The sequence below is a fragment of the Leptodactylus fuscus genome, chromosome 1, assembly GCF_031893055.1.
Source record: "Leptodactylus fuscus isolate aLepFus1 chromosome 1, aLepFus1.hap2, whole genome shotgun sequence".
NCBI classification, from domain to species: domain Eukaryota; kingdom Metazoa; phylum Chordata; class Amphibia; order Anura; family Leptodactylidae; genus Leptodactylus; species Leptodactylus fuscus.
In genome coordinates, this window is record NC_134265.1 from 287,549,075 (window position 1) to 287,621,163 (window position 72,089).

The following is a 72,089-nucleotide window of genomic DNA, read 5'->3' on the forward strand; positions in this document are numbered from 1 at the left end:
TTCTTAATGTTTTTTGGGCATACTAACCATAAAAATATGGGAGGCAACAGCAACACTATGTCTGGTCTACACAGCCCCACTCAGTAGCTTCTGCGTTGCTGTACTTTCTGAAAGTAAAAAGTAAAAAGCATTGAAACAAATATTGAGTCAGGGTTGTGTGTGTGTTCCTCCTCCTCTGTTGTCGTAATATGTCATTTACAATGCTGTCTTTCGGCATTATGGCTTTTTCATCTTCACTGACACAGATCCCATTCTCTATTAGTCATGTGGCATCTGCTGAGATATTCCTTGTAGCCCCAAACTTCCTTGTTTTGATGATTTGGATGGTGCGAGGTATAGTCTGGGAGAATCACTATATTTCCCCAAGGTTGTTGCTGTATGCTCAAGCATTTAGTTTTTAGGTCCTGGACTGGAAAAGGAGTTCAGGCCAGTCCTGCAGGGCAGTCCACTCCAAGCTTGAGAAAAAAACAGCAGGGGAATGTAAATGGTACAGGTGTAAAGGTGTGCTTTTAGTGGAGGAGAGACTGAAACACTGGGGCAGTTGACAAGTGTGAAAGAAGTCTCCTACAGAGGACGCTGCTAAAAGCTGGTTATGTGTACCCCATGTTTACCTGCAAATTTTGTTTATTAGGAGGCCAGCGATAGGCTGCTCCCCTGGAGAGTAAGGGACTGAACTGTTTAGTTAGCTGTCGGAGAGGCGTAAGACTTATATTTTCCTTTGTTTGATGTTTTGAGCAGCATAAAACTGTATACATAACCCTGTGTGTTACAATGAAGATTAGTTTGCAAAAGAAAACCAGAGCTTCCGATTCTCCCATACACCACAATGGCTACAGTGTTTTTTGGGCATAGAGAAGGCAGAGCTAGAAGACATGACTATTGGTGGAAGTAGTAGTAGCAGGGGGTGTGCTACTGATAATTGAGCTAGAGGAAATCTGTTTGGAATTGTGAGGGTATAGATGAGTCATGCCATGCCATGATGAGAAAAAAAAACAACTTAGAAGATGATGACATTTTTGAATCTGATGACAATTCTGTTGCAGATAAAACCTGGCAAGGTGCAAGATCTACAATCAGAAAGTCAGCCATGGTCATGCAGGCACACGTGTAGGAACAAGGTCTTTTTGTACTCATGTAAAATTGTGTCAGCAGTTCATTTGGCAAAAAAGAATTGACAGCAACACCAGCAGGAAAAATTAACAAGGAAGTTCTACTTCTCCTCCAAATGATCTTTGTAGGCAGGCCACATCCATACCTAGCACATTGTCATTATCATGCTTGCTCCTCCTCCTCCATGCCAATGTCACTCCTCCATAAGGGAACATTGTCCATTAAACAGTGCAGCAAACCATCCAGCTGGTCTGTCTGCAACTTTTAGACACACTTGATCAGTGCAGTTGCTGTCATGACCCTTAGTGGATTCCATTGTGTTTTGCCATCTGATAGCATACACAAAGTCTCAATGGGGAATAACTGTCAGATATCCTTGTTATTGCCTTGATATCTTCTTGAGGGCCTCTCCATGGCAACGTCCATGTGGGTAAAGGTGCACTTCACCATCAACATGTGTAGCAATTATGGGCAGGGTCAATACACGACTTTCACTTCATGAACTCTTTGTTGGTGTGGCATTCTGCTCCCATAAAATTTTAGTGTCTTTTGTTTTGAAACCTCACTTCAGCCACAATTTTTTTCTCTTTTGTCGCCAGAACAGGCACATTTTTATACAGAGCCATTGCTCTTTAGCAATATAATCACCATGTGTGTATAAAAACCACAGGCAAGCAGCTTTGAGCACTTGAATATCAAAATTCATAAAAGTGAGTGGTAGCTCACAGTACGGTTAAACTCAGGATTTATTTCCACTGCTTACCATCTGTTTTCCCATAGACATACATGTCACTGTCACTTTGAAATAACTTCAGCTCTGCTTGTGTTAGAGAGCTAGAAATGGACGAGTCCGATGATCCTTGACAGTGTCATAGACCATGTTTTAAAGGGGTTGTCTCATCTCCAGGATCCTATCTATACTGGTAGCTTATGTAAATTGAATACTTTTTCTATATATATATTGCTTTAGAAATTCTGCTTTGGTCTCCTGCTATGTGACCTTATTCCTCCCATTGTCTACACAGTGTTGCTATAACCACAGACCTATAGGACAAGTGACGTCACTTACTCATTGCTCTTGCCACAGGACAATCAGTTCAGCTTATTGCAGTTTGCTGATAAAGCCCTGTCTGTTATCTCTCTTTGTAAACATACAGATAACTCTGTGTCCATTTTGTACAAGCATCTGCATATTATCTGATCTGTATAAGTGTTTTGGCAACAGGGAGGGGGAGGGAGTAGAACTACAGGAAATTAGATGAAAAGACTGCAGCCAGACTGCTGAAACACTGAGATGGGAAAACCCCTGTAAGTCAATTCAAACTCTGGTTCATACTCTGTGGACTTTCTTTGAAAAGCACTACAGGAAAAACCTTAATGTGTTGCCACCACAGATTTTCCCACAGCACTTTTTTGCTGCAGCCCACTATATGAGGTGTTAGCCTAAGTTAGGTTTTATGATGTCACACTATGACGCTATCTGGGAAAAAAGTAGTAGAGGCTATGAATGTAGACAATGTGCAGCGCCAATAGGCATGGTATAATTGTATGTAATATTCTTGCATCGTGTGCCGTTCGATGGCACAGTCTAGACACTGAAAAACACTGTGCAAAGGGTGTTTTTCTTGGTTTAACAGACAGTGGATTGTGACTTTGCTACTAAAGGACTTCTGATGATCCACCTCTACTGCGCATGCAGAAGCTGCGCAGCAGAGGTGGATTATTCGCAGCAGTGCGCAGAGCAGCGATGGAGAAGAACGCGCACCTGCCAAATCAGTAAAGAAGAAGGAGCCATCCTCTGGAAGAGGCATGCAGGGTAAGTATAATGGGGTGGATGGGAGAAAGTAGTAGTGAGGATCCTTTTTCCAGAAATGGGGAAACAAATTGTCACTGGATAATCAGAAAATGTCTTTGGGGTGGTCACATGACCACCCTAGGGATATGGTTAAATATACATTTTTGATTAATTATATTATTTAGAAAGTATGTGGGGGGGGGGGAGGGAGGGTGTTTAGATTAGTGTAGGGATTTCCTTTAATGGGTATTATCCATGAAATCAATAAATACTACTTACAAAACTTCTCCCTTTGCTCCATAGAGATAAGATAAGATAATCCTTTAATATTCCCACAGTGGGGAAATTTCAGCATGTTATAGCAGCATAGTAATACAGATACAGGATAATACACAGTAATATATTACAGACGTAGACACACATATGCTGAGAAGAGAAGATATACTAGGAGTCCATAGCAGCTAAGGAATAGAAGAAGAAAAAAGGAAGACTTCATAGTCATAATCATTAGTTCTCTGTGCGGGGTGATCTTCGCTTGGACTGATGTAGATTATACAGCCTGGTCGCGGTTGGAAGGAAGGACTTGCGATAGCGCTCCTTCTCACACTTGGAGTGAAGCAGTCGGTCACTTACAGTGCTGCCAAGTGCCATCAAGGTCCCATACATGGGTTGGGATTTATTCTTCTGCATGGACGTCACCACGGGCAGTATCCTTCTGTCACCTACCACCTGTACTGGGTCCAGGGGGCTCCCCAGGACTGAGTTGGCCCTCCTGATCAGCCTGTCAAGTCTATTTCTGTCCCTGGTTGATATACTGCTCCACCAGCAGGGCACACCAAAAAAGATGGCTGAAGCAACCACAGAGTTGAAAATGGCCCTATGAAGTGGCCCCTGGACTCCGAAGGCCCTCAGCCTCCTGAGCAGGTAGAGTCTGCTGTGGCCCTTTCTGTGCAGAGAGGAGCACGCCCAGATACTTATAGGTCCTGACTATCTCAATGCATGTCCCTTGGATCTCCACCGGGGTCAGAGCACTTCTCCGTTTACTTAAGTCCACCACCATCTCCTTGGTCTTCCCAGCATTAATCCTGAGGTGGTTCTGCTGGCAGCATTCAACAAAGTCCCGGTTTAAAGGGGTTGTCCCGTCACAAGGATCCTATCTATAATGCTTGTAAATGTGAATGTAAGACTTTTCCTAAATACATTGCTTCAGCAAAACTGCTTTGTTTGGCCACTATCTCACTTTATTCATTTTTTTGTGGCCACAGCCCTGACCTGAGTCAAGTGATGTGTCTGCCTGCTCTCAGGGGGGAGGGAGGAGGGACTAAGTGCATGGGAGCGAGCCTGGAGGGGGGGGGGGTAGTTTACCCTTTGGGGGACAGGTGAAGCCAGCAACATCGCTATGTTCCTGCCCTGCATGAAGCCAGCAGCAGCAGAAGCGATGCTGCTATTCCGGGGCGGGGGGGGCGGAGGAGCGGAATAACAGCATCGCTTCTGCCGCTGCTGTCTTCATGCAGGGCAGGCACATAGCGATGTTGCTGTCTTCACCTGTGCCGGCATCTAACTCCCCGGCATCCGCTGTAATAGGCGGATGCTGGGGACTGTTAGATGTCGGCACAGGCACATCGCTATGCTTCTGCCCTGCATGAAGACAGCAGCGGCAGAAGTGATGCTGTTCCGTTCCTGGGTCACATATGCAAAGCCAAGCGGCGAGAAGCCGCCGGCCCTGCGTGCAAGCTCATACACCAGTCTAGCCTTCACAATGCTAATACAGACCCGCAGGGTGTCGGGTCTGTATTAGCATTGTGAAGGGTAGACTGGTGTATGAGCGCGCACGCAGGGCCGGCGGCTTCTCGCCGCTTGGCTTTGCATATGTGACCCCGCCCACCAATGACGAGACAAAGCCGGAAGACAGAAGATTTTAGAGGAACGAAGACGGGTAAGTATGCGACGTGGGAGTACCCCTTTAAGTCTCTGTATTCCCTATCGTCACCATCAGTGATGAGGCCTACTATTGCAGAGTCATCAGATTACTTCTGTAAGTAACAGCTGGATAAGTTGGGTATTAGTGCATTAGCATGTCTCCACATTAGACACGTCTCCACATTCTCCACATCGCGAAAGCGTGCGAAAATGATTAGACGCGTCTCCACATAATGTGTACCCTAGTGCAGTATGTCTCCACATCTTCCAGTGAAATCTGCCTAGAGATGACCTTTGACGCTGAACTACACATCAGCTGAGGTAAGTGAAAAAAAGGCGGGCAGGAAATTTGAATTACAGTGCACAGCTTACTATCTTTACTTCCCTGAGTGAACCTGAGGAGAAAAAGTATATTTTATTAATTTACCACACATTTTGGGGGATCAAATCCTGCTTTGGGGGTCCCTTGTCATTTTCCACATCACGAAAGTGCAGAGTAGGTATAAATATCAGGCTTAGTAACAACGCGATACATGGCTTTGGATCCAAATATTTACGAATTCTGTGAGCTAACGTCGACTGAAGATCTGGCTATTGAATTTGCCAAGCAAAATCGATTACTTCTGTCGGATCAACAGCTTAATCTGCAGCAGCAACAACAACAACATTGTCTGCTGGGAACCCAAGGCTGCACTGGTGTGGTCTCGGCAGCAAAAAAGGTCTATGGAAATCGAGGAAAAGCATATGATGGTTTTCGGTGCTCCAAGTGTCGGAAATTTCGAGCAGCAAAAAATGAGATCTTTTTTAAGTAAAATGCGTTTTTCGAATGTGGAGATATGCTTCACTAGAGCAAAAACGTGTGGAGACATGCTACACTAATACCGATGAGTTGTGCCTAAAGTCAGCAGTGTACAGTGTGAAGAGAAATGGGGCAAGAAATGTATATACACTATCAATGGAGTCCAAACTTCTCCCTCAATGTGTAACACCCACATTAATAATCAGTGGGGGCACATCAGGAGATTGGAGCCACATTGCAGAAGTTAAAACTGCATTTCCCAGCACCCTGGTGTGGGAGTCAGTAGTACCAGTGGTGTAACTACATGGGAAGCAGGGGTAGAGTCCAGGACATTAGGGGCCCAGCGATAGCTGCTACCACTTTTTTTTATTTTCTTAATAGGCCGTTACCGGCTGGAGTTACTCCAGCCGGTAACGGGCGCTATTTACTTACCAATCCTGGCAGGGGCTGGGATCGGTAAGTGACGCCACGGGCCCCACAAACATCATTGTTATACTCGGGGGGTCTTTTCAGACCCCCAAGTATAATGATCAGAGGCCCAGGGGAGGTAATGTAACATAAAAAACCATGTTACTTACCTCGGGCAGGTTCGGGCCTACTTCTGTGACTCTCCCTGACGTCACATGACCGGGACAACCCAGGAAGATGGACTGCAGCGGAGCCAGAGATAGGTGAGTAACAGTGTTTTTTATGTTGGTAACTCCCTTCGGTCTCCGATTATTATACTCTGGGGTCTGAAAAGTCCCCAAAGTATAATAATTGTACATGGGTGTCCACAGTGGGGCATAAAAGTGTGTGTAGGGGCCACTATAGGGCATAATACAGTATGCAGGGGCCACTATGGGACATAATATTGTGTATAGGGGACACTATGGGACATAATACTGTGTATAGGGTTCACTATGGGGCATGATACTGTGTACAGGGGCCACTATGGGGCATAATAGCGTGTGCAGGGGCCACTATAGGGCATAATAGAGAGCACAGGAATGCGGTGGGGGGGCGGCGGTCGGGGTCTTCGGTGGGTGTCAGTCGGGTGGCTGGGGAGGGACATGTAAAAAGTTCGCCATGGGCCCTGCAGTTTCTAGTTACGCCACTGGACAGTACTTTCACGTCCAAACGGGGAGTCTGCCAAGTCACTGACGCTGGGTTCACACCAGCGTCTGGTCTCCGTTCTCAGGTTTCTGTGTTCTGCAGACAGAAGACGGAAACCTGACAGACCGTGTCCGGCCGTGAGCGCTGGTGAGCGTTTTATGCAGCGAAACCGTTTTTTTTAAAACTGGACACAAAGTCCTGCACGTCTGACTTTGTGTCTGGTTAAAAAAAAAAACGGTTTCGCTGCGGAGAGCACAAAATGCTCATGGGCGCTCATGGCCGGACACTTTTCAAATCCATTCATTTGAATGGGTTTGAAAAATGCCTGCAGGTTTCCGTTTCCTACACAGTTTCGGGCAGGAAACGGAAACCTGTATAATGGAGACCGGGCGCTCTGTATACCTGTATAATGTGAACGAGCCCTGACTGCTGAGTTGGTCCTGATGTTGGTAGCAAGGGACCAGACAACTTATGGTGCAGTATACCACAAAATGTGACAAAATAGAGGGTGTGAAAAAAAGACTAAAATTGGAACATTCAGAATACATACACAGACAGTTCTGGATTGGTAACAGAGGTACCACATCAGGAACAGGCCAGAATATGAGACAAGTTTACAAAGCAGAGTGTAGGAAAGGTAGAAGAGGTATAAAACGGAAGGCGGATAGGCCAAGCATTCGTAACAGCAGCTCAAAGACCACAGCTATTGGAGGTATAGCAGAAGCTTGTAGGCAACACGTGTCAGAGGTAATAACAGAAGCTCATAGGCCATAGGTAGAAGTACAAACATAAATATTGTACACAATGGAAGCCTGGTGGCCACAGGTAGCAGAAGCAATGACAAAAGCACGTGGGCCAGAAGTACATGAATAACAGAAGCCTGAAGGCCATAGGTAGCAGAGATACAAACATGACAGAAGGACAAACACATCCACACAGACAGGGATACATAGTATAAAGCAAATTAATACATAGAATTACATATATGATCTGGCATCAAACAGGAACATAACTCAGACATAGAAACAGACAAACAGCAACAGATCATGACACTTTTAGGCTGGGTTTACATGGTGCTTCTTAATTGAAGAACAGCATGCAGTTTTTAATTGCAGTAACACCTAGAACATGTCTCTATGCATTTCTCCTGCCTTTAAACCGAAAACCTCTGGTGTACTTTCATAGTGTTGTGGGGGAACAATAATATCTTATGAAAAATTGTGTATAGAGGTGGGGGCTGAGATGGTTCTATCTGTCCATCTCTCTCTCCCAGAGAGATGCAGTTTGGATCTTGCCAGACTGGTTATGTAAATACTATGCTCTGTGTATTGGGTGATGCTATCTTACAAAGAAACTAATTAAAATGGAGACAGTTCGGCAGGAACCATGGGCATTGTTAGGAAAGGATCAAAGACCAAAGACCCTTCCAAAGATAAAGGGACAAGAGAAGGGTAATTAAGCTAATTGTCTCCAACAGGATGCCTATTGTCTTTAGAATACCATGAGATAGACATCTAGGATGTGTATTTGAGACATGTGCTGATGGCTGCCATTTTGTGTGAAGTTTGCAGTCACCAGACCATGTGCTCACAAGACTCCATTTTAGAGTCCTCAGGGGGGTGTGACCTCTCTCCAGTTTCTTATCCAATAGATATGCATCAGGGCTATTGTTACAAACTTCTCCACCAATGGATGTATGCTAATTATACTAGCCAATCCTGTTCTGTCTATGCCATGTGATATATACTTTGTTCTAGCCACCATTAAACCAGAATCCATTTTGATACACGACCACCATGTGTCTTGTGGTTCTCCAGGCTAAGATGGCGGAGGTCGATCTTGGCCTGTTAATTAATTTTTCCTTTACAGACAGCATATCTCTGGGGTATTATGATTGACCTCAACAGTGTGAAACAAGTGCAGTGTAAACTCAGATTTATACACACAGGCAGGCAGGGATTGGCTAATACTTAGGGCTAGTTCACATGGGGGGCGGTATGTTGTATTTTGGTCCTGATTGTGACGCGGGAAGCCGCGTTACATTAGGGACAAAATGCATCTGCCACGACTGTCGCAGCTTCCGACAGTCGCGGCTTCTCGCTCTGGAGTAGGCCCAAATGAATGGGCATAGCACTGTGTGTTCCACCTATTGCTGTCCTTCATTACTCTCTGATAGACTTGGCAGGTATGCCATTACTCTTTAGCAAAGTGACACTGACTGTATGTCATAATGAAGCATTTAGCTAACGCACAGGGAGAGTGAACTTGATGTGTTGGCAATTTTACAAGGGACATTGTGCAGAGCTGGGATTTTGTGGAAACTTTTTGATGACAGAGCCAAAATTGGATTAGAAAGAAATGGAAATATAAAGGATTGAAACTTCTTCCTTTTGGTTCCGCCATACACCATAGGTGTATGGGACAGATCCACACTGGATATTCCCTCGCTGAATTGGAGAAGGAAAACCTAATGCTTTGCTGATTTTCTACAATGGAAATTCAACTGCAGAACCTTCCCATGTGGCGGTACCACTAAGGCTGCATTCACACAGAGTAACGCCAGGCGTCATTTGTGTGTAATTTGTGTGTCTTTTACGGCCGTCATAAAACGTTTACATAGAGTTCTATAGGAAAAGACGGCCGGCCGTCATTTACAGCCGTCATTTACGGCCGTCATTACAGACACATACAGTTGCCTCGCTATGATTTACAAGCGTTCTTAAAAGGCAGCTTTACGCTGATGATTTTTTTTCAGCAATGTATGGATGGTGTTAGCCAGAATCCCACCCACTTTGCAGATACTGTAAAATGCAGCATTTTGGGGGCTTCAGCCTAAGGCCAGGTCCCCACATGGCGTAAACATGACAGTCACTGCAAAGTGGATGGGATTCTAGTGAATCCCCTCCACACATTGCAGCAGACATGCTGTGATTTCCAAAAACCATCATGGTTTGGGAAATCGCAGTATGTCAATCATGTCTATGGAAACATCGGCGGTTTCTCCATAAGTATAATGGAAGCAGAAAGTCTGCAGAAAGAACCTCTACGGACTGTCTGTGAAAAAAGCTGTGGGAAAAAAATGCGTCGCTGTGTCACCATGGTTTTATCGCAGTGCTTTCACGCTGGGGCCCGCTATGTGGGGCCTTAACCTAAAGGGGTTTTCCTGTCCCAAATGGATTTTTCATACTGATGACCTATCCACCTATTAGTATGTTATCTGTGGGTATTCAACACCTGGACCCCACACAGATCAGCTGTACCGGCAGCTTCCAGATGCAAAAATGCACTGGTGGATGAGGAATGTGTACTATTCAATTAATAGAGGTGGTACTGCATAGTGATGGTTCTTGAGAACTGCGGTGCTGCTCCTATTACACCTGATCAACCAGCACCTGAAGGCTGCAGGAACAGCTGATCTGTGCAGGGTCTGGGTGTCAGACCATGACAGATCACAGATTAATGGCCTATCATGTAGTATGAAAACTCCATTTAAGGCTGGAAGACACCTTTAATTACCACCCAGCTTTCCCAGGCATAGCTATAGTAATAAGACTATGGCTACAAAGCAATTTTGGCTGCGATTCCTGTCGCATGACCACAGATTGCTGAGTTGTCCTGCGACTATTTCACAAATGTAGGCGAATGTAGTTGAACTAGGACCCAGAGCGTGCTGCCACTTACAGTCACAAAAAAATCTGACATGTTTCATTGCTTAATGACTAAGAGTCACAGTCGCAGCTATCTTCGGAACGCACTGCGACTCCATTTACCTACAATGGTCCAGTCAAAAATCTCTGTCTACTCCCAGCCTAAATATTGGTTACTCATCACTATGTCTAGGCTAGTGGCAAACTAACCATGTAACCACTTGTAGAGGACGACCCAAGCATGGTAAGGTGACACAAGCTCTGGTGACAGAACCCACTAGTCTGTACACAGCATACATGGAACAATATAGGCAGGGCCGATTTTAGACAAAATGGGGCCCTGGGAAAAATTAAAAGTGGGGCCCCACTTGTACATACAACATAGTCACATTCTGTTAATTCGATGTGCTGCAGAGCCTATCACTGGTACTTACAGGGGTATTCTTAATGTCTTTTAAGTGGTTGTAAATTTATAAGTTTTTTTTTTTTGCCTAGGCAAACTAGTTGCTTCTGTGCTTTATCTTTAAAGATCAGGTGCAAAAGCAACAAGGCATATGCCCTTCCCTATGCACTAAAAAATATTTATATACATACAGTTATCAAATAGGACCGCTATATGAAGTCTAAATACTGTCACATCACCTGCTGACTGCTATACCAGGACTAAATACTGTCACATCAGCCACTGACTGCTCTAACCAGGACTAAATACTATCATGTTACCCGCTGACCACTATACCAGGACTAAATACTGTCACATCAGCTGCTGACTGCTATACCAGGACTAAATACTGTCATGTCACCCGCTGACCGCTATATCAGGACTAAATACTGTCACATCAGCCACTGACTGCTATACCAGGTCTAAATACTGTCATATCACCCGCTGACTGCTATACCAGGACTAAATACTGTTACATCAGATACTGACTGCTATACCAGGACAAAATACTGTCACATCACCCTCTGACTACTACACCAGAACTAAATACTGTCACGTCAGCCACTGACCGCTAGACCAGGACTAAATACTGTCACATCACCTGCTGACCGCTATACCAGGACTAAATACTGTCACATCAGCCACTGACCGCTATACCAGGACTAAATACTGTCTTGTCACCCGCTGACCGCTATATCAGGACTAAATACTGTCACATCAGCCACTGACTGCTATACCAGGTCTAAATACTGTCATATCACCCGTTGACTGCTATACCAGGACTAAATATTGTCATGTCACCCACTATACCAGGACTAAATACTGTTACATCAGATACTGACTGCTATACCAGGATTAAATACTGTCACATCAGCCGCTGACTGCTACACCAGAACTAAATACTGTCACGTCAGCCACTGACCGCTATACCAGGACTAAATATTATCACGGCACCTGCTGACCGCTATACCAGAAATAAATACTGTCATGTCACCCACAGACCGCTATACCAGGACTAAACACTGTCACGTCACCCGCTGACTGCTATACCAGGACTAAATACTATCACATCACCCGCTGACTGCTATACCAGGACTAAATACTGTCACGTCACACACTGACCGCTATACCAGGACTAAATACTGTCATGTCACCCGCTGACTGCTATACCAGGACTAAATACTGTCATATCACCCGCTGACTGCTATACCAGGACTAAATACTGTCACATCAGACACTGACCGTTATATCAGGACTAAATACTGTCACATCAGACACTGACCGCTATATCAGGACTAAATACTGTCATGTCACCCGCTGACTGCTATACCAGAACTAAATACTGTCACATCAGACACTGACCGTTATATCAGGACTAAATACTGTCACATCAGCCACTGACCGCTATATCAGGACTAAATACTGTCACGTCAGCCGCTGACCGCTATACCAGGACTAAATACTGTCACGTCAGCCGCTGACCGCTATACCAAGACTAAATACTGTCACATCAGACACTGACCGCTATATCAGGACTAAATACTGTCATGTCACCCGCTGACTGCTATACCAGGACAAAATACTGTCACGTCAGCCGCTGACCGCTATACCAGGACTAAATACTGTCACATCAGACACTGACTGCTATATCTACTGTCACGTCACCCGCTGACCGCAATACCAGGACTAAATATTGTCATGTCAGCCGCTGACCGCTATACCAGGTCTCAATACTGTCACATCAGACACTGACCGCTATACCAGAACTAAATACTGTCACGTCACCTGCTGACCGCTATACCAGGACTAAATACTGTCACATCACCCGCTGACCACTATACCAGGACTAAATACTGTCACGTCAGCCACTGACCGCTATACCAGGACTAAATACTATCACGACACCTGCTGGCCTCTATACCAGGATTAAATACTGTCACGTCACCCACTGACCGCTATACCAGGACTAAATACTGTCACGTCACCTGCTGACCGCTATACCGGGACTAAATACTGTCATGTTACCCGTTGACCGCTCTACCAGGACGATTGTGGATAAAAAGTCTAGCCATGTGCTATACATAAGAGTTACTGATATGTGAGACATGGAGGTAATAATACAGTATCTTCATTATTAGTACCCCCCATATATCTCACATTCTAGTAACCCTTATGTGAGGTACACAGGGGTTAATGTGAGGGACATGATGGGGTTAACTGCTATTAATATGAGGCACATGGAGTTACTAAAACTAAACGAATCACCCCAAATGTCTGACATTAATGAGCATAGTAATCCCAGCATGTACCTGTGTTCTTTTTTTACTGTCACTTTGCTGGACTTCCTCTGCTTCCTTCTCTTCTGTGCAGGCTACAGTACGGCAGGAGCTCGGCAGGGTCCATCTTCTGTATAGGGATAAACCCCGCCTCCTGGGCTCTCCTGACCCCTCTCATTGGTGGGCAGAGGGCAGGCAGAGAGAGGGGGGAACCTCCTGAGAGCGCTGAGTGGAGCTATTTCTTTTAAGACCTGCAGCACTGGCTGAAGTGTCTGAGTCTCTGCAGCTACACAGCCTTCCGACATATACTTTCCCTATACTAAGGGGGAAAGTATTCCACCGACAGGGGGCTCCTGCAAGTGCTGGGGCCCTGGGCTATTGCTCAGTTTGCCGGCCATGCTGGTGACAGACCCCCTAGTCCGTATACACCACCATACATGGAGCAATCTAGGAATTAGTGTGACACCAGTCAGTCCCCACAGAAAGTGCAGAGGGAGGTGTGTGGTGGCTGCTGCAGCCTCTTGGAGCCTCCCCCACTCTCCGCCCAGCCAGACTCCAGCAGCCGCTCATGTGAAACCTTCCCAGAGCCTGTCATGGGGTCCGGCTCCTGCTAGTCCTGTCCTTCCTCCACAGGAGAAGAGCACCTGAAGCCCGTGGAGGAGCCGGCAGCATGTTCTGCACCAAGCTCAAAGACTTAAAGCTGTCGGGAGAATGTCCCTTCTCTATGCTGATACAGAGCCAGGGATCAGAGGAGGGTGACGACGAGGTGCCCACCAGTGCCGCGGCTGCCGGACCGACACCTATCTGCACCGATACCACTGTCCGGCAGAGGCGGCTGCAAGAAGAGGCGCCACAGAGGAAGAGCAGCCGCACCAGGGTCTACCTGCACACCTTAGCCGAGAGCATCCGCAGGTTAATCTTCCCTGAGGTAAAGCTGCACTCTGTGGGGGCAACTACACATTGTCTGCTGGCCAGAGGAATGCGCAACTTTCATAGATATGGGGGCACTTCATAGAAGAAGATATAAATAAAGACTTACTCCAGGTCATTAATTTATCAGACAGAATACTCACTGACGTAGAGATACAGGTCATGTCCAAAGGTTTATCATTTGTTCCATCAACAAGGTTCCATCATTTCGATTGGGTTAAAGATATAGCCCTCTTCACCAGAAAATTACGTTGGTCCAAATACATGTGTACAGTGGAGAATAGGGTGGCTCGGGATCTAGGGGTAGAGGTGGGGGATCTGGAAGGAATTCGCATTTTAGAGGGTCTATTAAGTGAGAGTGAGGGACAAAATGAACCCAAACCCCTAACACAATTGAGACCGAAAAATCGCAATGATCCTCCACCATGCGATTCTAAATATATCAATATCTTTGAGAAGATGGTGGTCGAACAACTTGGTAAACTGCCCATAAATCTGAGCTTTAAAAGATCAAATCTGGACCAATATCAGATGAAAGCCTTGAGATCGCTTGAATCTGATAAGTCCATTATCATTAAAGCTTCGGACAAAGGGGGCAACATAGTGGTCATGAACCGTGACCACTATATATCAATGTGTGAAGATGTCCTTCTGGACCCCACCAGTTATGAAATCTTGGCCTCAGATCCCACCCCCATTTATACAGCAGAATTGGTCACCATATTGAACCAAGCCAGAGATGAGGGCTTAATATCATCAAAAGAACATCAATTCATGTGTCCGTCCAACCCCCGGGTCCCCACCTTCTATTGCTTACCGAAGGTTCATAAGGGGTATAGTCCCCTGAAGGGTCGCCCCATTGTCTCGGGCATCGACGGGTTAACACAGGGCGCAGTATATACTTGGACACCATCCTACGCCCTTTTGTTCTGGCGCTCCCGTCGTATGCCCGGGACACTATGGATGTCCTCCGGCAATTGGAGGACATCCATTTACCACCTGGGGCGACCCTGGCATCTCTAGATGTGGAGGCGCTCTACAGCTCCATTCCCCGTGATCAGGGGTGTGGGGCTGTGGGGCGCTTCCTGGGGACCCGGGGGACCCAATATGTTCAACACAACACGTTCATCCTCCAACTACTTGAGTTCATACTTACCCATAACACGTTCTTATTTAATGGTCGAGTTCTCCATCAAAGACGGGGCACCGCAATGGGGTGCCCCGCAGCACCGACCTTTGCAAATTTATATCTGGGGGTGTGGGAGGAGGAGGTAGTGTTTGGGGAAAGTTGTGATCAGTGGACCCAACACGTAGCCTTATGGTTACGTTATATCGATGACGTGTTGGTGATTTGGACGGGACCAATAGAATTGTTCATGGAATTTGTGCAATTCCTGAACATAAATGATTGGAACCTTAGATTTACTTCTACGATGAATTCTAAAAATATTGCATTTCTGGATCTAGAAATCAACATCTCAGAAACAGGAAAATTATTTACTACTCTGTACAGGAAGGAAACAGCGACGAACGCCCTTTTGCGTTTTGACAGCAGTCATCCTCAGCCTCTCAAGAGAGGTATACCGATAGGCCAATATTTACGAGTACGGCGTAACTGCTCAACTGTGGCCGAATTTGATAAACAATGTGAATCTTTAACAACACGATTCACAAATAGGGGTTACCCCAGATACCTCCTGGAGAAAGCTAGGAAACAAGCAAGAGACACCCCAAGAGAGGCATTACTAACACCTAGGCCCAAAAAAGAGAATGATAATGTTATAAGACTCATTGGCACATTTGACCAACATGCAAAAGAGGTCCGCCAGATATTAGAAAAATACTGGGGGATTTTACAACAGGACCCAGATGTGAAGAAGGTCATTACCCCAAGTCCCTCAGTGACATACAGACGGGGGTGGAATATAGGGGATAAATTAATGCAGAGTCACTTAGAACCAGAATCAAGAACTACTTGGTTGAGCTCTGAATTACCGTTGGGGACCTACAAATGCGGAGCCTGTAGGGCATGTGGGTACATCCAGAAGGGCCGTGAAATAACAGCTCATGCCACGGGTAAAATCTATAAGACGAACGACTTTATCACCTGTCGTACTGAAGGTGTTGTCTACCTGATATCATGTCCATGTAAAATTAACTACGTGGGAAAAACGAAACGGCAGTTTCGTAGACGCAACTTAGAACATGTTGGCGACGTGTTGAGAGGAACAGACACACCAGTCGCCAACCACATACGAGAAGCCCATAGGGGGGATGTCTTTAGCTTGAAGTTTCAAGGGATAGAATGCGTAAAAAAAAAACGCACGGAGTGGAGACTGGAACAATATGATCCTGCGCAAAGAAACGCAATGGATCTTTCGATTTGATTGCATCAGACCTAAGGGTTTAAATGAAAATAATTCCTTTCTCCCCTTCCTGTAATGATAATATTTATACGATCTATGAAATGGACCTATGGTCCATCTCGGTAAAAAACACAGGGTGTGTCTAACTCTTCCTCCTGGCATAGATATATTGCGATATGGCAGATACGATACATAGAGAGGCAGTAGGTGATCTGTGATCATAATCGTGTACGGAGAATTGTAGAAACCACCAACCACCGGAAAAGGGGGTTTGGAGCATCTGTGAGATCTATAAAAAGGGGGAAACACCCTCCACTAATGGGTGCTCCAAACTAGTGAAAACAGTAGCCACATCTGGGTGGATTGATCGATTGTTGAACACAGTATACATCGATATTGCAATATGGGACAGGGAGTGTTCCCCTAACCTAACCTCTCTGTAAAATAGGATCTGTAGGTGAACCAAGACCGATAGCAGGGGAGAAAGATACCCCGTAATATATACCAACAAGGTGTCTGGTCATATCGCAACTAAATGGGGATAAAAACATCTGTATATGTGAGGGGTGATGCTTGACGGAAATCCTGGGGTTGGAACCCTTAATAAATTAGTAGTGTGATGTGACCAAATGAGTGTCAACGTATCAAATGCAATCATGGCTACTTCAGAGTTATGCTATGAACTGTGAGAGACTTGTAGATCTGAATATGATGTACATGCGAACACAGCATGCACGTACTCTGGGTTTATATCCCAAGGGAGGGAACTTGTTAGTATATGTAGCAAATACTAGTGAATGGATTGTATTCTTTGTCACACTAGTGTTTATGGTATGGACCCCAAGGGATATATGGATGTGCATCCAGGACCCCTCTGATCATTTATTCCCTGAGGTGGCAACAACTAGTAGACCCTAAAGGGTTAAAGAACTGCCTGATCTGAAAAGCACTGTGTTGCCCACTCTGACTAGAGCAGCAGTAGGGGGTAGTGACAGGCTGAATGCAGCACTTTATGAGCATAGGTGGTGGTGTAAGAGTCAGGACGCTTGTGTGCCGACCCACAGGGAAGATCCTAGAGACTGCTCCGCTAGCCTACAAGTAGTTGCCAGATAACAATAAACCCATCCCCCTCAGTAAACCACAACGTGAGCCTTACCCAGTGTGTATTGGAGTGTGTGAACTGAGATTAACCCCATGGGAGCCTCTGGCCGAATGTATCACTAGTTACTAATAGAACTAGGCATTCAACTGAAAGGCAGAGGTTAACCCTTGATTTCCGTGTGTTACAAATTTTGAACGGACTGGATTTACCATAGGTCCGCAAATACATTCTTTTAGTGGGACATGATGAGAAATTAATTTTAAATGATATGAATAAAGGTTATGTTTTAGCTTTATTTAGGAGTACCCCTTTTGATATTAATTGACACCAGTCAGTCCCCACAGAAAGTGCAGAGGGAGGTGTGTGGTGGCTGCTGCAGCCTCTTGGAGCCTCCCCCACTCTCCGCCCAGCCAGACTCCAGCAGCCGCTCATGTGAAACCTTCCCAGAGCCTGTCATGGGGTCCGGCTCCTGCTAGTCCTGTCCTTCCTCCACAGGAGAAGAGCACCTGAAGCCCGTGGAGGAGCCGGCAGCATGTTCTGCACCAAGCTCAAAGACTTAAAGCTGTCGGGAGAATGTCCCTTCTCTATGCTGACACAGAGCCAGGGATCAGAGGAGGGTGACGACGAGGTGCCCGCCAGTACCGCGGCTGCTGGACCAACACCTATCTGCACCGATACCACTGTCCGGCAGAGGCGGCTGCAAGAAGAGGCGCCACAGAGGAAGAGCAGCCGCACCAGGGTCTACCTGCACACCTTAGCTGAGAGCATCCGCAGGTTAATCTTCCCTGAGGTAAAGCTGCACTCTGTTGGGGCAACTACACATTGTCTGCTGGCCAGAGGAATGCACAACTTTCATAGATATGGGGGCACTTCATAGATATGGGGGCACTTTATAGATATGGGGGCACTTTATACTTGTCTCATCTCATGGGGTACGAATACAAGGTAGCATCATCTGAGCTGACTTGCGTGAACAGAGCTAAACAGTCTGTGTGATGTTCCCATGTAGCGCAAGGACTGGCACTTCATCAGGTGTCACAACAACATACACATAACTTACAGAGCCATTAGTAATGTGTAGGGGTAAGAAGGATGCCACTTTTCATTGGCATCAATGCAGGACACTGAGTAGCCCTATATATACAGTATATATATAGTGATGTGTATGCATGTATTTCCTATATAATCTAATAATATAGTCCTGTGTACCCTATTTCCAGTAATATTGCCCTATGTACTCTCTATCTGGTAATATAGTTCTATGTATCCTATATCTAGTAATATAGTTTTATATAATATGTATATGTATGACTATATAGAGTAATATAGCCTTGTATATCATGCACCCAGTAATATAGTCCTGTATATTCTATGTCTAGTAACATAGTCGTATGTACCCTATATTCAGTAATATGGCCCTATGTACCCTATATCTAGCAATACAGTATTGTATATCCTACGTCCAGTAATATAATCCTATGTATCCTATATCCAGTATGATGTTCCTACAGAGTTCCTTGACATAAGCATCAAGTATGAAGAGAGACTTGGTGCTACCAGTGTCCACCATATTGCGCCATTTCAAAGCACTACGGTGACATTTATCATTCTTGCTATAAAGGGGTGTGGTATAAACGTGTCAACGTGCTTATGAAAATTATACGCCATTTCTATATAGTCCTTGTAAGAATAATATTGATGGTAATCATGATATTGTAATAATGCAAAAAATATATTAAATAATACAAACCATCCAAAGACCACAGTCCTGATATAGTATTATCACATGAACCCCCTCCCACTATTAAACAATGTGTATACCACATCTATAAACTAAGCATTTCATCTGCAGACCTGCATTGTGGATTTCTATCACTGCTATTAGTTTTCTCTTCTGCCATTAACACCCCAGGCAGAATGTGACACGGAGATCTTGGTGACATTCTGTTTTGTCATATGAGGTTGTAAAATATTGTGGATGTGAATGTCTCAGTATTGTAGACGTGTCGTGTGATTTGACCTTTTCTCGCACACTGTCTGCAGGTTAGACATGGAAACTCCTCTGTTTTCTGTTGTGGTTGCATTTTATTGATTTAGGTTTGGTGTTTAGTTTTTATTGTAAGCAGACGGAGATTTGTTTCATTGTTGTGCCCATAACTGTGCAGGTTTATGTAGACAGAGATGCCAGGACTGATGCAACAAGTGACGCACTGCTGTTGGCATACAGTACTTGGGTTTTGATGTCATTTTGCAGTCCTGCGGTATTGTAATGAGGATTTTATGATGTGCTAAAAGCCCATGTGTGTTTGTAGCACAGAAACATTCTGTTACCCATTACAGATAGAAGTGTGTGCTGGTATCTCCTGCCAGGGTGCAGTCCATTTACCATACATGTACATTAGCGTGCGATCTGCTCAACTATGTCACTTTCTTGCCTATTTGTGTCTCACATCTTAATACATTTTATATCATGTGATTAATGTACATATTGATTCTCCTTAGACGTGTTTTCCTGGGATTGTTGCTTCTGTCCTCTGTTACATACATGTTGCCATGCAGTCGTTCACCTCTCTGCATAACCTAGTGGGATGAGGAGTCATGCAGATCTGGCAGACTGACAGCTTCTAAAAAGAAATATTAAAGGGATCAATGATGAATGGCATTTCCTGCTTCTACTTATGAGTGGACACAGTATCTTATGTTATATATTGACCCTATACTCTATATGTAAGCCTCCTTACCCATTCATGCTGCAAAATGAAAAAGGAGAGAAAATAATCACTAGTAGATATAGGTGATATGCTACCTTACATGTGAAGTTGTTCAAAGTTGTATTCTACAATTTTTTTTTGCTACAGCATACGGTATCTTATACTGGGAGAGCAGAATTTGTTAAATGGATTCTACCATTAAAAACATTTTTTTTTCTTGTTGACGCGTCGGAATAGCCTTAAGAAAGGCTATTCTTCTCCTACCTTTAGATGTCTTCTTTGCCCTGCCGTTTGGTTAAAATTCTGTTTTTTGTCGGTATGCAAATGAGTTCTCGCAGCACTGGGGGCGGGCCTCATAGCTCAAACAGCACTGGGAACTTCCCCAATGCTGTGAGAGAACTCTCTCCAGCGCCGCCTCCATCTTCTTTTGGGATGTCCTCTTCATGGGTCTTGTTCCGGCGCTGGGGTCACACTTGTACTCCTGCGCAGTCGGCTCTGCCGAATGCACATGCCGGCGGCTATGTTTTTGTGACTGCTTATGCGAGCATGCGCAGTACGCTCTGTATTCCGTTGAACTACAGGAGCGTACTGCGCATGCTCGCGTAAGCGGCCACAAAAACATGGCCGCTGGCATGTGCATTTCGCTGTGCCTGCGGCCCGATGGCAGAGCCAACTGCGCAGGTGTACAAGTGTGACCCCACCGCCGGAACAAGACTCATGAAGAGGACGTTCCTGAAGAAGATGGAGGCGGCGCTGGAGAGAGTTCTCTCGCAGCATTGGGGATGCTCCCAGTGCTGTTTGAGCACTGAGGCCCGCCACCAGTGCTGCAAAAGAACTCGTATGCATACCAACGAAAAACTGAATTTTAACTGAACGGTGGGGCAAAGAAGACACCAAAAGGAAGGAGAAGAATAGCCTTTCTTAAGGCTATTCCGACGTGTCAACGAGAAAAAAGTTTTTAATGGTAGAATCCCTTTAAGACTGTGATTTTCTGCGCCATTCTTAATTCCCCAACTGGCGCCAAGGCACCTTATTATATACACTTGAATTATTTAAGGTGTTGCCCACTTATGTGTAGGGGCGGCTTTAGGTATTGCAATCTATGAAGTTTATGGGGTAGTGTTGTAATACTTAAAGAGGTTGGCCACTTTCAGACCAATATTGCAAAACAAATGTACAATAAAAGATATACAATTTTCCAATATACTTTCTGTATCAATTCCTCACAGTTTTCTAGATCTCTGCTTGCTGTCAATCATTCTGTTACTTCTAGAGGATAAAACTCTGACCATGGTCATGTGACTTACGGTCCATGGTCATGTGATGAGCACACAGGTGCCGCTCGTTATAGTCATAGCACAGTAGTCAGACATCTGCCTGGTAATCAGCTGTGCACCTGTGTCCTCATCACATGACCATGGACCGTAAGTCACATGACCATGGTCAGAGTTTTATCCTCTAGACCAGGGGTCCTCAAACTTTTTAAACAGTGGGCCGGAGGCAGAGCAGGTTGCACAGACATCGGGAGCGGTGCCCTCCAATAGGTAAAGTGAAGTGCGCTCCATGGCCTGGCCTGAGCTCCCCAGTAGCTTCATTATAAATGCACGCCTGCCGGCGTTGTCGGCGGGGCCAGGCAGAAGTGCTTGGGGGGCCGCATGTGGCCCACGGGCCGCAGTTTGAGGACCCCTGCTCTAGAAGTAACAGAATGAATGACAACAAGCCAAAATCTAGAGAACCGTGAGGAATTGATACAGAAAGTATATTGGAAAATTGTATATCTTTTTATTGTACATTTGTTTTTCAATATTGGTCTGAAAGTGGCCAACCCCTTTAAACCTGCCGCTTGCACTTTGTGTGGTGAGTAAGCAGCGAAGCTCATGGCATGTAAACATTACTGGGAGTTGTGCTGCCCTGAAACAAATGATTGGTGGGGGTCTCGGCTGTGGAAGTCCTGTAGATCTAATATTGATGGCCTTTCCTAAGGATAGGCCATCAACATTTGAAGGTTGGATAACCTGTTTTAGGATGAGTCCCCACCTGGTGGAAACACTTTGGAAAAAAAATAGCATTTTACAGTCACTGCATGGTGGATGGGATTGAACTTGCATTATATACGCGTTGCGAACATATGATTTCAAAAACCATGGCGGTTATACCTACAGAAACATTGGCGGTTTCCCTATAGGTATAATGGAAGCAGAATGTCCGCAACGGGAAAAAACGCGATGCATTGCCACCATGGATTTTCCCGAAGCCCTTTTTTGCTGTGGCCCGCTACATGGTGCCTTGACCCTGGAGACACGGACTTCTTAATAATTCAGGTGCACACCTCTGCACCAGAATTGAAAGTTATGCCACTCAGAATTAGTGTAGAGTAGCACTTTCCGCGACTTTGTCCGCGGTCCCACCGCCCCCCCGAGATCCACCGGCGCACTGACTCCCGTCAACAGTCCCGCTTTGACTTTGTCCGCAGCCCCCCTACCTCCCCGCGACCCATCGGCGCGCTTGCTCCCGTCAACGGTCCTACTTCCCACCCCCCCTGCCCTCTTGCTCCCCCGCCGTGCTTCCCCCCCTTCCTGTATTCCCCCTACCCCTGCGCGGCCCCGGCGTCATGCGGCCCCCAAGCACCTTGTGCCACCACAGTCCGGACTGACCCCCGCTGCACAGCCAGCAGAGGCAGCTGAGTACAGAGTGCGGAGTCACAGAGCGGCACAGGCGATGCATGCGCGGGTTCCCGCAAAGGACAGTGCGCGGGCCGGACGCTCAGGAGCATGGAGTATGCGCCATGTTCACCAGCGTGTCCAGTGTTCGTAGAGCCGCCTATCGCAAAGCGCCTGAAGCAGAGTGGATGACGTCATCTCAGTTCCGTTAACCTTGTGGATCGGCGAATTCGGGGCTTGTGGTCCCGAGGTGCGGGCATGTACTGGTTGAATACGTATCCTATTTCTTTCCAGATCCCAAGGTATGTATGTGCCGGATCTGAGCTAAATCCCTGCAGCCGTTTTTGCATGATTGAGGAACAAACATCCAAACACACAAACCCACAAAGACACAAACTTTCACATTTATAATATTAGTAGGATTTCAGGTATAATTCACACTAGATTTCTGTAAATTTGTTGGGCCAAGAAATCCCTAATCCAGTCTGCCTTGATCTCCTCCCTGCTGTGCCTACTTTCATAAGTAATGGCAAGCAGGGCACAACCAAAAATGTGGTACATCTTTAGTGAAAAAAGGTCTTTATGTCAAAGATTCGCCATATTTAGTGGTTGTCCAGCCTGCCTACTTAAACTCACCGACTCATTCCAAATAGAATTTTAGCATAACATGGGTAACGTGTAGTTACAGTATCTGGTTCCCTCCTTTTTATTTCTTTTGAAGCGGATCTGCAAAATCTAAAAAATATATGTAAAAAAGAACACTCATTTTTACCTGTAGTTGCCACCCTATGGTGACCTCTAACATAAGGATTGAGAGGTCTTGATGTACATTGACCGAACTTATCCTAATGCTTTAAAGGGGATCTGTCATATTCTAAATGCCCTTCAAACCAATAATGGTGCCATGCAGGGCCTAACTCTGACTGTCATAAATGACTGACAGCCATGGTCATTCCGAATTAGTAAAGATCCTCTAATTCATTAAAGGGGCTCTCCCATCTCAGCCTTTCAGCCAGGCTTATGCAGTGTCTGCTTCTTACTTCCTGTATTTCTCCCCTCCCCCTCCCTCCTGCTGAACGGAGCAAACAACACTTCTGCAGGTCAGATAATCTGCAGATTCTTGTACAGAACAGACTCCATGTTATCTGTGTGTTTACTTAGAGAGATAACAGACCAGTCTTTATCAGCAAAGTGCAATTAGCTGAAGCCAGCAAGAGCTGGGAGTGAGTGACGTCAATTGTCCTACAGGTCCCTGGTTATAGCAACACAGTGTAAACAATGGGGGGAATAAATTCACATACCAGGCAAAGCAGAATTTGTAAAGCAATATATTTAGGAAAAAGGCTTCAATTTACATAAGCTACCAGTATAGATAGGATCCTTGAGATGGGACAACCCCTTTAAAGAGCCAGTGACTGAATTCCTGCAAAGTAAACTACATATCTACATAATATTATTAAAATGTATATAATTGGATTGATATCTTTGTCTGACTCCACAACTCTGTATGTAGGGACCACTAATAGAAGCAGAAACATACCTGGCAATAAACCAATAATGTAATGCAAAGAGAATTATCTATTAAAAGATTTTGCAAATAAGCCTGCAAGTGCATTGTGGGCATGGACTGGTTTGCCAGATTTGCCTACAGACAATAGCTTTCCTCTATAATCAATAGCCAGTTTTTCCCATTAAGCTGTGATGACATTTTCAGCTTCTATTTGCCTTGAATGTAAGCAAAGCTGGTAAATTATGCCCCGCCCCCGATGCACTTGCAGTCTGATTTGCATATCCCTGCAATCTATGTTTAGTGTTTTGTCTTTCAATTTGCAAGCTTCTAAGTCAATGTTCAGGATTCTGTCCTGTATATTTTTTCATCTTTTTCGTTCTCATTACCATTAAACTCTTCCTAGCATAATTATCATTCTCAATGACTTACTGCTCTCCATAATGTATGCAAAGTAGGAAGGCGATTATTAGTCTTATTACAAGATCCTATATGTTGTGTTAAAATGATACAAAACCTGGAGTCAAGAACAGTAGAGCAAGTTGCCAAATGCAGTGGGATTCCAATGTTCACATGAAAGTTCCTAGCTGTGACCATAACATTTAGGTTTATCAATATGAAAACTCATCATAGTTAGCAAGGATGCTATCTAATAGTATCTGGATAACATCATTTTGCAGAAAGCGTATAGGTGCACTCGTAGTCTATCTATCTATCTATCTATCTATCTATCTATCTATCTATCTATCTATCTATCTATCCCCTGTATTATCTATCTATCTATCTATCTATCTATCTATCTATCTATCTATCTATCTATCTATCTATCTATCTATCTAGCTGCTGTTTCCTACTAATAACGCTTTTCATTTACCAAGTTGCCTCCATCTCTATCAATAGCGAGTTGTGCATTTTGTAACAAATATTACTGTCCTCAACCTATACAATTGTATGCTTCTGATGTCAAAAATCCACAGAATAGGTTTTCGCCTCAGGAGGGCTGCAAGGGGAGCAGTGAAGGGGACATTTAAATAAGGGGACAGACGTTATACCTCCTCCTGATAGCTGCCATACTAGTCTGCCTGCAAGATATCTCCATGATCAGAGATAGCTGTGATCACAGACATTTAATTTCTGAATATCTCTCCATTATCAGAGATGAGCTTGTGGGAGCTGCAGGAGATTTACAGTATACAGCAATATTAAAGGGATCTAATCATTAGAATCCCTGTTTTTCTAACTAACACGTAGGAATAGCCTTAAGAAAGGCTATTCTTCTCCTACCTTTAGATGTCTTCTCTGCGCCTCTGTTTGGTAGATGTTCTGTTTTCCGTCTTCATGCAAATGCGCTCTCTCGCAGCACTGGGAGCGGTCCCCAGCGCTCAAACAGCACTGGCGGCGTCCCCAGTGCTGCGAGAGAACTCTCCAGCATCGCCTCCATCTTCTTCAGGAACTGGCCTCTACGTGTCGTCCTCCGGCCTGGCTTTCAATCTTCTACGCGTGTGCAGTTGGCTCTGCCAGCGGGCCTCAGGCAGAGCCAACTGCACCTGCGTATGGCAATTTTTTTGTGGCCGCTTACTACAAGAGCTTGTGTAAGCTCAGCGCCGTAATAGTACGACATTGTAATTCCGTGGGCACAGGCTGCTGGAATTGGAAGATACTTCGACTCCTGCAAATTAACCCTCCGGATAAGATCACATGATCTGAGGGGTAACAATGGCAGCCAGGAGGCTATGACTACCTATGCACATTTTCCATAGGGAACCTTTTGTGCAATGTTCTGCAATACTAGCTCTCAGCTTGCAGGTTCAAGTCCCATTGTGGGGCATGTAAAAACAATAAAAAATATTCCATAAAGTTTTAAATGAAGAATAAAAATGAACAAATTTAAAAATTCCACCTTTACATTTAAAAAGCACATAACCTAAACAAAAAATAAACAAACATGTTAGCTATTTCTATGTGTTTATAAGTCCCACTATCCAAAAATAGCGTTAATTAACCCATATGGTGAACGTCGCAAAAACATTTATATACCACAATGTACAAATTAACATATTTTGGTTACTTCACTTTCCTGAAAAAATCATAATAAAAAGTGATAAAGTCATACATACCAAACATTGGTACGAATAAACCGTACTTGTCCTGCAAATAAAAAGCACCGACATATCTCCGTCAACTAAACAGTAAAGAAGTTATAGGTGCCAAAATACGCTGACCCCAGGAAACTCTTTAATTTTCAAAAAGTTGTTTTATTTGTAAAAGCGGTAAAATGTAATATAAACCAATATAAATATGATATCATTGTAATTGTAATGACTCGTCAGACATGGGCCACCAAAAAAACAGTAATAAAAGCTAATCAGAACATTATATGTATCCCAAAACGGTGCTAAATAGAAGTACAACTTGTTACGGAGAGAATAAGCCTTGACATAGCTAAGTCGACTGAAAAATAAACAAGTTATAAATTTTGGAAGCCAGGGAAGGAAAATATGAATAAAGTCGCCAAGTAGTAACCTACAAACTACTCTGCGTAATTGAAGATGCTTAAATGGCTGCCATACACTAGTGCTGATAGTGGAGCTGGGGGTTTTGTGCGGAAGCTCTAATGAAAACTATTTACCATAGACTTTACGCTGCTATAGTTTTTCTCCTCTGATGATATGTCGGACAAATATGCCGACATAAAAACGCGTTAGTTATTTGTTTGTGTGCCTCTGTGTGATAGCAGACCATAGTAGTTCACTGATCAGACACTTACCAGCAGATTGGAGGTGATGTGTCGCAGGCTGAGGATTGTAGTGGCATATTGCAGATCAAGATCCTTAACCCATCATACTAAAGGGGCAGATCTTGAGTTTTGAATATTACACTTTATCTTCCAGACCATAGTCATTCTATGTGTGTTTTATGAATTTCAGTTGTTGTATTTATAATTATCTTTTGCATTAATTCTTTTAATACGTCCTATATTAGGTAGTGACTCGCCTATTATATTTGGATTGTAGCTTCAATCTTTGCAGTATATGTGGTATAAAACCAGAGATACAGCCATTTGAAGTGACTTATCCCTGTTTAGTAAACGCTTCAGCTCTATGTACTACATTGAGTACGTGTGTATGGACAGAGTCTCCCTGGCAATGCTGTTAGATCCTTGCTAATTGGAACTTTACAGTCTGTTTTCTGGTAAAAGGTAGTTTGATAGAATAATAAAGTATATTACAACAATGTTCACCACACACTCCCTGACACAATAATAAAAAAAATCTTAATAAAACAGGGGAGTCTTTGATGAAGTATGTTGTATAAAATAGTCGTCTCGGGGACGTCAGGCTAATTATTAAGCAGTGAAGTCACTAGACAGCAAATTATGCAGTTTGGTAATTACATTGCCTCTCTAGTTAAGAATGTAATGATGTTAATATTTGCATGAATTATCCTCCTGAACAACATGCTTGATGTAGAGGTTAAGCAAAATAAATATTGTGCAGTATTTGCTGTCGTCATGTAATGTTATTGTGCTCATTATTAACAGCCATTTCCAGTCTTAGAAAATCTATTGCATACACATAATTCACATAATTCTTTACATGTTTTTATAGAATAAATCCAAACTGCTAAATTCTGTAATGGTTCAATTTTTTTAGTTGCTACTGTAGACCTGACTATCTAAAGACTACATAACTTAAAGAGGACCTTTCATCAGATTGGGCACAGGCAGTTCTATATACTGCTGGAAAGCTGACTGTGCGCTGAATTCAGTCAGCTTTCCCGCAGTATATAGAACTGCCTGTGCCCAATCTGATGAAAGGTCCTCTTTAACCACTTCCAGACCGCCCATTGGGCTTTTACATTGGGAAGGTGGTTGCCTTGTCCTGCAAGGACATACCGCTACGTCCAAGCAGATCTCAGTAGCTGCATGAGATCATGCAGCTGCTGAAACAGGGAGCCGGCTGTAACTTTAGCCGGAGCTCTCAGAGAGTAGGCAGGGAAGGTTTATAGGTTTATTACCTTCCCTGCCTTCCTGATTGCTGTGTATACAGTGCCCATTGTTTCCAATGGTAGTTAGAGATCAAACCAGGCAGCTGAAAAAGCATCCTGCTCAATCTTGCCATGAATTTGTCTGATTCAGCTGCAGAGCTCGTGACTTGAGACACTGCTATGACTAGACTCATTCATCTGAGCATGATCAGCAGTAGAAGACTGGGGCAGAAAGCTGAAGAAGCTGAAGTCCGCTTCAAATTCCTCTGTGAACAAAACCTTAATATGCAAATGAAGTCTTTGGAGCAACGTGGATAGCACCATTGCTACCCACTGCAAGGCTTCTAGCTCATGACAGATGAGCGGCATAACAAGTCCCCTACAGCAATATAGAGTTTGTGTGCTAGGATGCCATCTCTATATGGTTGAAATTTAGGACATTCTCAGATTCTACAAGTGAGCATCCAGAGTGCAGTTTCACTTGAATGATGCTGTTTTGCAGTCCCCTGCACATACTGTTGTGCAAGTAAAAATAGTGAAAGGGTAGCAGCTCCAAAACTACACTGCGATCCCCTTTTTCTTGGGATCAGTCTGACCTCTTGGACACCCATCAATCATAATGCAATGACATAGGTTAGCAATATATTATTACTTTATAGGATTGAAATACCCCTCTAAGAGAATAACAGGTAAGATTATATACTTTAGCAGAGGAGACAAAAACACAGCAAAAATGACTTGGCTGTTAGCAGAAAGATGGAAATATCTGATTGCAAATGAGAAAAGATCTGTCAAACAAAGCAAACCTGGTGGGGGAAGTAGAAGGGGAGTTTCCCAGCTGACAACTTTCCACATTTCTGGCTCCTTCAAAGGCTGGGGCTCCACCTAAAAAAAAAAAAAAAAAAAAAAAAAAAAAAAACTGTGACTAATCCCATCCACACATTGCAGAAATATATCTGCAGTGTAAACGATGCGATTTTATAAATGCTTGCGTTTTTGCAAATTGCATCACGTCAATTATACTTCTGGAAACACCAGGGTTTTCTATATAGGTATAATAGAAGCAGAAAGTCCGCAGAAGAAAACTCTATGGACTTCCTATGAAAAGTGCTGCAGAAAAAAACGCTACATAAGGCCTTACCCTAAAAGTCTTTTTCTCTTAAACACAGCATTTAAAACGGGGAATTCGTATGAAGACTAGTGTTTAGTTATCATAAATCTGGATTCTGCAAGAAAACTGGTATACAAGGGATGATACATTTCCCCCCAAAGCCCTGTGTAACAAGTGAGCCTGCCAGTTATTGGGGTGGCATAAAATGATGACAGGATCCTTTTAACCTGTGGTCTTTAGTTTTATCTCTGTTGGACTTTCATAATACATACTCAGGTACCGCAAAGGAGGTGCCATCTTGATGAGGCCCAACTTCTGGTGGAGCCCTGCGCCTACATTGAAATCTATACCAGCTCATAGGTGGAGTAAGTGTTAAGTGGAATTTCCACCAGTAAACTGACGTAGATGACCATAAGGGTAAGTTCACACTGAGTTTTTTGGTCAGGATTTTGAGGCCGTATCCACCTGAAGACACTCCATTGGGTGCAGTGCACCGGCTTTCAGTCGCGGCTACCCATATTTTGGTCCGAACCTGAGGTGGCCTCCGCCTCAAAGACCCCGTATGAACTTACCCTTAACCTGACATCAGTGGCCTCACCCACACCAAACCCCTCATCATGCCCTCTTTCAGGAATGTGGCGGAGACAGTGTGAAAAACATGGTACACAAGGCATGATAAATCTCCCATATGATGCAATTATAATTGTAGTCATATTTGCCTTTACTTTTGTATACAAAAATCTGCTTTGATCTGGCCATACATGGGTTGACAGTGGATATCAGAAGTTTCTCTGATCCTCAGTCTCTGTTATTACAGTGGGAGTGTGATTGAGTATTAGTTGGAATCATTCCTGTCCATAAAGTACATCTTCATGAAGAGGTGTTTGAGGATTTTTACAGAGTTGTTAAGATTTTCTCTAACCATGTTGGTGGTGCCGGTCTTTTGTCTTGCCAGGTTGTCAGTGGATATGACTATGAAGGCAGGAACATTCTACGGTCTGGCATTTGTCCAAAACCCAGCCATGGTCCTTATTGTGGACAGGTTATCAGACTGGGACAGTACATGCATGAGAAGATAACCTGGCATGAGTGTGGAAGTCACGCCTGGGTTTCCTACAAGTACCAGATCATAGAAAGGGTCCTGCATTCATGGTCATATCCAGAGGCAACCTACCAAGATAATAGACAGTCAACACTAAGCTGGTTAGAGATGATGTTTATTTATATTTGCAAAAATGTTTTACTTTTAATTGTCCACAAATATGGTTTAGTTTAAATATGATTATGTTCATAGGCAAATCCCTTTAAAGAAGCAGTTCTAGGAATAGGAATTGTCCTAGAATGATAGGTTTTCTTGACCTCAGTGAAAGTGAAGAGAGGATACTAAAATTAACTTGGATGCATTGATGAACTTAAAAGGGTCTTCCAAGACTTCAACGGGTTCTCCAATCTCAGTCTTTCTGGTAGGCTGCATTCCGTGTCTGTTTCTCACTTTCTGTATTTCTCCTCCCCCCCCCCCCTTACACCACTGAACGGGACAAACAACACTTCTGCAGGTCAGATAATATGCAGATGCTTGTACAGAACGGACTATTATCTGTGTGTTTACATAGAGAGATAACAGACCAGGCTTTATCAGCAAAATGCAATTAGCTGAAGTCGGCAAGAGCTGTCAGTGAGTGACCTCACTTGTCCTACAGGTCCGTGGTTATAGCAACGCTGTGTAAATAATAGGAGGAATAAATTCACATACCGGGCAAACAAAGCAGAATGTAAAGGCTTCAATTTACATAAACTACCAGTATAGATAGGATCCTTGAGATGGGACAACCCTTTTAAATTCTGTTGACTGATCATTGACATAGGTTACTAATATCAGGGTAGTGGTGTTCTGACTAGGCACCTCTACCGATCAGCTGATTGACGTCACTGTGATGCTTCAGAACCAAGCAAAAGCCTCTACATTATATAGTAGCTATATTTGCAGTTCCATTCCATTCACAGTCATCATACAATATATGAAGCAGCACTTGGCTCCAAACAACCTCAGCAACTGCAATCAGCTGGTTAGTGAGGGTGCTGGGAATCAGACTCCCACTGATATGATATGATGATTTATCCTAGGGATCATAATTCATAACCAGTAATAAAGTCCTGGAAAACCATTTCTGAGATCAAAACATATATAATATAATATTAAGAACAGCAGGAAAGAGAAGGTCAGCGATACAGTTCTTTCCAGCTGTGCTCATAAGAAGATTGCATTGTCACTGGAGGGTCTTCATACAATATATGGTGGGGATATGTGTATATATATATATATATATATATATATATATATATATATATATATATATATATATATCTGTGCCATAATGAAAGCAGTTTGTGGAGCTATGCGAAGCGATAATGACAATAAGAATTTCCTTGCGGCCTCATTGTGTACTGATGATTGCTGCCATTTGCTTGTTTTTCAGTTTGAGAGGCTGAATCTCGCTCTTCAAAGAACAATTGCAAGACACAAGACAAAATGCAGCAGCAACAGGTAAGCTATGGTTATAGATCCTTATACTTGTCTTCTATGTCAATTTTCTTATGGCAGTAAAGGAATTTTAGAAGGTAGAGTCATTGTATAGGCCTGTGCTGTGCACTTTGCTGTTCTCCAGTATTTTTTAAGGCAGCCAGGATAAAAATAGTCTTGTGTAAGTCCTCTTAATTCTCCAAACGTTGACCTGTCTTTCACCAGCATCGGAGCTAAACCTAATCATATTAAACAGCGGCCAGCATGTTTATTGCTCACAATATTTTGCAGCTGCTTCAACCATTCACCATACTCTATTAGCATTATTGTGGACATAATGAGATGAATACTAATGTATAGGAAGGGATGTTTTATACGCATGGGTCTGTGTGTTGGAATAATTGTGTTGGAACAATTTCATAGTGTTTGCTGCTAACATGTTGTATAGGAAACGTGAAGCTTTCTATTTCTTAACCTGTGTGTGAATGCTATATCTACTGTTTGAGGTACTTTGTATATATAATGTACACGTCTCCCATTCTATTGATAGTGGCACATCAGAAAATTAAAAAGCTCAACAGTCCTGGTTTCTATTAGGTGACTAACAAAGCAATCTGCCTGCAGGTTCACACCATTGTCCACATCTTTGATGTTATCACACATACTAAGTGAAGGTGCCAGAAATAACTGATACAAAATTAAGATAGCTCACAGAATTAAAGAACCGCTCTGAGATCTAGATACATGTGTCAGATTCTTAAAAAGAATACAGTGACCATTCTATGTTATTGTCAGGCAATAAATATAGCATACGTTTCCCATTGTTACACTTGGAACATCCATTAGAAAGAAATGTCAGGTTTCCTTAGCACATCTTTTCATCACATATACACCTGTAAATGCTGTTTAGTGTTTTTACTTTTTTATATAGAGATATTGTTACTTATACATACAACTTCTGCAGTAAAAAATACTCTTATATGGGTTCAATAGAAAAAGTATGTATGCTATAATCCTTAGAAAATTATATAGAGAACGAGTCTGCTTCTCAGTGTTGCTTACAGCGTGTAGACACTTACAGGGTGAGATTTATCATTCCCCTATGCCATTCTTGGGGCATAAAAAAGTTGCAAATCAAATAAATTCCATAATTAGCATCAATTTTCAAGCTTAAATGATGACTAAAATCCACACCAGTTAGTGTAGATTTCAGTCTAGGCACATGCACTGTCAGATATTCACCTAGTAATAAATTAAGTCCACCCTCTGCCAGAGCATGGGATGCCAAGCCCTGTGTAGGAAACACTAGTGCTGATATATGTGTCCTACGGTTCTTCAATTATTGATCTTCCAATGATGAATTATATCGACTCCAAAAAGACTTCAAGTAAAAAGAGTATACTTGCAGCAAGAATTTTTTGACATTCCTGGCAAATTAAGCTTGTTCTATCCCAGAAAGGAATGCTGTGTACATAAACTCTACCCAAAAGTATTGCTGATATCAATCTGTCTAGTGTAGCAATCTAAGTGACGGTCACATCTAATGATCTCTTAGATCATTCCTTTTCTGTCTTGGGACTCCCTGACCTTTAGCGTTTGGAAAAACTAAAAGTGAGAAAGTATTGAGCTATCTTCCAGAGATATATTTTATTGCTGCAATATCAGGATTGCATTACTCCAGTAAAGCCTCATCTGGTGCAGAGAGCACTTTCATCAATTGTTCATCTTTCTGTAGAAACACAATTGCTGAGTCCTGTCATCAACCACTCTCAAGATTTTGTGGAGGAAGAAAAAGCTCTGAAATAGCTTTGGAATAAAAATAATTCAGAATTCTTGCTTAGAGGACGTTATGAAATGGCTAGGGCTACATGGTGACTGACAATAACATTGCAGTTGCGATGTGACTTCAGTTAATCCCTCTGGGGAAAGAATCTGCAAGTCACCTTTCAGCTATCACTAAAGCTAGACACAGCCAGAATGTGTGCCATCATTGCAAGGTCACTTGTGACTTTTCTTCATATAGGTAATAATTGAAGTGGCATTGAGCCGCGGTTTTCAGTCCTTCAGTGACATGTAGCCATAACCTTTAAAGGGATTTTCCAAAGTGATGGCTAGACATGCACTTACAAATACTCCTATAAATCCACTCCTGGCCTTGACTCAACATGTGACCTTAGTCTAAGAATTCTCCCCATCTTATAAAGAGCTTTCATCATGGTAGGATTCCCATTAATACTAAGAATAAGATAAGATAAGATATTCCTTTAATAGTCCCACAATGGGGAAATTTCAGTGATACAGTTTCATAGATGGTACAGTAGTATATAACAGGAGAGAAACACATACAAGCTCATGGCAGATAGAGGAAATCCTAGGAATAATAGCAACTAAAACTAAAGAAACACAGACACACTGCAGGATCATTTAGTTCTCTGTGCGGAGTGATATTAATAATACAGCCGAATGTGGTTGGAGGACATGAGGAGGGGGGTCACAGCATGTAGATGTAACAGGCAGAAAAACATTTTTGCAGAGGTGGGGGACATATGCAGCTACCATGATAACATGTGGTAGTTCTTTGGTACGTAGTGAGATCTCCTGCTCACAGCTGATAGTTCGGTATCTTGCATCAGCATTATTGTCCATTAACCACAAAAAAAAAAAAAAAAGCCCCAAATGTCCTTCATCACAAGCCCTCCTCCTCCTTACCACTGTGTTCTACTGCCCCAAAGAAGTCTGAAGCCATCCAGGTATACATGGTGCTGTTCTCTTGCCAAGCTTCCATAAACACATGGGGTAGGTGGCTGATGGTAGGTTTCAAGGCTGTAGCAGAGTCCCACGTGTACACAGTAATAGAAAGAAATACCAGTCAGCTGTAGGCATCCTCACACATCAGCAATAGACACCAAAAATCATCTCCTTGAACGAAGAAGTCCACACTTCCATGTAGGTTTTCCTCCATGCCGCATGGTGTCCTGGGGGGATGGTAATAGGCACATGTGTAGAAACAGGAAACCAGCTGAACCAGGTCTTGAGTCCATGCTTTACAATAGGAGCAAAAAACTCCACAGGGTCTTCCATTTGATTTATAGTTGCTAATTCATAGTGCTAGTTTTCTTGGTTACAGGATTTTTGAAGATACAGAGAAAAAGGGTGAGAAAGGAAAGATAAGGTTGCTCCCAGCTTGGAGCCCTGTATCGAGGCAGCCACTAAGGGCGCCAGGAAGAGGAGGACTGAAGGGTAATATAGCGCTGTGTTCATTTGTAAGGTTCATCAGCACTCCTGGGTGTGCAGCAAACTTGAATAGGACTGCACTGCACAGGGAATGCACACTGCATCCTTACACATTTCTGAGGCAGTCCAATAATGATGCTAACTTCTTCTGGGACCTGTGTCTCACTCAAGAATGGTGCCGTGTCTGCAGCCACAAGTGAATGAAAGAAGGCTAGGAAAGTGCGAGTCTATCCATCATTCACTTTTACAAGCAGGCAGCTTTGGCTATTTTCATTGTACGCGTAAATGCAGACACTGATGCATGCATGGCACAATTGGTACACCGTTCTGGGATATGTATATATCAGGTATTTATGACATACACTATGGATATAGCCATGCATACCACATTGTGGATACCCTTTTATGGTAAAACTATACAGTAGTACTATGTGTATTTCATGTGTTAGGATTCTGGTGAAGGTGTCTGGAGGTCTTTTTTGGCTCACAGTACTGTGCAGATTTTAAATAACTGTCCCTACTGCTCGCTGTTAGGGCTAGTACACACGGGAATAGGGGGTGGCTGAATTTGGTCCTGAAAAAAAGTGCTTCAGGAAATAGGAAGTGGTTTTTGGACATGAGGCGGTTTTTGGCAAAAAGTGCTAGGCGTTTTTTTCCCTCCAGCACAGTTAATGGACTTTGATAAAACGCCTGTCAGTTTTTTGAGGCGTTTTTTGGCAAAAAAAAACTCTAGTGGTTTTCTGCCTCCTATTCACTTGCATTGACTTCCTGGGGCGGAATCTGCCTCAAGAAAGGTCATGTCACTTCTTTTTTCCGCTAGCGGCAAAAACTGCTAGCGGAAAAATGAACGCTAGCGGTCTACATAGACCACTATTGTATGGAGGCAGATTTGGAGGCAGATTCCGCACCCCGTGTGAACGAACCCTTATCAGGCAGCTACTGCTATTGCTTTTGTCAGACTTTGTATCAAAACCATAACAATGTCATGGAACAAAACAGTAAAAGCGATAAACCACCACCAAAGGGGACCTTACACATAACTTATATGTTGGCCCAACCTCCTGATTTCAATGGGACTGGTTGACCATCTAATATTTATGGCGGTTTTCTGACAGCAGATATTGTCGGATATGACTTGAAAAAAATAGGTTTTGGCCAAAGGTATATTCTGCCAACAGCTATCTGAATTGTAAGGCCTTCTTTAGAACGTTCTTTGAAATGACCCCTCCTGTTGCTGTATTCCAAGCAGTCTGAGACAAAATATTTGTACTTGTGTTTCTTTACATAAACCATATTCACATGGGTTGAATACAAAATATGAATTAACAATTCCTAACTAAATATCAATTAGTGTTACTTGTGAGATAATACAATAGAACAGTCTGACACATTCATGTTTATATTTGTATTGAATGGAATTACTACTTTATTGTTCTGTCTGCAGATCTACTTGTGTTACTTTCAAGCTGCCTCCTTTACCAATGTGTGCAAAAACTGGCGAGAGAGATGATTTTGAGACAATTGTTATAGACCAATCAAATGCAGCAGGTAATATTTCATCAAATATTTTCCATATAACTATAGATTTTGTAAGAGTTGTTGGCTGTTGTAACCAGTAAGGTTCCTGCTATATCTCTAGAGTCTACTACGGTCATTTGCATCTGTTCTGTTGTCAGTTTCACATTTACTTCTATTTTGCATTTATTTTTATAAATAAGCACCATTGTATATTGGATAAAAGGTAGCAGTTGGGCACATAGTAATTTATTTCAATGATTTTCTCATGAAGACGGTCACTGTCCATATGTCACATGAGGACATGTGGAATTCATAGAGAGGGGTTACCTCTATAGATGTGACTTCTGGTGGACTCGAGCTGTCCTTCTAGGATGGTCTTTTATCTAAATAGTCATCATGTAATCCTGCATTTCCCTACAGTGGCTGCTGCAGGTCAGATGCCAGACTCGTAGAAGAATTCCCTAGCAAAATAATTTGTTTACCGAGCAGTACTCTCCAGCCTGTGGTCAATGTACTGCTCATGCATGTGGCAATAATACCCAAGACTTAAAGAGGATCTGTCAGCAGGTCTGAAAAACCCAATGATCCACGTAATGTGATAAGCACTGTCACCTTGAGCATTTTGGTATTTTGTTTATCCAAATCTGTTCAACCATTCCAAAGATGTAAACCATTTTAGTGTTAATAAAAATGAGGGTATATTAGCCAAGAGGGCGGTGACCCTGCATGACATACAGCACGCAGAGACCCTACCCAACTCCAAAATGCTCAGGGTGACAGCATATCAGATCATGTATGGCATTGGGCCTTTCAGATATCATGGTGACCACTCCACTTTAAATAGAGACATTTTCCTTTTGCTCTATTTTAGTCCTTCTTTACATTAATTGTCCCACTAAGACATTCCTTTTCCATACGTCCAATAAAAAATTTCAGTAGTTAACATATAATACCACTCTTGGAAATGTAAGCCCAGTCACAGTAGATATTTCCACAGGTATGACAAACGAAAAGTGCAGGGTTGGCTTATCACCCAGTCAACTTCATTGTAGAAAAGGGTTCGTTGTGTTGACACTGTCCAGCTTCATCACTGATAAAGCAATCCCATCCCATATCAGCTTATAGTCTTATTAATAATAAAACGTTCTTATTTTAGGTATTCCCGTGGAAGATGTTAAAGCATCTCTAGGTGAAGAACTCTTCAAAATATGTTACGAAGAAGATGAACATGTGTTGGAAGTTGTTGGAGGGACATTGAAGGACTTTTTGAATAGTTTTAGCACTCACTTGAAGCAGAGTGGACAGTCCCGACCACATGAAGATGGTGGTGGTCTTCAAGAAGGGTCACTTCTGTGCCTTGAAAAAGATCCAGATTTCCTAAATGTATATTATTTTTTTCCTAATAACATCACTACACTAATTCTACCTGGAATAATAAAGGCAGCAGCATATACTTTGTATGAAACTGAAGTGGAAGTGAAGTTGGTCCCTCAACGTGTCAATGATGGGAATGACTTTATTAAGGAACCTTATATACTGTATTCCGTGCAGGTCAAAAACACAAAACCTTCTTTATCTCCTTGCAAACCACAATCATACGTTGTTATTCCAGCCTCCATCTTTTGCAAGACCTTTCCTTTTCATTTTATGTTTGATACAGACATGAATATGTTACAGGTTGGTAATGGAGTTAAGAGACTACTCAACAGAAAGGAAATTCCTGGAAAATCTAACTTTGAGGAATACTTTGAAATCCTTTCTCCAAAGATAAGCAGTACATTCAGTGGGATAATGACTATGTTGAATATGCAGTTCACTATAAAAGTAAAGCGATGGGACAACACAATTGAGAATTCATCAAAGGTGGGACCATTGTACGAATTAACCTGTTTATACTATCTGAAGTTTTTAGCTGTGTTCCTACAACTCTTCACTAACTTCTTACATTTCATATATTCAGAGCAAGTATATAATGTGTATATATCTACCAAGCATATTGTATATGACCTTATTATTATAGTAAACTTTAGCCCATAAATATTCTCTGATCTTAGTAACTATCACTATTACCAATATGGTAGATAATGTAAGGCTGAGGCCCCACATTGTGGAAATGCAGCTTTTTCTGTTGCAGATTTTGTTGCATTTTTTTGAGCTAAAGTCAGTAATGGGGTGAGCAAAAGGTAGAGGTATAAGTACTTGATATATATGTCTCATTCCTTTTGTATCCACTTCTAAGTTTGGCTCAAAAAATGCAGCAAAATCTGCAATAAAAGAAGCTGCGTTTCTGCAATGTGGGGCCTTAGCCTAAAGTAGCCTTTCACAAATTTGAAGCTTTGAAGTTTTTTCACTCTATCAAATTCTGCATCAAATTCCGCATTCAATTCCGCACCTGCCAGGTGGAATTTTCTGCTTTTCTTTCACTTCAATGCCTCCCATTGAAATCAAAGGAGGATGGTTTCAGATGGAATTTGGTGCTAAGTTTGAGGTTGAATCTGCCTCAAATTCAGTGTCAAATTCTGCCGTGTTGTTTCCATTATTTCCATAGACTGTGAATAAAGCAGCAGCCTGCTTCAAAATTCTCGTCGTGACCGTTGTGCAGCTAGGATACATAGTGTTCCCTGTTATAGCTCTTAGTTATTTCTGTCTTGTATTACTGCTACCTCTCCTGATGTCCTGCTTTGGATTCCTGTGCCAACCCAACAGCCTCTTCCAAGATACCAAGACTCAGCAGCCTCTGTTATCCGTTATCACTGATTTAATATCTTTGTTACCAGCCCTGAACACCTGTACTGTGCATGTTTGTCATCTGGTCTGATTTGAGTCTGTATTCACACTATGCATATGCCTGATTCTGTGGTGTCCTACGCCATAGTCCCTGATCTGCCTGGTCACTAACAGTTACACCATGGAATGGAGCTCCAGAAACTCCCTGCATGTAGTCCAGATCCACCTACAGGGTTTAAAAGGTGACTTCTGGGGAATTTGCTTACAAACATCCTTAGGATTGGCCTATCACCAAAATAATTTGTTATGGGGATAACGTCTATCCTTAGGGAGAGACCACCTTCTCAGGTGTGTGGAGACTTATACAGCCATAGTTGCTCCACTGCAAGGGAACATGGGAAGAATATGCAAATCTGTCTCCCAAGATGTAAATAGGGAGACAGTGCCTCTGTTATGCTGCCCTCTATAGCAAGCAACCCTGAACAACATGCCCGACTTCCCAGAAGTCTTTACTGCATAATGCGAGGTTATAACCAAATCAATTTCTCAGGTGCCGTCCGTAGCTGAGAAATTGATTTGGTTATAACCTCGCATCATGCAGTAAAGACTTCTGGGAAGTTGGGCATGTTGTTCAGGGTGCTTGCTATAGAGGGCAGCATAACAGAGGCACTGTCTCCCTATTTACATCTTGGGAGACAGATTTACATATTCTTCCAAAATAATTTGATGACACAGTCCACAACCCAGTGTCCATTACAATGAATTTACTTGTGTTGGATTCTTTTAATGGAGAATGACCCTTTTCAGGCAACAGGACTGTATGAAGAGCACCATAAGACCATTTACATGCATTTTCATGGAAAGTGTACAACACCAGTAACATGTACAGTAAGACTGGACTCACATCTGCGTCAGAGTCTCTGTTGGAACCCCATTGCAGAGACTGCCAGAAATCGGCAGATAAAAAAGTTCTTCATGGAGGACTTTTTTCTCTGCCATTTTTTAAACAATAGAGACCTCACGGACCCCATTATAGTTAGTGGGGTCTGCCGGGCTCCATGTGTAACTGCTGTTGTAGAAAGCCAGCTCTCCATTATTCAGGTTCCCCGACAGACCCAAACGACAAAGAGCCTGGCGCTTGTGTGAACCTAGTGTCAGTTATGCAACACATTTTGTATAATTTGCATGTATATTCTGCTTCATTGCTTAATACATAATAATGCCATTCTTTATTTTCTTGTTTGACTTGTGAAGAACATTTTGTTGAAGTCCTTCATAGAAAATGACACCTGTGAGCTTATGTAAAGTCAACTTGCTTTGTGACAGTAGTGATTCCTGTGCTCCCACCATATGACATACCTTGACCAATAGAGAACCAGCTAGGACAAATATAAATATGAACCAGTTGTAGTATGTTGTAGATTTATTAGGTTGCATATTTTTGTGACTCGCTGTGTATTTCTGGATGTTTCCTTTGCACTGTGCTTCAGACACAATTCATTTGCTGGATTATAAGGAAAAAGGAAGTCTTTAGGATCCATTCACACAGAGGAAATTTCCGTTAGTGGAAAAAGAAGCTAGCAGAACCCATTGAAATCAAGTGCCATTTTTCTCCATGTGAATGGGCCCTTATTTTGCTTGTTCTTAAAGCCTTCGTGTGTACCTCCTGAATGTGTTCTACACGTGTAGTTTCTATAAGTCTTATTGTGCTGACATGTACTGGAAATTTAGGTTTCTTTAGGGATGTCACACTAAATATTTTTCACCTGAGTAAAGATGTAAGAATTTCTAGACATGGAAAAGTATATCATATACCATGACAGTAAATATACTGAATAATATAAAGTGTGACAGGCGTAATGACCCTGAGTACCACCATGATGGGAATAGTATATGCAGAAAAAAGAGGGGTAGGGGGAATCAGGAAAACACAGCCACCCAGGAATCTTTGCAGTCTTGCAGCAAAAAAAAAATCCAAATGGTTTTCAAATGAATCACAGTTGAAAGAATCAAAAAAAAAATCACAAAACGGAACACTTACTTCCCAGAAAAGATTGACCAGGCGGACTCATCCATCCTCTGGCTGGGGACGTGATAACACATGAGCAGAACGTAATAAAAAGATGAAAAATCCAGCAAAATCTTCTTAGATAAAAATCTTTTCTTTATTAATTCCAAAAGATTTTAAAATGCAGCATAACTTACAGACAAGGATGGTATACCAAAAGATGGTAGTAGATAAGAAAATTAGCTGACGCGTTTTGAGAGATGCTCTCTTAGTCATATAAGCCATATAAGCATGCTATGACTAAGAGAGCATCTCTCTCGAAACGCATCAGCTAATTTTCTTATGTACTACCATCTTTTGGTATACCATCCTTGTCTGTAAGTTATGCTGCATTTTAAAATCTTTTGGAATTAATAAAGGAAAGATTTTTATCTAAGAAGATTTCGCTGGATTTTTCATACGTTCTGCTCATATGATAGGTATAGGCCTATGGCTGGGACTTCTCTTAGTGTCATTCATTAGAACAAAGACAGCGTAAGAATGGCAGTGAGACAGGGATATGTCCTTCCTCGCTGTTCCTTTGTCCTGGCTCCACACATAGTGCAGAATGACCAGAATTATAAGGACATACTTCTTGTGTTACTATGTTCACAGTTGATTGTGTTATATGTGTCTGTATTTGACCATCCAGTGGTTGTGATATAAATTGCTGTTTGTCAAGGGTTTTGCTAGCAGGTCATGATACTGTATTCAGTTTCTGGAATGAGAGATTGGAGTCTTCAAGGAGGTAATGGTGAACACATCTGAGGGTGTGGTGGATTCTGTGTGAGGAGCCCGTACTAGCTTGGTTCTTTTGTCATGCCATAAACTTTTCTTGCTGGTTTATTTCTTGCTTTGAGGATATCATTCTGAGTTCTTCAGCAGTCTTACATATTTTCAGAACTCTTTCTTATGCACTTGTTTTCACGCTGACATTGAGAAGTCAATGCTGCCCAAACAAAAATTCAGTCTCATGCACTGAAATACACACAAAGCAGCCTTTAGTGTCAATGTTATTATTTCATCCTCTGTGCCTGCCCTTTAATGCCGAAGCAGGAAATGTTTCTAAAGATCTTAATTTAGGAAACCTTTTGTGCCTTCAGCTGGACCTTGTTGCACCCCCTCCTTGCTCTCGCCCTCTCTCTATAGCCAATCATACTGTAGTACAAGTAGCTTCTGATTTTGGATTGTCATTTCCAAAACCCAGCATACTGCTAAGCTGTTACATCAATGTGTTAAATATCCTTTGGGGACTGTAGTTTCTCCATTTGCAGCTTCTGCAAAAATAGAAGGATCACAGGTCCTTGAGCAGTTTCACTGAGATGCAAAAAGCACACTTCGCCTACAAAGTGCCAACATCCGTAACAGCCAGCATCAAAAAATTCTACTATCCTTACCTTTTAATTTCTACGTGGTTCCAATGCTGGTGTTTTATGGTTCTCAAACTCAGGATCCATGTCATATACCGTAAGCATATTTTATTCTTAAGAATTATAACACTTTATTATAATCATATACTGTATATCTGGTTGCTGGTAGTCTGTTGTTGAAGATCACATAAAGTCTCGGTAGAAACATGTTTAGCTTGGAGTGGCAGAACTGAGACAATGGCCACCTTCACAAGGCTGTATTTGTAAGTCAAAACCAGAAGTGGGTGCAAAAAAACAAAACAAAACAGAAGATGATGAACAACAGCAGCAACACACCAGAAGCTCCATCAATTTCCCGCAGCACTCCAGAGCTACAGATCCCACCAGCATGACTCGGTCCAAAAAGAACCTGACAGAGCAGTCTAAGAAATACTCCATTGCTAACTTACTCCAGCAGCAGGGCTAATGCTATTTAGGAAGACTGGACATGACTAATTGAACAGGTTGCCCATATTGATCTCCTGAAGCTAAAATTTGAAGACCCAGAAAACAGGTCCCGCAGAATTAATAAAGGGACAGGGTCTGCTGGAGATCATTACTGGTTTAAAGTGACGACACATACTCTGTTTGCAGTGCTACTGCCATAAGCTGACCTCAATGTACGTCATATGGTAAGGATGCATAGGGAATTGGGGGACATATGCCCCTCTGATTTTTGCCATCATATAGTTCTCAAGCTAAAGGACTTTAGGGATGTACTTTTTAATGCTGCCTGAGACTGCCCATCTCTTTCAGACCTACCCAGCATGGTTCATCTCTGTGCTGATATTACCGTAGCCATACTAGCTAGACGATGGGCATTCCAATAGTTCACCATGGCACTCCAAGATGCACAAATTAACTGCAGACGGGGATTTCCCATTGTGCTATCTTTCACCTACAATAATTCTTACTTCCTGGTGTGCACTCTAGAAGAGTGCAAATGTGCACTGGAACCCTTATCACCATGGCCTCAAACACCAGCAAGAGGGACAGAAGGCCAGAGGATGATACAACTGACCCCTCTCTACCACCGGAGGTCCTGCTGAGTCTGTACTATTCTTCAGTCAGTCAACTGAGAACTTGAATCTCAGAGGTTACACTTGTTAGTCGCTATTAGGTTTTCCTTATACCTGAGCTTGTCAATATTCTCGTACCACATAGATTTTAATTGATGCACCGTTATTCTGCAGTCATTACATACTCTGAGTTTCATGTTACATCACATAATGGGGTTCACAGCTGACACTAATAAATATGGTGCCTCCTCCCATTGCCTCCAGTACAGGGCAGAAGGACAATTTTGTTTCAATTTGCATGTTGTTATTGCTCTTCCTCCCCTCCAGCATGACTCCAAGCAATAACCCATGACCTCAGTCCCGCCTGAGCGACACCACAACATTTGAGGATTCAATTCCCCAAACAAGAAAAGGAGAGCTTTTCTTAAGTATGTGAAACATAACCCCAATGGCATTTCTTTCCAGGAGGCACAACCGAGCTATTTCTATACCAATTTTCATGGTGTGTTTTTTGCCTCATATTCCATAAAGACCTAGAGAGATGTTATAGCCACCAAACTTAGCCATTTGTTCCCATCTGTCAGCCTCTTCTATCACAGGTTAATCTTGTGTGCCGACTTTAGCTTTACAGCCTAGAGAGTTCTGCTCCCAGGCAGCCTGATATGACGGGACAGGAGGAACATGACATACCTGTTCAAACTGCATGATCTTGCTGACACCAGGAAAGAGCTTGGGGGGGTATTCATAATATTCTCAGGTCCACCTCACATATTCAGGGATTGATGTCAGTGATACGGCTTTCCTCTGTTTTACTTTTTTGTAGACTTATTCCATCCTCATGGTCAGATCATGACCTTAAGTGTTTTGTCTCTATTTAATTGAACTGTACTCACATCTACATAACATGTTTCCCTGAAAATAAGACAGTGTCTTATATTAAATTTTGGTCCTAAAGATATGCTATGTCTTATTTTCGGTGATCTCTTATTTTATTTTTGTGTGCTGCTGCCACCACTGCGCTACGCTGAGATGTGCTTGCTGCGCAAAGACTGTATGAAGAAAAACATTGCAGCCGGCTGAACGCTGTGTGCGGTGCTCCGTGTGCACAGGAAAGCTGGACGTTGTCTCCACTATTCCTGCTGCTGTGGGATGAGCTGGGAGAGTGGACCCCTGCCACATACGATGCTTAGTGTTTGCACAGCGGGCATCTCCCAGCTCATCCTACAGCAGCAGGAACAGTGGATACAGCATATTGCAGCGGCGTCAGCACACATAGTCATCGTGCACAGTGTTCAGCCGGCTGCAATGTTTTTCTTCATACAATCTTTGCGCAGAAAGATTATTTTTATTGGAGGATGTCTTACTTTCGTGGGGGAGCCTTATATTGGGCAATTCAACAAAACCTCTGCTATGTCTTACTTTCGGTGGGTGACTTATTTTCAGGGAAACAGGGTAGTACCATTGGAGGCTCACACAACACTAACCCAGAATCTGACATTGGACTTATCCAGGTGGGTTATGCCTTTTCTTTCTAGGCAAGGTCAGGTGCATTTCATTAAAATGGATACCGTGTCCAGGTCTCAGAGGATGTGCGCCCTAGGTGATCATTGCCGTTTGTGGTAGACATGCCCAGTAGTTACTACAATTTGTGCTTTAATATGATCACTGCTTAGTGCCATCTTTGGCAGACCCATTGATTTAACTCTTACAGCATTTGCTCTTACAAATCAACAGCTTCATCGACCACCTCATACAGTTTGCGGCACTGACCACACAAATACTTATTTCTTCAAGTAGTGGATAACTAGGGATCCTAATCTGCTTTATCCTTTGACTCACCGCCAATGCTCGAAGTACTATTTTTTTTTTGTGTTTAGATGTTTTTCCTTAGGAAGCTATACATCCTTTCAGTTTTCGTCCTTTCCAGTTCATTAATTATCACTTTTCAATTATAGCCAGCCATTTTTGACAAAAAATCCTTGTGTAGCGTAGGCACAAATACCTGGATTGTGAAGGCAATAAACTGCATACTGTATGTGAAAATGAAGTGGCAAATTTACTCCCTAATTCCATGCAAAAGTGATAAGGCTGTGCTGAGCTTCACGGTTCATTGCAGTACTTATCATTAAAACCATAATTCAGCACCTCATTATATTTGATACACAAAGACGGTAATGAAATGTGACAGCTTTCTTTTTCTTTTTGGTAAAGTGGGAAAGGGTTTTATAAAATGTATGCAGATTTTGGGGGGAATATCAGTTAATAAATAGATTTAAGAAAATTGACATTTTATGCGGCGGGGAGTCAGAATATGCAAATATTTTTGTCATCTGAAAATAAACTTTTAGAGCCGCATTCCCGTTTCTGACTGAAGAGTTTATTCCCCAGACAAGTGATTATTTGTCTCTCAGCAGAAATTACCGCAGAAAACGTGATGGCATTTTGTTTGACATGTTAAGATAGGATATAGAACAGCACCTGATGAAACTGTATGTCACATCATTAACTGTGCTGGCATACCGTTCTTTGCTTTTTATGGCTATAGGAAAGCTCCAATCAGAAACCAAAAAAAATCTCATACAACTTACATCTATTCCTTCTCTGTATGTTACAAGTACTTGTGTCCCCTGTATTTGCTGTTGTACTCTGGCTCCTAAAATATAGTCGCTAGTGACCAATATCTTCATGACGTGTGCAAACAATTGCCAGAATTCCTCCTCTTTATGCTATGTGCCATAAATAATAAAATTCAAAATAATAAATGTTCATTGTAGAGAATCTATAACTTCATTGATATGCATGTCATTATTTTCTTTTTTTATAAAACCTCATTTACTTTATTCTTATTGCTCATATTGTGACAACATATTATGGAGGACTGTACAGCAATTGTCATCACTCATGTCAGTCCTTGCCCCCAGTGGGACTCGCGTCAGTCCTTTCCCCCAGTGGGACTCGCGTCAGTCCTTGCCCCCAGTGAGACTCACGTCAGTGCTTGCCCCCAGTGGGACTTAAGTCAGTCTTGGCCCCCAGTGGGACTCACGTCAGGCCTTACCCCTAGTGGGACTCACGCCACTCTTTGTCCCCAGTGGGACTGACGTCAGTCCTTGCCCCCAGTAGGACTTACGTCAGGCCTTGCCCCTAGTGGGACTTACGTCAGTCCTTGCCCCCAGTGCGACTCACGTCAGGCCTTGCCCCTAGTGGCACTCACGTCAGTCCTTGCCCTCAGTTGGGCTTGCGTCAGTCCTTGCTCCCAGTGGGACTCACGTCAGGCCTTGCCCCTAGTGGGACTCACGCCACTCTGTCTCCAGTGGGATTGACGTCAGTCTTGGCCCCCAGTGGAACTCACGTCAGTCCTTGCCCCCAGTGGGACTCACATTGTAATTGACCTATCACAGATACACATATATTTAGGGCGGTTTCAGAAGTGACTTGATGTTTTTAAATAGAGATGAGCGAGTAGTATTCGATCGAATACCTCGCCACCATAGAAACGCATGTAAGCTGCCAAACACCAAGGGGTTAAGCGCATCGAATATCCGATGCATTTAACCCCTTGCTGTTCGGCCGCTTACACGCATTCCTATAGCGGCGAGGCATTCGATCGATTACTACTCGCTCATCTCTATTTTTAAAGTGTGGAAATAAACCTTAGAACCTGGATGAAACTATACTGTACATTGTTGTGGAACTGTCACGTGTGAACATGACCTTAGTCTTCCTTTTATGTTTTGCACGGCTTTTTGAATATCTTTGGTGTGTGGAATTAATTAACATAACTGGAATATTTTGTAAAGATGAAAAAAATTGTAAAGAAAAACAGAGAATTAACATTTCCCCATTTTGGCTCTTAAAGTAGTTCTAAGTTTATTCTAATAGCTTTATTCATGGCTGAGGAGGGATATGGAACATTCTTTCAGAGATGCTTACATAGAAATAAATGTAAATATCTCCATTCTTATAGCCACATATAAGGGTATGTCTGTAAGGACTGTCATTCCTTGGCTGGAAACATTTTGATGCACACAGTTTTTAATCCTATTTAAAATTACGTTAGAATATTCTTAACTTTTCACACCGTATGAAAAATAGTAACTGTCAAACTGTACACACCAACATACAGCAATTTCATTCTCGAATTCAATACAAGTCCACAATTTTATAAGTAAAACATTAAATACATATAAATATATTTAAAAGCAGACCATGACAAACTTCTAAAATCCATACAGTGCACCTACTGGGGAGTGTTAGTTTACGTGCTTCAGACCTACCGGTCTTTAGTCATAAATATAATGTGCAGTGTGTCTAATACATATACATTTGTCATCAGTAACAAAATCTAAGACTATCTTGGATATATTGGATGACTAGTCACTTTGGCTTAGGTACTGTGTAGTCTTTTAACCATGTGAACCAGGAAAAAGATATATCTATATATAGAAATAGGAGGGGAAAAATGGAGACTGTGGAGCGCTATTGAAAAAGGCAATTGGATCACAAAGCTAATATTCATCATAAAAAAGTAGTGGCCATGTATAAGTTCAATCACTGCGCTCTTACATAGCCACTACTTTTTGTTATAGTTGATTGTAGCGTTGTGATCCTACACATTATATCCTTTTATGTTTGTACGGTGGCCTCACAAAGACTCCTGTTCGGTGTTGAAACGCGTTGCGTTCTTTACCGTCTCTGGAACCGATAAACGTATTTCATTTGATACTAACATTCCGGTATCCACATACTCTACATTCTAACATTTTTTTCTCCTATTCCTAATACACTACCACCTACATTGTAGGTTGGTGCCTGGGTAAGAGTTGCAGCTGACTCATTGGGTTACCTCATTGAGCCATTTTACTTTACCAACACGGGTACAAGGTCACCTACTTTTATACTGCCTTGGTGATCAGTTGTTCTGGATTGCTGAACACTGATAGCAGATACTTACTAGTATAAGAATAGGAGGCGCACAATGTGGTCTTCCTATCTGGAGAGGGATGACCTCTCCATATTCCCAAATAAAGCATATGAAATTTCTTTTTACCGTATTTCTGGTGATTTTTTTTTTTTTTTCTGTAAGAGCGTTAAACATTCTTAACGTTTGCTGCATACACTGTATGTCATTTCTGTTAATAAAATCTGACTCTGTCACTAAGTACAGTAGCTTAAAGCATGTGCAGTTTATATATAGATATTAGCTACATAATAATCTAATAACCTAGAGCTGAATTTACATTCTATTGGTTCCTAGTGGAATTAGTTCTAATAAACTTGGAGCCTGTCAAAAGTTCTATCTCCTATAAAGTGATATAATCCTCTAGTGTTTCTATTCTCAGACTAATGTGCTCTATATGTTATCAAATCTACACCTTCCTATAATACTAACTCTGTCCTGATACTGAACCGCAGATGTGACACCTGAAGGGGTTGTCCAGGATCTGAAGGTAGTTGATATTGATGACTCTGATCCTGTCCCAATCAGCTGTTACTGGAAGCCATATACTAGGTATACGGTCAGAAGCATCCTTGCTCCTAGTCTAGTGAAGGGCTGCAGTTCTAGGGGCCACACTGTACGGAGCAGATGTATATCCAGTGTATAGTTTCCAAAAAAGATGATTGGGATTGTGCATCAAACACTGTATTCCTGTATAAATGTGCTTGCCTTCAGATATTGTGTTATACCAGCCTGATGAAGGGACCTTATAGCAGTCTCGAAAGCTCGCAATCTGTCATTAAATAAAGGTATCAACTACTGAGCACTCTCAATCTTTACATTTCATATCCACTGGCTAATACGGTACAAAGACTAAATTTTTCCTATATAAAAAAAACTATACTGTATATGGCAACACTGTGAAGGCCAGATAAAATGTTAAGGTTTTGTTTTCTCTTTTACAGTCACAAGCAATGAATCTGAAAGGCCAGATGATCTACGTTTTTGAGTCAAGTGCTATTCTGTTCTTGGGATCGCCTTGTGTAGATAGATTAGAAGACTTCACAGGAAGAGGTCTCTACCTGTCAGATATTCCAATCCACAATGCTCTGAGAGATGTGGTACTAATAGGAGAACAGGCCAGAGCACAAGATGGACTGAAAAAGAGGTTAGGAAAACTCAAGGCTACCCTAGAATGTGCCCACCAAGCTTTAGAAGAGGAAAAAAAGAAGACTGTGGACCTTTTGTTCTCAATCTTTCCTGGTGAAGTTGCTCAACAACTGTGGCAAGGGCAGACTGTGAAAGCCAAGAAGTTTTTCAATGTGACCATGCTCTTCTCCGATATTGTGGGCTTCACAGCAATATGTTCTCATTGTTCACCAATGCAAGTTATCACCATGCTCAATGAACTTTACACACTCTTTGATTTCCAGTGTGGAGAACTAGATGTCTATAAGGTAATATAACAAGCGGAGTTTTACTGGAAAAGTCAATTTTATTGGAGCTTGATTTTTTTTTTTTTTTTTGTCTGTTTTCCTATGTACTTTATACCCTTGTATAAAGTACAATACTATTATTGTCACCAGAACCCAGCATATTAAGCCAGCCCTGCAGGTAGATAGATAGGTTAGGGACACCTGAATTAAATGGTGTTTTTTCCTTCTGATTTGGTGCCTCCGTTGCTGAGATACTACCTTTTTTGTCAATATGCAAATGTATCTTTGGGGCAACAAGGATTCCCCAGTGATCTAACACTGTGGATAGGGGGAAAGTATCCTTAATGGCACAACCTCATTATATAGTATAAGAATAAGGCACCACATAGTGATCCAGAGTGAAAAAAAGCTTCGGAAAACACTGCTGCACAAACACATCAAGGTTTTTACCGCAGTGCTTTTCACGGAAAATCCACAGTTTCCCACTGCGGACTTTCTACTTCAATTATACCTGTACAGAAAATGCCAGTGTTACTGTAGGTGTAATTGACTTGCTGCGATTTACAAAAACACAACAGGTTTTGAAACGGCAGTATGTCGGTGGTGAATTTTTTTTCTGCAATGTGTGGATGGAATTAGCCAGAATCCCATACACTTTTGCAGGCACTATCAAACGTTTCAGCATTTATCTTACGTTTCAGCATTTACTTTACGTTTCAGCATTTACTCTTAGGCCGGGGCCCCACGGGCCGGAAACACTGCGGGAAAAATCACGGCATTGTACAGTACTTGCAAAGTGGATGGGATTTGTGCGAATCCCATGCCCACTTTGCGGAAAAATCACAGCGCGGACACACAAACCCATCGCGGTTATGAAAATCGCAGCATGTCAAATATATCTACATAAATGCCGGCAGCTTTCCCATAGATATAATTGTAACAGAAAGTCCAGGAAGGAAAACTCCATGAACTTTCTGTTCAAAGCGCTGCGGGAAGAACCGCAATGCGTTCACGCAGCGGTTGTTCCCGCAGCGCTTTAGCGCGGCAGTTCCGGCCCATGGGGCCTTAGCCTAATAGCAGTTTGATAAAATTCATAAATATACTAAAATATATTAAGAGATATAAAGTAGAGCTATAAAGCAGTAAACATAGGGATAGATATGTTTCTGGACTTATTGCATGAAATGGCTACTTACAGAAAATTATATAATTACCTTTTTATTTTGGGCACAAACAAAAAATATAAGCTAGAGCTGGTGCATTAACACAAATCCTCATATTGAATTATTTAATTTTATTTTTATAGGTGGAAACTATTGGTGATGCTTACTGTGTGGCTGGAGGACTACATAAGGACAGTGAGACACACGCTTTTCAGGTCGCTCTGATGGCTTTAAAAATGATGGAACTCTCAGATAAAGTTGTGTCTCCTCATGGTGAACCCATAAAGGTCAGTTACCATAAAAACATTCTTTAGTCATTGGAATCCATACTCTTTTAGCCTTCAAAGATTCAAAGAGACATATTCACTTGCTATACTGTATATACCGCTTAAAGCTAAGGTCCCACTTTGTGAAAATCGGTGTTTGAGTAAATTTCACAATCGCGATCATAATTCCGATCTCTATCTTTTCCGGCGGGATCAAGGTCAGAAGTTACCTCAAGATCGGCTCAACCGTATTAATGTATATATAATTAAATAAGGCTGAGTGATCGGGAAAGATCGGATCCCGATCGGCTATCGAGAAAATTTCACGATCGAGATTGGGATTGGCTGGAAAATGATCGGAAATCGGATTTTAAAATTGATCCTGAAATCTCAAGATAGGCTCAACCCTAGTAGAGAGCTGAAATGTGAAATATAATTGACAGACCCAAAATAACTTTAACAATGCAATAAGGTGTACAGGAGTCTGTGTGGTGGCACATGGAGTGTCTGTGGGTCAGTATTATGGCCCTGTATACAGCCTGTGTGCCACTGTATGATGCCTCTGTAAAACAGTGCCTCAAAAGATATATTCCCTTTGCACTTCATTATGTGATGGAGCATGCAAAAATTTCATACAAATTGCACTACCTGAGAAAATAACTAACTGTGTGTTTCATGACATTTTCAGATTTTCAGAAGCAGAAAACCTTAGAATTTCCAGTAATAGATTTTATGGCATGTATATTGCAAACATCTACATTTTTAGGGAGCAAAAACTCTAAGAAAACAAATGGGGGGAATTTATTAAGACAAGCATGACATTGTTGAGACATGTGAGATAAATAATCAATAGGCTTCAGCCTCTTAAAAGGATTCTGTCATTAACAGACACGTTTTAAACTAAAAGCACATATGAATAGCCATTATTAAGGCTATTTATCTCTTAATTTTATCTTGAAGGTCCGCGCTGCAGTTTTTGAATTTTTCTTCATTTTTCATTGTGCTCTGAGCACAGCGTTGTCATCCATTCCAGTGCCACCTTTCTTCTGTTCCGTCGGCCATTAACCTGCTCTTCTTAAAGGAGACCACCATAAAATGGCAGATGGAACAGCCATCTGTGGATGTCCATCGGCCATTTTGTGGTGGTCTCATGTAAGAAACCAACAGAAAATGGCCGATGGACAAGCACAGTTGGCTGTTCCATCTGCCATTTTATGGTGATCTCCTTTAAGAAGAGGAGTGAAGAGGAGGAGAATGACCGATGGAGCAGAAAGGCGGCACTGGAATGGATAATAACCTTGTGTTCAGAGCACAGGTGGAAAGCCCCCTGTGCTTTCTGAGCACAATGGAGAAAAATTCAAAAACGTGAGCATGGACCTTCAAGATACAGGTAAGAGATGAATCCCTTTAATAATTCTGGGGTCTTAGGGGTCATGTGCACTGGAATTGAAATCTACACCAGGTATAAGTGAGGCCAGTTTTTGGATTGAGATGTAGTAAATTTGATGGGCCACGGTGTCCCTAGCCCATCGTGCTTTTTTAAAAAGTGGGACCTTTTTGCTGGAAATTGTGTCTGTTCACCAAAGTGTTTCCATTTCTTCATCAGTTTCCTGGCATGGACAAGATAATAAATTCCATCCAATGTGTCTAAAATGTACTGTTTTTTTTAATACAAAATGCTGCACTACTGTAATGACTATAGTTGTATACTTGTATCTCTTTCTTTTTATAGATGCGTATAGGTCTACACTCTGGCTCGGTCTTTGCTGGTGTTGTAGGTGTAAGAATGCCACGATACTGCCTTTTTGGAAATAATGTTACACTTGCCAATAAGTTTGAATCTTGCAGTATACCAAGGAAGATAAATATCAGCCCTACAACCTATAGGTAATATTTTTTGTTTGCTTGTCTCTTAACATTTTGATATTTAACAGTATACAGTAATATTCCTAGGACCTGATTATCGGATATTGTGGATTATTGGGTGGTCATAAAAAGTATTAAAAGGAAATCCTGTATTTAGAAAGGCCAACATGAAATGTAAACACCATATAACCAAATTAAGGTATACTAGACAAATGGATCTCTCTGGGAGCAGGGTCTCTGTGTGCTGTATGTCATGCAGTATTACTACCCATTTGCTAGTACACCCTAATATGTATCAACACCAAAATTATAGCTGTGGAATAGCTGAACTGATTTGTATAAACACAACACCAAAATAGACAGGGTGCCTATCAGGTTGGGATTTTCAGTCCTGAGGACTGGTTCTCTTTAAGCCATTGGTACTCCTTCTCTATGATTGTACCTTACATTCTCAATTTTATGAAGCGGAAATAATACTATATTATTGGAAAATCTTAGAGGTTATAAAAAATGATTAAATTGGGCGTGTTGAGTTCTGAGCCAGTACCCAAAGAGAGCAACCCGTCATTCAAACAATGTTGCCCTGCGCTGACTACTAGAACATGTTGTTATATTTCTATGTGAACACTGCATAAGGTGCATTCTGTTTTATGAGTCTTACTTATGAAATATTCTTCCAGCTTGCTTAAAGATTTCAAAGGATTCAAGTTTATACCTCGATCAAGGGAAGATCTTCCACCAAACTTTCCAGCTGAAATTCCAGGAATATGTTATTTTCTAGAGGCTTCGGATCACGAGATGTTGAACAAAACTTGGTGCCAAAAAAAGCCTGTTGAGGATTCGCAATTCAGCAAAACAAAATAGGCCATTTTTTATCTATTTCAGTTTTGCATATTGTGTAGCAGTATTTCTTTACATAATATTGTCTTCCTTTATAATGGCATTCTTAAGTAACATCTCCTTTATAATGTTCTTGTAAATCATAATATTGATTTGTAACTGCACACAGAAGTGAGCTCTATAGATCAGACATGGAAACAACCTCTCCTTAGCTGGGTATTCTTCTTTATGTTCAGTGTGCTTCTGTGTGGGCTCTGATTTAGGCATTGGTGGCATATTTGCATTATGTTAAAAAAAAACTTTTCAGTATATTCAAAATACATTTTTTTTAATTTAAGCAAAGTATAATGTTCTATTTGAAACTTTTTTTAATTTGTTTAACAATGTTATATATTTTAAGTTTGACTTAAACCTTTTACGTTTTAAATATCGAATACCTAACCCCCACCCCTCACCTCCCACCCCCTCCCCATTTTCAGTGTACAAAATGTACTATAGTTCTCTATTGCTTTAAAGCTGTGGTGTTGTAAAGTTAGTACTGTAGGTCTAAATTATAGCTAAAACTCACTTAATATCAACTATTACATTTCTTTGCCAAGTTGTTCCACATAAAGACAAAAGAGGCAATTGATAAACTTTTTCATGGTTATCATATCAATGAGAGCTTTGCTTTGCTTCTTGAAGACACAAAAAATACATACAGGATAAAGTTATGGCATATGAAGTGCAGTAAATGGAAAAGGACGACTTCAGGTACTTAACAGGTATGACATTTTAAAGCAAAAATAAAGAAAAATGAAATGTCTTATTTTTATACAGAATATATAGAGTCCGTGGACAATCTAATCTGTAGTCAGGATATAATATATTTTATATAGTGCACACATTTACATTGCAGAATACACACACAAAACCATAGTGTGCTATAGATTCACTAAGTAGTTTGTAAACTGGCTATTTATCTTGTCATCCGCTACATTTGCCTCTTAATTTTAATAACCAACCCTGCGTGGACACAGGCTATATAAAATGTTCTGACCGTTTTCCTATATTATACAAACCATGCTATGATTTTTTTATTGTTTATTTTTATAATTGTTATCTATGTTATTGATTTTTATTATATTCTTTCATTTGATCACTGTACACTTATGAAACACTTTGTTCTGTGTTATTATATTCTGCTATCAACAACATATACTAAACATTAATACACTTGCACTTTCTTAATGGAAAAAATACATACTTTGGTTACAAAAAAATTAACCAAAGAATTGTTTCTTTGAAATGCCTGAAAAGCTTAGGCTAAGCTCACACGTGAATACCGTGTGGCGTAATTTGGTCCGGAAAAAAGGTTTTTGGACCTTGAGGCGTTGTTTTGGAGCGTTTTTTTGTAAAAACCGCTTGAGAAAATGCCAGGCGGCTTTTCCCTCCTGGACAGTGAATGGACAGTAAAAAAAAACGTGACGCGGTTTTTGGCAAAAAAAAAATGTGACGCGGTTTCCGCCTCCCAATCACTTCTATTGACTTCCTGAGGCGGAATCCGCCTCAAGAAAAGTCATGTTGCTTCTTTTTTCCGCTAGTGGCAACATGCCGTTAGCGGTCTCCATAGACCACCATTGTGAGGGGGTGGATTATGCCATAGATTCCGCGCCATAATCCGCCACCTCTGTGCCCGTGTGAAGGGGCCCTTATAGTTAGAGATGTACAGCAAGAAATCAAAATCAGACCCATAGACCCAACAGAGTGGCAAAGAATACAATTATTGTCACTACTGGCAGTTAAAAACTCGCATACCCAAGGTTTCATCATTTTATATGCTGGCGCAAATGAATAATAAATCTCCCCTAGCCTCACTGTGACAGGACAAGAAACCTCTGCAGACTTTCTGTGAAAAGTGCTGGGGGAAAAATCGCGGTGCACTGACGTCCTGTATGACTAAAAGTTTCAGCCTACACTTGTAACACATTGAGTAACAATTATAAACTGAAATACTTTTACAGTTGAAGTAGGCATATTTAAAAGCCCAGCAACACACATAACACACATATATATATATATATATATATATATATATATATATATATATATATACACACACACACACACATGCACATGACCTGTATGAACTGATTCTGAGTTGGCTTCATAGTTTTGCTGGTTGTTAGCTGTCAACTTGTTGTTTTTTTTTTTGTCAGAAACACCCCTAACAGCTTACAGTATAAACCCATTTTCTTCATTTTTTTCCGCTATTGTGTTGGGGGGTGTTTGGTGACCAGTTTTGTAATATAGTTTATTACCCTATCTAAATTACTTTTTAGTGACCATTTTTGCAATATACTTTATGACCTTATCTAACTTCCTTTTTATTATAAAACAGGCTGTAATATTCTCCTTAGCAACCCTCTAACTGAGCTGTTACCAGGGAAAGTCTGTACACAGTTATATTGTAAGTATTCAGAGCTGAAGCATATACCAAAAGGAGGGTCCGTTCAAATGGCTGTATCTTTGGTTTTATACCACCTAGAAAAATAGTTCTGGTATCATAAGAAAGCTGAGAGTCGATAATGTAATTTTATATGTGACATGAACTGCTGCATAGTAAGTTCAAATTCCCAACTGTGTTTTTAACTAGTGATATCTCAGGTTCTGGTATATCTAGTTCTTAAAGGGATCCTATCATTCAGATGACATTTTTTCTAAGTACCACGTCGGAATAACCTTAAGAAAGGATATTCTTTTCCTACCTTTTGTTGTCTTCTCCGTGCCGCCGTTCACCGACAATCCCGGTTCTTTTCGGTATGTAAATTAGCTCTCTCGCAGCACTGGGGGCGGGCCACAGCGCTCAGACAGCACTGGGGGCATCCCCAATGCTGCAAGAGAACTCTCCAGTGCCGCTTCCTCTTCTTCAGCAGCCTCATCTTCAGCCTCTTTTTCCGGCAATGGCTTGCAACTTCTAAGGACTCCGACCTTGGGCAGAGCAGACTGCGCATGCTCATAGGCCACGAGAAAATGGCCGCTTGCATAGTATTGTAAGCGGCCATTTTCTCAGGGCCTGTGGGCATGCGCAGTCTGCTCTGTCCAAGGCCTAGAAGTAAGAAGACACCGCTGGAAGAAGAGAATGAAGAGGCCGTTCCTGACGAAGATGGAGGAGGCACTGGAGAGAGTTCTCTCGCAGCATTGGGACCTCCCCCAGTGCTGTCTGAGCACTGGGGCCCACCCCAGTGCTGCAAGAGAGCTAATTTGCATACCGAGAGAAACCGGGATTGTAGGCGAATGGTAGAAGAACACAATGAAAGGTAGGAGACGAATAGCCTTTCTTAAGACTATTCCGATGTGGTACTTAGAAAAAATGTCGTCTGAATGATAGGATCCCTTTAAGACTTTCCATCATAAGAAAGCTGAGAACCTAATTTTTCTAGGTGGTATAAAATTAAAGATACTGTACAGCATATTTGAAGTGACCCCCTCCTTTGGTAAACCTTCTGCTCTATGTACTACATTGAGAGCATATGTACATACAAACACAGCATGTTTTCTATTAAAAGGAAATTTGATACTGTAGATTTATAAAGTATAGTGCAAAAATGTTCACAATACCCCCCATCCCCAATGCAATAGTGAACAAAAAAAAAAAAAGCAATGAAATGGGAGTTACACTTCAACTCAATCCTGAAGATGTTAGCTACTGTGCATATTGTATTACCAGGTGTTAATAAAACAAACTTTCCTGAGTGCAGACCCTATTCCCACAGAAGAAGCTCTGCGCAGCTTTTAACTAGAAGGAAATATTGGGAGATTTGGGGTCTGAAGCCTGTAAAATCATGGATGCAGCTCTTAAATATAATATAGGTTGTAGCAGTTCAATAGGATTTATAAATGCCTTGTTTTCTGATACACTGTATCCTTTATTTGTAAATGATATGGAGATGGTTTTGGGCCTTTGCTGAAAACAAACCTATGCCAGCTGAGATCATTTGTTAGTGTAATATATTTTTGTGATCTTATATATACAGTATATATATATATATTTATAATATTTAACATTTATTCTCTATATACAAATAGATAACTACAGTACATATTACCTGCATGCTATAAAGGAAGTATATTTTATGTGTTTATTATAAATATCTTTTTTTAAAGAATAATAATTTATAAATGTTAAGGCTGATTAAATATTATCTGTGTACCAGTAAGTGTCCGAGATTACGCATATAGCAATTTAACAAAGTCTTCCTACTGGTGTTGCCAAAAACTGATAAAATAAGCAGCTTCCAAAAATAATATTTATTTATGTTACTGTGTTGATATTCAGTTTGTAGAGATATTTTATTGGGAAGTCTTTGAGGAACAGCAAGTGATTATGTAATTTTGTTGCTATCTCTTATTAGATATGTAATGCTGCAGTACAGAAAACTCTGTAGAACACATATGTCACCGAGAACTTGTCAACAATAATGTCACCGCCAGAATGTGTTTTTACTTTTGTTTCCTGGAATGTACTTGTTACGAGACAAGCATAGGCTTACTGGATGTGAACATCAAGCAATATGTGCTTTGTACGTTTATGAAGCTCTATTTTGAAATTTATATTGTAAACTGTTACTGTCCTAGCAATAAATGTTTTTTTTTAATTCTATTCATTTTAAATTTGTTTTATCGGCATTGATTGTTTTGCATAAAGTCACAGTCGGTTGTAATGAATATGGTTTTTAAGTATATCTTGTTTACCACCCTAAAAGAATAACCACAAATTTTATTAGCACCTGAGATTTACAGTCATGCCTGAAGGTTTGGGAACCCTTACGAATTTTCTATATTTCTGTTTTAATTTGGCCTAAAATTAGATCTGATTTTCACACAAGTCCTAATAGCAGATAAAGAGAACCAGATCCAACAAATGAGTTAAAAGAACAGGGATGTATCAAAGTCTGATTATCAGAGCACATGGACAAAGGAGATTTCTAAGGACCTCAGAAGAAGAGTTATTGATGATCATCAGCCTGGAAAAGGATACAAAACATATCTAAAAAGTTTGGACTCCACCAATCAATAGGCAGACAGATTGCGTACAAATGGAGGTAATTCAATACCATTATTGCCCTCACCAAAAGTGGTCCACCAACAAAGATGACATCAAGCTCAAAGTGTTTGATAGTCCACAAGGAAGTATTTCTATGGTATTTTTGTCTTTTGGTGTTTATCTTTTTGTATCAATAGGATACGTTTGTGTATTGTTTATACACTTGATAAAGGGGTATTTCCTGAAATGCTGGCCAATGTGTCGTGTATAAGAAACCTTTTTAAAGAGCGTTTTGATTTGACGCCTTTGGAGTAGCGCAGTTTCCTTTCCATCCACTGGTCTTTCTCCTGATCGTCCCCAAGGTCACAAAGGAACCAAAGGTAATCTGTAAGCATTGAAAGGCCTTTCCCACATTAGCTAATGTTAATTTTCATGCATCCACTATTAAGAGAACGATGAACAACTATGTTGTGCATGACAGGATTGAAAGGATACAACCGCTGGTCTTCAAAAACAACCAAAACATTTTGCTCATCTGCAATTTGCTAAAGATCACCTGAAGTCTATTGAAATAATGTTATGTGGACAGATAAGACCAAAGTGGGACTTTTTGGTTTCAATGAGAATTGTTATGTTTGGAGAAAGGTAAATAAAACTCTCTGCTATCTGTGAAAGATGGTGGTGGTAGTATCATGGCTTGGGCCTGTTTTGCAACATCAGTGCTAGGATGACTTGCCATCATTGATGTAACCATGAATTAAATTATATCAGTAAATTCTTAAGGAAATTGTCAAAGTATCTGTTCTCAAGACAATGTGAGTTATGCAGCAAGACAACAACAGAAAGTTCATAAATCTTTCAAGGAATGGTTAAAGAAGAATAAAACTAAAGTTTTGGAATGACCAAGTCAAAGTCTTGACCTTAATCCCATAGAAATGTTATGGAAGTTCCTAAAGCAAGCAGTTCATGGCAGGAAGACAAGCAACACAACAGAGCTGAAACTAGAATGTACGGAGGAATGGGTTACAGTTCCCTCAAGCCATTGTGCAAGTCTGATATATTTAACTCATTTGTTTGATTTGCTTATCTTTATCATCTTTTAGGACTTGTTTAGAAATCTGATGTAGTTTTAGACAAAGTCTGTGCACAAAAATAGAAAAGTTTAAAACCTCAAGCAAATTGTATTTTCCTCAAACTTTGAAGCTTAGATTGTTTATATATTATATCCATTAGGGAGAGTGTGATCTGTTACTAATGGTGTCTATAGTGAGCCTGGGTATGAAACCCACTTCCCATCTCAATATTAGGACCCCTCTCCCTGCTTCTCTGTCTCCATAAACTGGCAGCTGTGACAGTAAAAGGCTCACCAAGATGTTCGATGATTTCCAGCACAGCAAGTGAAGAGTGACTGAGTAAGTACAAACTGCTAAACCACTAGTGAGAAAAATAGGAGTATGAGGTATCAGCCAGGTATATAGTATACTGAGCGGAATGAAGGGTACTTTCATTAAGGATAAACTGGAGAATCGCTTCTTTCTTTTTTTTCTTACATTGGAAAGAACAAAGCCCTGAGGCAAATTTTAGGAGAGAGACCGATATCCACATTTCTTTATATGATCTCTATGAGGTGCAGTATTCTGTGAGCTATCACAGTATGAAATAGAAGAATTCTTCCAAAACACTGCAACATCGCATTATTGCAGTATGTCTTGTGGGTTATCACACTCTCTCGGGTTCAAACACACTAGAAAAGTTAAAAAATATTTCAAATCTTCCTTTTTTTCCTAGATAACATAAGAAAAACAAAAATAAACATATTAGGCATCCCCATGTCCAAAGATGTCTGAACTATACAAATAAAAAATATATATACTCGAGTATAAGCCGAATTTTTAAGCACAGTTTTTGTGCTGAAAAAGCCCCCCTCGGCTTATACTCGAGTCAAGCAAAAAAAAAAAAAAAAAAGATATATACGGTATCCTATATGGTGAATGCCATAGTTTGAAGAAAAAAAAAAATAAAAGTGATGAAAGCATCATGTATTCAAAATAGTGTCAATAAAAGCTACAACTTGCCTTACAAAAAGAGCAGCATTGGACACGAATATATAAAAAAGTTCTGATTGTCAGAATATGCTGACGCAAAAATGTAAATGTATGTAAGTTTTAACATTTTCTAAATGAGTTGAAACATAAATAAAACTATAAATATTGTATCGCTGTGATCATACAGTCTGCAGAATATAAGTATAATGTAATCTTTTCAGTACAGCGAATATTGTGAAAGTCAAACCCATGACACAGTAGTGTTTTTTATCCATTTGTACCTCATTCTAAGCTTTCCAGTATATAGCACGGAATTTTAAATGGATCTATTATGAAGTACGATTTTTTTCTTTAAAAAATTAAGCACCCCTTATGATTTTGTGAATGGCTTTTGGAAAGCAGGTGTAAAAAATAAAAACACTAAAACAGCAAATGACTACAGTGAAAAGGGTTAAACTGGTTATCAAAAGAAAATATGTGCCAAATAACAGGATGCATCCTGATTAAATTTGTTACTGTTTATCATCATTTTTCAGGTTGTTAACCACAGCTGTGATGTTTCATTTACAAGCTCACTAACCCTCCCTGTGAGCAGGTCAGCTAGAAAAAAAAAAAACATCATAGTTTTATGTGACTTCCTTAGTGTTGAAAACCACTCATACTGATCTAAGATGTGCAAGTGAATTATTACTTGGTCAGATATGGAGGAGAGTCATGGACTGAAGAAGAAATGAGACACAACACAGACCCTAGGGACAGAGTTCGCACACAGGCAGTGTGTGTTTCCAGGGATTTTGGCTATGGGAAGAGTGGAGAAGGGAGGTGTACACAGAGAGTGAGATCAGGAAGATAAATCATGGAGATCAGGAAAATGTAGTTTTTCTACAGATTCACTGTATTTAAATAATAATGATACCTGGAGCAGCAAGTAAAATGCAGCCAATGATAAGGAAATAGTGCTCCGAATAGTGCATGTGCTGTGGTGAGAAGTTCTGCAGCTAACACTGAGAAGAGGAGAGTGCCTTCACATGAAGGGATGTGCAGGAGCTAGAGGAGGCCGAATACTGGATATGATGGTGCTATGCTCAGAGCACAGGGGGAGCTCCCCCTGTGCCTGGAATTATCATATAAGAATAAAGTATATATTTCAAAAATGGGGTCGGAGAAAAGATAAAGAAAGGTAGGACTAGAATAGTCTTTCTATAGGCAATTGCAACATGTCGTTAGGCAAATTTGCCTAAATCTAATAATAGGTTCCCCTTAAAGGGATTCTACCATTAAAAGACTTTTTTTTGTAGATAAGACGTCGGAATAGCCTTTAGAAAGGCTATTAGTCTCTTACCTTTAGATGTGATCTCTGCCACGCCATTCCTTAGAAATACTGTTTTTTACCGGTATGCAAATTAGTTTTCTCGCAGTGATGGGGGCGGGCCCCAGTGCTGGAAATGCGATGGGGGCATCCCCACTGCTGCTCGAGAACACGATCCTGCGATGCCTCTATCTTCAGCTGGATCCTCCCCTTCTATCTTCGGCGTCACCTCCAATGCCTGCGCAGTTAGCTCTGCCAGTGAGACACTAGTAGAGCTGACTGCGCATGCCGGCCGTCGGCTATAGTTCCGAGGCCGCAATTGCGCACATGCGCAGTCGGCTCTACTAGTGTCTCACTGGCAGAGCCAACTGCGCAGACGTTGGAGGTGATGCCGAAGAAAGAAGGGGAGGATCCAGCAAAAGATAGAGGCGTCGCTGGAGCCTGTTTTCAAGCAGCAGTGGGGACGCCCCCATCGCTGCGAGAGAACTAATTTGCATACCGGTAAAAACCAGTATTGCTAAGGAACGGCGCAGCAGAGATCACTTCTAAAGGTAAGAGACAAATAGCCTTTCCAAAGGATATTCCGACATCTTATCTACAAAAAAAAGTGTTTTAATGGTAGAATCCCTTTAAGCATAGAATGAGCATTGATTTTGCCTCTCTTTCCCTATTCGGTATAAAGTACATAAAAATTTTACCAATTCATAAGGTAACAATAAGTGAACCAATGGTTGGCACTGCAGTCCTGGGTTCAAATCCTGCCAAGGACAACATCTGTAAGGAGTTTCTTCTCCCGCATTTGCGTGGGTTTCCTCCGGGTATTCCGGTTTCCTCCCACACTCCAAAGACATACCGATAAGGAATGCAGATTGTGTGTCCTATATGGGACAGTGATTAACAATGTTTGTCTAGCGCTGCGGAATATGATGGCGCTATACAAGTAAGCCAAACAACACACATGCAATTTGGTTTAAAAGGAGTCTAATACACCAGTGTGAACTCCAGGACACAGGAACAGGCGAGGTTTTAGCACCCTGACCCTGTTACTCAATGAAGGAAAGAAGGAGGGAGAGCATATTTGAGTGTGGAGTATAGTAATTTGGAGTGATGGAGTTGCCGTGAAGGCTCTAGATTGCTCATTTGCATATTGTGAAATAAATGGATATTTTAGCAACGGAGGCAAACATTTTCATGGGGAAAAAGCAGTGTTATATTTAGGTGTGTTGCTGGTTTTATATGCTTTACCCTGGTGACAGACTCTATAAAAAAAAAAAAGTCAGAGTGGCATAAAAATAAAAAGTAATACTCATCTCACCAATCATCCACCACTCCTATTCTGATGTTTTCATGGACCCACTGATCCCTACATCTTAGCCCTAACACACTGGAACTGGCTGCTCAGACAGTTAGTAATAGTGGGTCACCATTGTGGATAGTGATTGATTGAATGGTCACTTCCAGTGTGTTGATAGCAGAATTCAGTGGAGAACCCAGGAAGTGTTGCCGTATGAGTGGAGGGGATCAGCGCGGCTTCACCAGCCAGACAACCCCTCTAGCTACTCACCACTAGAGAACAATTTTAGCGTGATTCATGATTTTTTCTTCTAAGTAGATCTGCTTGGTATGTGTTGCAAGGACAGCTAAACAGTTTATTTGACTTACTACAAGGCATGTAGATATCTTACCAAACATCACAGCTTTTATCCCATATTGTAATTTTAGAGATTACATTTTTTAATGTGAATCATTCAAAATTCTTTATATCACATTCCAACTTAGAAACATAATCATAGCCCTCTTTGGAATATGGAGCGTGGGGGATATAAATCCTTTGTGGTTAACATTAACAACTTCTGGCCGACTTCCCAGGTGCTGGGTATATTCAGCCTAGATTTCCCAGGACCGACAGATCCCTTGCAGCACACTAATGAAAATGTTCTCACGGTCCTCTATTTGTGGTCTCTGAAAACATCAAAAATGGTAAAATGGTCAACTTTTCTATTTCTGAACTTAACACGCTTACTGAAGCAATAAAATATGGCAGATAGCCTGAAACAGAGCTCTGGAATGTTAATGAAAATAACACAAATTAAAAACACACAATGGCCAAGTATATGGTAATTTATAGAGTCATTCCCTTCTAAACAATTGACCTAAAATAGTATTTTGTACCTAAAAAAAGAAACTTTTTATGGCTTTAATTTAAGACTTTCTGTTTTATAAGGTTTCAAGCTTAATGTGTTAGCATTTGCTTTCTTTAGAATTACTGCATATGGAATAAATGACTTAAGATAACACAATCAGATACATGCTGGTGCTAATATTTACATAGTAGTTATCGCTGGGCTACGTACACAGATTTAAGGCCATTCCAACTAATCTCACAGATATTGAAATTGGTGTGTTGGTCAGTTGTCAGACCAATTGACCATTTACACACACCAATTTTTTTTAATATTGGTCTCACTGGACAATAATTGTATTATATGATATGTATGAGTAAAATCACCCTAAGATAAATATTAGAAGCTTAATATGTCTATAGTACAGTATAAAAGCATTATTCTCACTTACAACCATATTCACATACATTTGTTAAGATACATTTTTGACAGCGATTTGATTGTAGTATATAGGAACATATAAATGTCTCTACACACATAGAATGAAGAATCATGAAGACTAACTGAAAAACTTCCTCCCTCATTTGGCATAATTTACAAAGTTCCACATTGCATTCACCAGTCTTAGGCCTGGTTCACATCTGCATTCAGTAATCTGTTTGGGGAGTCTGCATGGAGACCCCCAAAAAGACTACCAAATGCATTGACAAATGGTGAGTAATGAAAGCACACAGGCCCCATACACTATAATGGGTTCCGTGTGCTTTCCGCGTGGTCTCCGCACAAGTCATGAGAAGAGAATGAATGAATGAAAAGAGAATTAATGAAACTGGACTGAATCTACCAAGTATATCCCTTTAGAATGTTGCACATGAAAAAAAAATTAGAACATCTTTGGGCTAAGGGAAAATCTTCCCTACGGTTTACTTTTGGTATCCCATTGTGATAATCATTTATTCTCTTCCCTTTTTAGGATAAAATTGTGAATTTCCTGGAAAATAATCTTGTTATAAAACTGCAACAAAACTGCACTTTCTAACCACAAAAAGGCATTCATACTAATCATTAACATCTTTAGTGTTAGTTTGTGAAGGGAATACATAATAATAATAGTTTTAAAAGAACCTTTTTCCACCTCCATCAACTCCAAATCTTTACATCCTTCAATAAGGCTACATTCAGATGACCATGGTCCAAAAAAATTGATGTTTTTCATGGCCGTCTTGCACTTGAGGGGCACTTTTTTTTAAGGATCCCCATACATTTGAGTGTATGGAGGGATCCGTTGTCACGTCAAAATAACAGTCATGTGAATGACCAGCATTCACTGATATTAAGTTTAATGCTACCATGTGATGTCCATTGAAACGGCCATTAATCACAGTTGTGTAAATGTTGTGTAAGTTTCACTGCACTGACTCCGGTGAATATTTTCTCTAGTTCCTACTGTTTCTGTGTAATCATTTATGTCATCTTTAACACCTTATATTCTAATTAGGATCTACTGTCAGGGCTCCAGCGCAGGACCACTCACTTGATTATAGAGATTTTTAAAGGAGCTTGTCAGGGTGGTTTGGGAAACTAAACCACCAGCAGCTCCTTATGGACTGGGGTTTAATGTCCCAAGTACAAATGATGGCTCCTTGGTGTCCAAAATCTGGTAGCGACTGCTACCATTGCACCTCTTAGAACTATGTTTCTGCCTAGAGATCAGTCTCATCAAACTCATCTCTGGTGCTCCAAGCCCCTGTGCATTTGTTCAGTGAAGCCAGAGAAGTATACTTTGCCTTCACTGCACATGTGTTTGAGGTCATTTGCATGTACCATGTGATGGAGGTATACTTTCCCAGTACTGTACAGGTGCTGTGAGTACAAACACTAGCTAATATAAAGGTTTGTTTTTTTTCCCTGGACAGCTTAACTACTAAACTATAAACTATCTCTGGTAGTGTCCCAAGTCTCCTTGACAAGTTCCCTTTAAAGGGGTTTTCCCATCTCCTTGTTTCAGGAGTTCGCTTGCTGTCTCTTCTTCTCTCTTCCTGGATCGCCCCCTCCCCCCAGCTGCTGAACGAAACACTATGAAGTATCACAATACTTCTGCAGATCAGATAATATACACATGCTTGTATAGAATGAACTCCGTGTTATCTGTGTGTTTACATAGAGAGATAACATACTCAATCAGTTAAAACTGCAATTAGCTGAACTGATTGTCCTGCGGCAGAGCAGTGAGTGACGTCATTTGTTATATCATACAGGTCTGTGGTTATGTAAACGATGTGTAAACAATGGAAGGAAGAAGTTCACATTGCAGGCAAACAAAGCAGCATTCCTAAAGCAATATATTTAGTAAAAGTATTCAGTTTACATAAGCTATCGGTATAGATAGGATCCTTGAGATGGGATAACCCCTTAAAGTAGTATATCTGGTACTAAAACTAACATCACTGTTGTTCACGGACAGTGAGGGTTAGAGAAAAAAATTCCCTCTTTGTTGGAAATTAATGATGCAGTGGTTGGAGTTGGTGGATGTGGTGCAAGGTCCTCTTAAAATGATCAGTTTCAAAAATGTATTTTTCAGAAAAATGTGTGTACTTTGTAGTGCCTGCTAACCATTTTATTTTGTACTGACATTTTTTGGTGTTAGGTTTGTCTCAGAATGCTGTAATGTAGCCGCTTTATTTAACATCCGTATTCTACAAATCTTCTAATGATGACCATGCTTCCTCTCTTCCCACAGTTCTAGATCATCATATGGTCATCCAAGTTTTATTCAGTTGAACGGCTGGAGAGGTTGCCATGATAAAGTTGTTAGAATACATCTGTGTGAAAGAAGAATTTTCTTTAGATTGTCCAGACCCAGCTGACTAATTGTGAAATAATTATGTAGTCAGATTGACCCAGGACAGGATGGTGTAAGTTTTGTTTCCGTCTTTTTTTCTCTGAAGGTAATGAGCCACTAGGTTGTATCTAAACTGCACTTGAGCTCTGCAATGTAAAGTTGTATTTTTCTATTTGCTTCCTACTTTCTGCTTTTAGAAAGGTCTGCATCAGAAAATAAATATTCCCACTAAAAATCTCCCATGCTATGTTTAGACATTTACTCATTAATATAGCAACTGTGTTCACTACAATTGCTCTTGCAAAACTTCATGCTTGGCTGACCTTATCCTGGCCTACTGTATACTGAGATTCATCAGTAACTAGAAGTTTAGAAGTGCATTACACTATGACATATAATCTTGCATGTGATCAACTTCCTCTGTTTACTTCTTACAAAAAATTCTGAAGCCATATTTCTAGTATTTTGTTTTTGCAAAACATTATTCTTATTCTTTTTAATTTGTACTGTTCCAACATACGACTGGACTACCCAGTCCTACCCTTGCTGGGATAGTAATGAACCATCCTTGCCTTCCCTATGGGATGTCCAGCTGCAGTAACAATCTGACGGCATTATGAGTCCATAGTTGAATGATCTTGTTCAGGAACCTAACCTTGCATGGTTGTATATGTATATCCTTGCAGGTTTATAGGTGAACATATATATGGGTGGTCCAGAAGTGGTAAAATTGGCCGAAGAGGTATATGTTTTATATTTCTATAGTATAGTACAGCCTCTGAGATGAGCACCCAAAATTGCAATGAATGCAGACTTCTATGGATGTGGGCTTCTCAAAGACTATATGGTGGATGTGTAAATCTGTCCTGAATAAGAGTTCATCTCAAATATATGGCCTTTTTACGAAGCTTTCATAATAATAATAATAATAATTATATATATATATATATATATATATATATATATATATATATATATATATATATGTAATTTGTGATCTAGACTTCATTCTCTAAAGGACTCAATACAATCGTATATTTAGCCTGCACTCTACTCCAAAACCAATGACAACAGGCTGATCTTCACCAGACCTCACATTATATAGGTTGCTAAGTCATTGATATTGGCAAGTCATTGTTTTCTAGACTTTTTCTTTTTCAAGTTTTAGCTCTTTTTTTTTAAATTGTATTTATATTGAAAAAAAAAAGTCTAAAAGTCTTTACTGTAGTTTACTCAATGGTACAGGCATTCTTAGTACACACTCACAATGGTGTCTGAGTATAATAATATTTATTTTAACAATAATCCAACCAAAAGAAAACTGAAATAGAAAGGGAAAAGGGGAAAGTTGGAGAGGGGGAGGGGTGGAAGGAGAAGGAACCAGTGGCAGGAGGGGAAAGAAGAGAGAGGACAAGTTTTCAACTCTCTTGAGAGATGAAGGATGACCTCTGGTGAACATCTGGAAGTGGACAACTGGAAGAATTTATCATAGTGATTTTAATGTTGTCCGGATCAGTTAAATGCATAAATAATCTTGGATAGCAATAACAGCTAATGCACATGACTGCATTGTGACTCTATGCACGTTCTTAACCTATTAATATTATAAAGGTGAAAGTTTGTGAGTTTGTGGGTTTGTGTGTTTGGATGTTTGTTCCTCAATCACAGCCAAACGGCTGAATGGATTTTGGGGAAATTTCACACACACACACACACACACACACACACACACACACACACACACACACACACACACACACACACACACACACACACACACATATTTGCCAGGAAAAGGTAGTAGGCTACTTTTAATGTGGGTCACTCACCCCAAATCGCCACCGTGACCCTCCAAAGAATCCTCCAGCTCGGCTTCAACAGCTGGCATTCTGCCAGCGCTGGTCTGTGCACGCACCTCCTATTGGTGCATGGTAGGCTGTGGGCGGGCTCTGGAGCCATGGCTGCGGCACCATAGGTTGGGCTGAAGGTGGGCATGCCGATTCAGCAGGGAAACACTGAGGAAGATGGCAGCAGCCCTCATGGCCCCGGCGCCGCAGCTGTCCCAGCCCACCTACACAGCTCTTGGGCAGAGGAGGCTGCTGCACCCGACATACCACAGGTAATAGTCAAAAAAACAAAAAATTACTCCAGTCTGGGGGTTTCTCCGTGCAGCCTATTTGCTCGTACAATAGATCCAGTAATACATATACAGGTCATTCCATGGTGGTCAGAGCTGCATATATTCTGCTTTATACAAATACCACAGGTAAGTGCAGCAGGTACAGGGGGTTGGGGTGTCCTGGGGAGGGATGTCCCGGGGAGGGGGGGGGCAAGTGGAGGGCAACCACATTCCCCAGCTTCATGTCCCCCCCCCCCTTCATTGGCCCCAGTGTAGTTGGACTCACCTTGCCACGCTCCCCCGACGCTCTCTCCGCTCGCTCACTGCACATAGGTGTCCGGCGGCTGGCTGCGTATGGCAGGTACCCTGCAATACAGGCGCCGGTATTCGGCAATGCACTGTATGATACCGGCGCCTGGATTGCAGTCTACCTGCCTAGGCTGCCTATTGCAGGCGTGCGCTTGCAATACAAGCGCACGCCTGACAGGCCAGGGAGGCAGAGTGAGGCTCCGGCTGTCATAGCAACCTGACGCCCTCGCTCTGCCTCCTATACGCCACATGCAGCCAGCTGCCCAACACTGATGTGCAGCAAGCGAGCAGAGAGAGCAGCGGTGGAGCATGGCAAGGTAAGTCCAACTACACTGGGGATGATGTGAGGGGGGGCATGAGGCTGGGAGCAGAGATGGGGGAAAAGAAACTGGGGGCAGATGAAGGGGGGACAAGAAACTGGTGGCAGATGAAGGGGGGACAAGCACCTGGAGGCAGAGATGGGGGGACAACAAACTGGGGGCAGAGATAGGGAGCGGACAACAAACTGGAGGCAGAGATAGGGGGGGCACACAAACTGGGGGCAGATATGAGGAGGAACAAGAAACTGGAGTCAGATGAAGGGGGGACAAGAAACTGGGGTCAGAGATGGGGGACAAGCAACTGGAGGCAGAAATGGGGGGACAACAAACTGGGGGTAGAGATGGGGGGACAACAAACTGGAGGCAGAGATAGGGGGCAACAAACTGGGGGCAGAGATGAGGAGGAACAAGAAACTGGGGTCAGATGAAGGGGGGACAAGAAACTGGGGGCAGAGATGGGGGACAAGCAACTGGAGGCAGAGATGGGGGGACAACAAACTGGGGGTAGAGATGGGGGACAACAAACTGGGGGCCGATGAAAGGGGGGACAAGAAACTGGCAGAGATAGGGGGACAAGAAACTGGGGTCAGATGAAGGGAGGGACAAGAAACTGGGGGCAGAGATGGGGGGACAAGAAACTGGGGGCAGAGATAGGGGGACAAGAAACTGGGGGCAGATGAAGGGGGGCATGAAACTGAGGGAAGAGATGGGGGGACAAGAAACTGGGGGCAGAGATGGGGGGCAAGAAACTGGAGGCAGAGATAGGGGGGACAAGAAACTGGGGGCAGAAATGGGGGGACAAGAAACTGGAGGCAGAGATTGGAGGACAGGAAACTGGGGGCAGACATGGGAGAACAAGAAATATAAGCGGTTCAGCGCCACCGCCAACCCGCAGACGAAGTCGCGGGTAACTGCTAGTAGTTATATATGTATCACATCCTGCTCTGTGTGTTCTGATATATTTCTATCGTAGCCAGCATTAACTTTTTTCAGCAACTTGTGGCACAGTAGTTTTACTGTGGGGTTTGTACTTCATGGGTGTGTCTTCCCCCTTTATGCAAATCTTGGATTTTTGGGGGGGCTCCTGTGAGACTATTGCCATTTCTCCAGTTGCCTTTTCCTGGATAATTTTTAGTGGGCACTAACCACTGCATACAGGGAGCCCCCAACAAAACATACCATTTTTACCCATTCCCATACCATGATGTAATAGTACCTGTTAGAAATGTGTGCTTAACGCACTATGGTGTACTATACATCGTGGTCATGTCATCTGCTTCCAAACTGTGGGGGTGTCAGCTGTAAAAAAAAAAAAAAAGGTCCGCTATTGGAACAAATCCCCCTATCAAGCCCCCTGTTGGAACAAGCCCCACCTCGACCAAAGACCTTGACTGACCGACCGATAATCCTACAATCCCTCTGGCATTCCTTCACACACTATTATGGGGAACAAAACTTTGTGCAGGGGCCACTATGGAGCATAATTTATGACTCGTGTCTCCTGAGCATAGTAGGGTGCCCCATAGTGGCCCTTGAACACAGTATTATGCCCCATT

The 72,089-nt window shown here is 41.7% G+C and overlaps 1 protein-coding gene across 2 annotated transcripts; it reads left to right on the forward strand.

Annotated features, from left to right (window-relative positions):
* Window positions 1-13,598: 13,598 nt before the first annotated feature.
* GUCY1A1 (guanylate cyclase 1 soluble subunit alpha 1) lies at window positions 13,599-54,705 on the forward strand. Of its 2 annotated transcripts, none has more exons than XM_075288371.1 (8): window positions 13,599-14,012; window positions 31,936-32,003; window positions 36,658-36,761; window positions 37,888-38,594; window positions 49,835-50,326; window positions 51,612-51,755; window positions 53,467-53,621; window positions 54,281-54,705. In XM_075288371.1, the coding sequence occupies exons 1-8, from the start codon at window positions 13,755-13,757 to the stop codon at window positions 54,462-54,464; spliced, it is 2,112 nt and encodes a 703-aa protein (XP_075144472.1). In that variant the 5' UTR covers window positions 13,599-13,754; the 3' UTR covers window positions 54,465-54,705. The 2 variants fall into 2 exon arrangements, with proteins under 2 accessions (XP_075144472.1, XP_075144466.1); XM_075288365.1 differs by lacking the exon at window positions 13,599-14,012 and adding an exon at window positions 17,861-18,272.
* The last annotated feature ends 17,384 nt before the right edge of the window (window positions 54,706-72,089 follow it).

Excerpts from the sequence above, each read along its gene's own strand:
- GUCY1A1 (XM_075288371.1), top strand. The coding sequence starts at position 13,755 with ATGTTCTGCACCAAGCTCAAAGACTTAAAGCTGTCGGGAGAATGTCCC. Across the intron at positions 32,004-36,657 it reads ACAAAATGCAGCAGCAACAG|ATCTACTTGTGTTACTTTCA; the intron begins GTAAGCTATGGT and ends TTCTGTCTGCAG. Across the intron at positions 38,595-49,834 it reads CAATTGAGAATTCATCAAAG|TCACAAGCAATGAATCTGAA; the intron begins GTGGGACCATTG and ends TCTCTTTTACAG.